The 71,617-nt window shown below is 41.9% G+C and overlaps 3 protein-coding genes and 1 long non-coding RNA gene across 8 annotated transcripts in view; all 4 read left to right on the top strand.

Moving 5' to 3' along the window:
* The window catches only part of LOC143858720 (ethylene-insensitive protein 2.2-like), a 34,511-nt gene extending 11,164 nt beyond the window's left edge, over window positions 1–23,347 (top strand). For both annotated transcript variants that reach the window (XM_077369442.1, XM_077369441.1), the window contains 3 exons: window positions 9,203–9,388; window positions 10,986–13,595; window positions 22,626–23,347. In XM_077369442.1, the coding sequence (XP_077225557.1) occupies window positions 9,203–9,388; window positions 10,986–13,595; window positions 22,626–23,012 (3,183 nt within the window). In that variant the 3' untranslated portion in view covers window positions 23,013–23,347. The remainder of the gene's footprint in view (window positions 1–9,202; window positions 9,389–10,985; window positions 13,596–22,625) is intronic.
* A 2,619-nt stretch (window positions 23,348–25,966) lies between these two features.
* LOC143858695 (uncharacterized) lies at window positions 25,967–27,234 on the top strand. Of its 2 annotated transcripts, none has more exons than XR_013239000.1 (2): window positions 25,967–26,106; window positions 26,892–27,234. It is a non-coding gene; the product is annotated as an uncharacterized LOC143858695 (long non-coding RNA). The 2 variants fall into 2 exon arrangements; XR_013238999.1 differs by having other exon boundaries at window positions 25,967–26,253.
* A 22,370-nt stretch (window positions 27,235–49,604) lies between these two features.
* LOC143858511 (phenylalanine ammonia-lyase-like) lies at window positions 49,605–61,229 on the top strand. Of its 3 annotated transcripts, none has more exons than XM_077369151.1 (3): window positions 49,605–49,626; window positions 54,605–54,929; window positions 59,436–61,229. In XM_077369151.1, the coding sequence occupies exons 2-3, from the start codon at window positions 54,622–54,624 to the stop codon at window positions 61,183–61,185; spliced, it is 2,058 nt and encodes a 685-aa protein (XP_077225266.1). In that variant the 5' UTR covers window positions 49,605–49,626; window positions 54,605–54,621; the 3' UTR covers window positions 61,186–61,229. The 3 variants fall into 3 exon arrangements, with proteins under 3 accessions (XP_077225266.1, XP_077225267.1, XP_077225265.1); XM_077369152.1 differs by lacking the exon at window positions 49,605–49,626 and adding an exon at window positions 49,950–49,959; XM_077369150.1 differs by lacking the exon at window positions 49,605–49,626 and having other exon boundaries at window positions 54,416–54,929.
* Window positions 61,230–65,961: 4,732 nt separating this feature from the next.
* Window positions 65,962–66,539, top strand: LOC143858813 (uncharacterized). Its single transcript, XM_077369527.1, has 2 exons — window positions 65,962–66,075; window positions 66,159–66,539. The coding sequence occupies exons 1-2, from the start codon at window positions 65,962–65,964 to the stop codon at window positions 66,537–66,539; spliced, it is 495 nt and encodes a 164-aa protein (XP_077225642.1).
* Window positions 66,540–71,617: the final 5,078 nt, after the last annotated feature.

The raw sequence follows: 71,617 nt of genomic DNA, 5'->3' as shown, positions 1-71,617 counted from the left end.
GGGAGACAGAGGATAAGTTTAGGAAGTCAGGGAGAACGTTATGGCGGGATATAATGTGCTTCAAAGCTAAGTTATTTTTTTTTATAAGTGCTTTGTTAAGTTCAATTTTTAGCTAAGTTATTGTAAGGAGTATATTATGGGGAAAGAGTACGTTTTTGATGGGACAAATGGTGTATTGACGCCCCTCTGAAAGAGTAGTTTCCGCAGTTATTTGCATTGGCATCGGGTAAAGAAGTTATGGTAAAAGAGTGCTTCAGTCGAACAAATAATAGGGTGATATGGTCTCATTCTTGAAGAAATTTCTTTGACAAGGAACTTGAAATGGTGGGAAGGTTTTTGCAGATTTTGGAGTGATGCTACATCAAACTTGATGGGAAAGATAAAATGATATGGGTCTGGAACAGATGGGGAATTCTCGGTTAAATTATTCTACCACAAGCTTCTACCTTGCTTTGATTCCTCCAAAGTAGCCAAAGTGTGGGACATCCAAGCTCCGGCGAGGGTTTGTATCTTTGGTTGGGCTGCTAGCCGGGACAGGATCCAAACTATTGATTTCCTTAGGGAGTGGAAAATATTGATTATCGATTACTGCGCATTGTGTATAGAGTCTGGTGAGTCTGTGGACCATCTCCTAGTCCACTGCAAGATAGCTAGAAAATTATGGGGTAGATTACTTCCCATATTTGGGATAGCCTGGGTGTTCCTTGCTAAATTCTTGGGGCTTTTGGAAAGCTGAGCATTGGCAACGTGGAAAAGTAAGGATCTGTTTGGTTGCGCCGTTTCGGGGGAAATAGAAAAGAAAATGGGGTATTTTCCGTGGTAAAGTGCGCTAAATGTGTGTTTTGTTGAGTGATAAACTGATTTGGGTGGGCGTACGTGGAATCCGCACCATCCTACGTTTCAGCGTACTTTCCCCGCTCAAAAGTCCATAAAAAAGCATCGTATTTGAGTCATAATTGTGGGAATCTTGCCTTTATCAAGTTTGCAAAAATGCAAAACAGAAACGAGGGTACGATCTCTCTTCACAGGCCTACTCGTCTTCATCCTCGAGCCCATGCCCTAGCAAAGGGTAAGCTCTTTTTCACATGCATCCTCTTCCACTCTATCTCTCTTTCTCCCTCTCTCCTCGCTCTCTGTCTTGCCCTAAAATACTTGATTCTCTCTCTGTCTCTTTTTTCTTCCTCTTAGATCTGAGTTGTTTTGTTTTTTTGGTTTTGGCTTTCACTCTCATATAAGGTTTGGGGGTTTTTTCGCCACTTTTGATTGGGTTTTTCACCTATCTGTTGGAATTTGCTTACCTGCTTACTCCTTTTGCCCGTTGGACTCAAAATTTTACAAAAGGGGCATAGTAAAACCCCTTATTAAAGCAAGAGAAAAGGGGTGATTACGCATGTTATTCCCTAAAATAAAAGGATAAACATAAAGTTAAAGACTTTAATAAAAAAGAAAACAAAAAAGAGCCCACGACTAAGAAAAGAAATCTTTAAATTTTAGGGAACAAAATAACTCTCGCAAAAGGAGAAATGAGTCCTCCACTTTTCAAAAAAGAGGAAGTTACATAATTCTCCATAGAAGGAGAAGTGGAGATTGTGAAGTTGAGAGTGAAGGGCTGAGGTGGCAGTTGCCAACCACTTCAAGAGAGTTCTATAAATAGGGTAATATCCTTTAGAAATGGGGATCAGATCTTTTGAAAAAAAAAGCTACGCAAAAGGAGAAACAGAAGAAAGAGAAGAGAGAAAGGTGAGAAAAGATTTGGCTAACAGTTCTTTTATTTTCTTCTTTCTTTCTTTTGCAGATTTTCTCCGGGGAAGAAAACCTTTCTCTTTCATGAGAAGGTTGAAGAAAATCCCTTTAGAGTCTCTTCTAAAGACTTTCTAAAGGTCCCTTTAAGATCTCTTCCCAGAGACCCCCTAAAGGGAGAAGACCTTTTTCTTTCGGGAGAAAGATGATACAAATCAGAGGTTTGTTCATAGAATCCGAACAGTAGAGGTAAGAGTAGCAATGAAAAATATGAAATTAGGTAAGGCTAGGGGGCCTGACGATATTCCTATTGAGACTTGGAGATGCTTGGGTGATGTGGGTCTGGTCTGGTTAACTAGATTATTTAACAATATTTTGAAGACTAAGAAGATGCTTGATGAGTGGAGGAAGAGTAAATTAGTCCCTATTTATAAGAATAAAGGGGGTATTCAGAGTTGCACCAATTACCGGGGAATTAAGCTAATGAGTAACACCATGAAGCTTTGGGAGAGGGTAATTGAGCATAGACTAAGAAAAGAGACTAAGGTGTAGGAGAATAAATTTGGCTTCATGCCCGGACGATCGACTATGGAAGCTATGTTCTTGATTAGGCGGTTAATGGAGAGATTTAGAGAAAATAAAAAAGACCTTCATATGGTTTTCATTGATTTGGAGAAAGCGTATGATAGGGTTCACAGGAGTGTTATGTGGTGGGTCCAGGGAAAAAGTGCCTACTAAATATGTTGATGTAATTAAGGATATGTACGATGGAGCAGTAACTAGTGTCAGAACCACGGACTGCAAGTCTAGTAAGTTTCCAATTACAATGGGACTGCACCAAGGATCAGCTTTAAGCCCTTATCTTTTTACGCTAGTTATGGATGAGCTTACAGAGGGTATCCAGGATGAGGTGCCGTGGTGTATGTTATTTGCAGATGACATAGTATTAATCGATGAAACCAAAGCAGGAGTAAATGCTAAATTAGAGTTATGGAGAACTACTTTGGAATCGAAAGGTTTTAGAATGAGTAGGACTAAGACAATATATGGAATGCTACTTTAGTAATGTAAGGAGGTGGGACGGGGATGCAATAAATATGATTGGACAGGAGGTACTTAAGAGGGATATCTTTCGCTATCTTGGTTCAATTCTGCATAAGGAAGGAGAGATTGAAGAGGATGTTAACCATAGAATAAGAGCAGGTTGGTTGAAGTGGGAGCTTGCCTCAGGAGTTCTGTGAGACCGTAAAATCCCTACCAAGTTGAAGGGAAAGTTTTATAAGACAACTGTGAGGCCAGCCATGCTGTACGGCTCAGAATGGTGGGCCACTAAGACGCTGCATGTGCATAAGATGAGTGTAGTGGAAATGTGAATGCTTAGATGGATGTGCGGCCACACAAGGCTAGATATAATTAAAAATGAAGACATTTGTAAAAAGGTGGGGGTGGCTCCAATTGAGGAGAAGATGAGAGAGCACCGCTTAAGATGGTTTGGACATATCCAACGTAGGCCTTGGGATGCTCTGGTGAAAAGAGGCGACTCGTGCCAAATTGATTGGGTAAAAAGTGGTAGGGACAGACCGAAAACAACTTGGGTAGAAACATTGAGGAAAGACTTGATAGCTAGGAACATAACAGTGAACATGACCTTGCACAGGATAGAATGGAAGAAAATGATCCACGTAGAACCCAACTAGAACCAGGATTAGTGCCGGGTAGATTCTTTTTACCTTCTTCATGATTTTTTTCTAAAGGATTCATTTAGCCGACCCCAACTAGTTTGGGACAAAGGCTTTGTTGAGTTGAGTTGAGGAAGATGATAAGGACGGCGGTTTGCCCCTAAAAGATTAAGACGATGTTTTTCCCAAAAGAAAGAAGACCTTTCTCCTTTGAGACTCTCTAAAAGTTCCCTTTAGAATCTCTTTCTAGAGACTCTCTAAAAGTTCATTTAAGATCTTTTCCCAGAGACTCCTTAAAAGGAGAAGACCTTTCTCCTTTGGGAGAAAGAAGAAAATCCTTTTAGAATCTCTTTCTAGAGACTCTCTAATAGTTCCTTTAGGATCTCTTCCCAGAGACTCCTTAAAGGGAGAAGACCTTTATCCTCGAGGACAAAGATGATAAAGATGAAGGTTCCCCAAAAGTAAGACGAAAGAAGATCTCTTTAGAATCTCTTTCGTGAGATTTTCTAAAGGTCCCTTTAGGATCTCTTCCCAGAGACTTTCTAAACGGAGAAGACCTTTCCCCTCTCGGAGAAGGATGATAAAGATGATGGCTCCCAAAAAGGAAGACGAAAGAAAATCCCTTTAGAATCTTCTTTCTGGAGACTCTTTAAAGGTCCCTTTAGGATCTCTTCCCAGAGGCTCCCTAAAGGGAGATGACCTTTTCCTCTAGGAGAAGGATGATAAAGATGACGTTTCCCCAAAGAGAAGAAGAAAGTTTCTAGGATATAGAAATTTCATCTGAAAGGATCCAAATCTTTTTGGAGGATAATTAACTTAATGTTGTATTTAGACAGGGAACCTCTTGATGGATAATCAGAGGTATGTTCTTTCTTCAAGAAATGTAATTAACGGCCAATAAAGCCGAAAGTGTACGATCCCTACCAAAATTAATAAAACCTCTTCTTGCAAGAGGAAAATTTGATCTCAATACTTTTTATGTGTGTGATTGTCTTTTACATGCATTTGAAATTTGTTGCGAACATTACCCTAACCCTAGAAATAGATTTTCATGTCCCAAACTCAGAAACCCTCATGGAGGAAACCCCATTTGCAAAAAAACCCTCCCCTGCACTCTGCTTCTCCACTTCTTCCCAGATTTGTCTCTTGCCCTATGCAAAACCCCAAACCTCATGGCAAAGAAGATGAAACCTACAACACAGGGAAGAAAAAACACGAAGATTGAGGTTTTTGAAAGGAAGAAAAAAATTAACCCTCTAGATCTACGAGATTTGGGGTTCCAGATTTGGTCATCTGTGAAGGAGATGGGGTTGCCCTGCTTTGACACAAAAAAGAAGAAGATGGGGTTGCTTAGTTTTAGAGGAAGAGGACGAGCAAAGTTAGTTTATTTTCTTTTCCTTTTTCATACAACAAAACACCTATTTTCCCCCTTTTTCTATTTCTTTTTCTTTCCTTTTGCGACGTCATTTCCTTTTCCTTTCCGACCTCATAATGCAACTGAAGAGAGCCTAAAGGTAAAATTCTTTGGAATGTTTCCTTTTTGGCTATGATATGAGTCCTTTGGAATGAACGTAGAGTCTAATTCATGTTCAATAAGGTGATTGCCTAACTATTTCATGGATGTAAACTTTAGAAAAATTCAGGTTTGTATCGAGTATCGACATATGAGACATAGCATGGATTGCAAGAGATTTGTGGTGCTTCTAGTAATGTGCCCAAAACAATACAAGTTTGGAGTTTGGACACCTTCGGCACATGAACTTTTAAAGCTGAATTTTGATGGCTCTAGGTTGGGCAACCCTGGATCCTTAGGGATTGGAGGTTTGTTGCGGGATAAAGAAGGGGCAGCAAGATGGGCCTTTAGAGGCCCGATTGGGGTGGCAGATGCTAAGGAGACAGAAGTTCGTGCTATTCATCAAGAATTAAAACGCTCCAAAATGTGGATTCAAACAAGGCAGTAATTGAAGGTGATTCTCTTAATGTCATTAGGTGGCTAAGAGGATCACGCGTGCCTCCTTGGACATATGCAGCCGTCTTTGACGAGATACAGGACAAATTGGGAATGATATCGGTTTCATTTAACCATGTAAGACGGTCAGCCAATGGGGAGGCAGGCAGATTGGCCAAAGGAGTATCAAGGGAGAGCTTAGAGATGTTTTATTTCTTCCCTCTCTAGCTTTAATCATGTACTCTTTTGTTTTTATATCTCTAATAGCTAGATTTTCGTTTTACTCTTGGGACCCTCTCCGTCTCGTTTTTTTTAATAAAATCCTTTTACAACTCAAAAAAAGAAAAAGAATTAGAGGATTAGGTCATGCAGTCCAAGTTTTGTTTGTCTATAAATTTAAGGCATTTGGCCATTTTTGACAGACATTATAGAATATAATAATGCAATTTGCTCGCAAGCTTGGATGAACCCTTGTTCAGGAGAAGACCCTATGGGGTAATCTCTTTCTTTATTTCCTTTCTCTTAAGCTTTCTATTTAATTTTTTAATTTAATTTGATCTCTACATGTTATTCTTTGATCCTCACGCCCGTTAGTTTCACCACAAAACCCTTGCCTCCATCTTTCTGGCAACGTTTGCACCTTTTCGGCATACATTTGCACATTCTTGGCATACGTCTGAACCCTTCTAAACCCAACTTAAACTTATTAGAAATATTTTTTTCAATCTAATCACATGTTTTAGTATCCAAAACCCTAAATTTCACCCATTCTTTTTACCACCAATGTCCCTTCCATAAAATTGTCCTACATCAACTTGGTATCAGAGCTAAATGTATAATGATCTTCCCATACCCGTCCTGCGTCATTAAGCATTCACATTGTTCCTCTTAATGATCTTGTAAGGAGCTGCACTTCTAGATTATTCCTTTAGGAAATCATTCTGGCATTTGTTTCGTAACCATATGGCATTCCTGAAATTCAACAAATCAGCAATGTAGACCTGCTTTTGTTTTGTAAGGTTCACTGCACTAGGCGATCTTCCTTCGAATCTTCTATGTAGACCTGTTTTTGTTTTGCACATCCTCCTGTTTCGACACTCGATCTTGCTTCATGCGGTAGAGATATGAAATCAATTGGCTTCTTTGGCTGCATGCCAAGAACTATGTCAAATGGGCTCCTTCCTGTTGAATAGTTGACAGAGATATTGTAAGCAAACTCAGCCATATGTAATTCGTATTTCCATCCTTTAACGTTATCTCCTACCAAGCATCGCAATAGGCAACACATGCTATGGTTTATCACCTCCGTCTAGCCATCTATTTTTGGATGAAATGCTTTTGATTATCGTAGCTTAGTGCCCATCATCTTTCACAATGTTTTCTAGAACTAGCTCATGAATTTGACATCACGATCTGAAACAATAGTCTATAGAAGCCCGTAAAGATGTTTTACTTTTTCACCTCCGTCTAGCCATCTATTTTTGGACGAAATTCTTTTGATTACTGTAGCTTAGTGCCCATCATCTTTAACAATGTTTTCTAGAACTAGCTCATGAATTTGACACTATGATCTGAAACAATAGTCTTTGGAAGCTCGTGAAGATGTTCTACTTCTCTGAAGAAAAGTCTGGCCATGTTGACTGCGTCTGAAGTTTTGCTACATGGTAAGAAATGCACCATCTTTGAGAATCTATCAACTACCATATATATATTGAATCATGTCCTTGCCGAGTCAGGCAATCCTAGAACAAAGTCCATATTAAGTTCATTCCAAGGCTCATGAGGTACTGACAACTGTGCGTAAAACCATCTGTTCTACTACTTGTCTTTTGGTGGCTGACATATTCAGTATTGGTGGATTGCCTTCGCAACATCCCTTTTTAGTGATGGCCAATAGTAGAAGTTCTCAAACATCACAATGGTTTTGTCTCTGCTAAAGTGTCTTGAAGACTCTTCAACATATAATTCCATATTACGCGCCCTCTCAATGAAGTATTAGGCAAGCACAATTCAGTGTCTTCAAAAAGATACCCTTCATGTTTAGAGTAGGTAGGATGCTCATCTTGCCATCATGTTGTTAATGCGGCATACCTTTTGAGACTACATTTTTGGTATTGGTTTCCACACCAGCCATATGTAGGACCTATGATTCTTTCTAAAAAAAATGTTAGGACCTATGATTTGTGGACACGGACATGAGTGTCGCGTGTCGACACACACTAATGTCGAGAGCACGACTTAAATAGAAAGTATATATAATCTTAATTTGTTGATATGGATTCGTGTGTCGAGTTTCGCCATGGATATGAGTCGTCCAACATGACAACATCTAAAAATCTAGAAATGGTGACACATACGTACACATAAATTATTGATTATTGCACAAATAGGCGTATGCACACACACATTAACTCTGCAATACATTTAGAAGTGTCCAAAGGAGTGTCGACACGTGCGTCGTGTGTCGGACATGGCAGGACACGTGTGTCAGTAATAAATTCAAAGTGTCGGCTAAATCATAGGTTAAGACAAAACTATATTCTTACACAAAGCACTCGATTTAGCATGCTTCGAATTCAGTTGCTTCCAAGAGTGTAGATACTTCAATGCCTGATTATCCAAATAAAGCACAAATTCCTTACGTAGAAGTTAATGCCACCAATATCTGATAGCTTGTAGAACGGCATAGAATGCCTTATTGTAATTAGAGTGTTGCTATTTTGTCTGATTTAACGTCGCGCCTGAAAAGGCCACACGATGACCCTATTTACTCAGAATTTTTCCAATACCTACTATGTTAGATGCATATCATATGACTTCATAGTTTAGAGAAATATAGCAATTGTGAGACCATACTCTCTGCCATCCTTTTTTAACCTCTTAAAAGGCTTTAGCGGGTGCCTATTACCATAAGAATTCACCTTTCTTCATGCAATTGGTGATTGGAGCCATAATGGTACTGGGAATTTTAGTGAACCTCTAAAAGGGAGAGAAGGCTGTGGCTATATTGTTTTTGGGCGTGGGAATATCAATCCTCTACAGTTTTTTGTCTAATGTAAAGTTTGTTTATGGCTAGATCGCCTGTTTACTATTGACTATTTCTTGCTTCTCATAACTTGTGCATTTTTGAAATCATATATTCGATGCTTTGCCAAATGTGCCAGACGAGGTTCCCTGCTAAGGTTCTTCTGGTCCTTGTGATTCTTGAACACAATTTTTTATTATGTTTATATGGTTGAAGTTATTCCCAAGCACAATAATTTGCTAGTAAAATTTGGTTCCTCCTCGGGCCTTTTAGATATATATCACTAGTCCACTGCAGATGAATTGTCTCTCTGTACTTGAGAAACCAGCGCAAACAAATCCAACATCCTCTCAAAAAATAATCTCACGCCTTCCACTTTTATGGTTACCCTGTTTTGCCTTCTCGCATCTCAAGATAGCCGGCAGTGGACAAGGATGGAGAATACTTTTTTTTTTTCGTGGTCTATTACTTTTTGTTCACAAGGGTATTTCTGTTGTAGACTTCTTGTAGAATATATTACTTTATGTCGTGATAGAACCTTTTGTAGTTGTAATTATATTTATTGAGGTATAACCTCTTTTTTCTTGAATTGAGAATCTCTTGAGCATTTCTCATGGCTGATGGCTCTGTACTTTGAAAATTTCTATTTTATTTTAATGTCTAGTGCTTACCTTTTTGGGAATCTTATTTTCCTTGACATGTTATTGCATTGTACTCGTGCATTACCCTTCCCCGTAGATTTTTATTTCTAAAATCTAAAAAATGGATTACACGTCTAATTTATGAAGTTTGGCTCATGTCTCATTGCAGAAGCAGCAGAGACTACCTAGCGTCTCTTTAGGTGCCTTATGTCATGACCATTTGTTCGCTATCCTATGTACTTTTAGTGTCATTTTTCTGGTGAATAATGTGGTGATGCTCTCAGCGGCAACCGTCTTCCATAATGCGGGTCTTGCCGTGCTTACTTTTCAAGATTCACTTTTGCTAATGGACCAGGTTGGTTATTTCTTGAAGTCAATTTTTGACAAAACCCGATCTTATATTTTATTATTCTGAATTATATTGGTGTAAATTGATGAATTTCCTCTTGTTTACATATTAGATCACACTAACCAGCTGCTCTAGTGCAGTCTACCGTTTATGTTTGCTTTTCCATATTGTTGCACTTTAAGTTAAGGGAAGTGATATTTATGCCCCTTTTGATCACCAGGGACACCCAGCGCCAGTGTATCAATGACTAAAGGGGGGCCAATGTACTTGACGTCAGAAGAATCTAGTGGATTTGATTGCCACGTACACTGGCACTGGGTGTCCCTGGTGATCAAAAGGGGCGTAAATATCACTTCCCTAAGTTAATTCTGATTTCTTACTGTCAAATTTTGTATTCATATTAAAGATGCCTTGTTAGCTTTTGCATTTCACTTCGCACAATAATTTTGCTGAATTACTACTATTAGGTTTACACGAGCTTACTTGTGTTCTTTTCTACTATTGCTATTATTAAGTCATATGTACTATTACATAATTGTGATCAATCAAATATTGTATTAAAGTATAAAATATTAAATAACGCCAATGCAAACAGCTTAATCTTTTGGAGTAACTGGTTGTTTCACATGGTATCAGAGCCAAAGGTCCTAAGCAGTGTTTTAAAACTCCCCCGCGTCCGCGTTGACTCCCCCGAGTCGACTCCCTTTTACCTTGGCCGCGTCCACGTTACACCGCATCCGCATTTTGCCCCTCAGAGTCAATAGAAACTCCTTTGACTCTCCCGAGTTACGACCGCATCAACTGGAGTACTCAGCCGCATCGATCACGTTCTTGGCCGCATCCGTGCCGAGGCGACTAGGATTTTTCTTGGCCGCGTTCCCCTTCGCATCCGCGTTTTTAAACACTGGTCCTAAGTACAAACCTCCTGGATAACAAAAATCCACATTCAATGGCCAAACCCAAAAGAGGGGCCACATGGGCCACATGTAGGCCAACCCAAGAAAGACGGCCACACGCGAGGGGGAGAATTGAAGTATAAAAGATTAATTAACGCCAACTCTAACAGCTTAAGCTTTCGGAATAACTGGTAGTTTCACATATTGCAAAGTCCCGGTATTTATTTTCATTCAGAAATAAACCATAACAGTACCTAGATCTTATTTCTTTGGCTATATTTATGGTTTAGTATTCAAGTAAATGTGAGGTGCTGTGATCTTTTTCTGTAATTTATATTTAGAATAATTCCATATTAAAAAAAAAACAAAAAAACAATTCCATATTTTAATATATTGTTTAGAAATTTGGATCCAAAAGCTGCCCATTGACTTTTGAACTTGATTCATGGTAAAAGTTGCATTATAAAATTTTCAGATTGACATTACTCAGTTAAGTTCTAAAACTCTTTAAGGATATTTTTTTTTTCAAAATGATCCCCGTCTTTAGGATGTTTATGTATGATATGATTCTCAAGCCTTCACAGTAGAAGTGATTTGTGAAGTTTATCTGCTAAATGAATAGGTTAATTGGATTTATTTGTTCCATTTTAAAAAAAATGATTTATTTGTTAAATGACCCAGCGCCTCCATGTGCTTTTTTCTTGCAGATATTTCAGAGTCCTATAGCACCTGTTGCTTTTTTTCTGGTCCTGTTCCTCACTAATCAGGTCACCGCAATAACATGGAATGTTGGTGGGCGACTATTCTTGCATGATTTTTTTGGCATTGATGCACCTGTTTGGATTCACCGTGTGACGGTCAAAGGTCTTGCCATTATTCCTGCTCTCTACTGTGCATGGAATTCAGGGGCTGAAGGAATCTATCAACTGCTTATTTATTGTCAAGTTGTATCGGCTATGTTGCTTCCATCGTCGGTGATTCCCCTTTTCCGTGTGGCATCATCGAATTTGATTATGGGCGCCTTCAAAATCTCGGGGTTTGTGGAAGTCTTAGCCATGCTTACCTTTCTTGGTATGCTTGGTTCAAACATAATCTTTATTTTAGAATTGTTATTTGGAGATAGTGACTGGACGGGCAACTTGAGGTGGAACATGGGGAGCGGATATATTGTTCTTCTTCTCATTGGCTGTGCATCGTTTGGTTTCATGCTATGGTTGGCAGCGACTCCACTAAAGTCTGCTAGTGAATGCCCAGATATCCAGATATGGAACCGAGATTCACAGAAGGCAATTCCTGAGCCTTCTCAGAATAGAGAAGAAAGTGAGTTAAATAAGACTAGATATGATGGTGATGAGGAGCCTGTGGCTGAAGAAGCTGCCTCAGAGAAGTCCACGGTGAGTCTTTTGGATAACTCAGTTGGGAGTTATCTCGATCTGCCGGAAACAATTATGGATTCTGATAATGAGCCTCATCAATCTGCTGCTGGGTCCCATCTGGAAAACTCAACATCTGCTGTTGACTTGGCTCCATGTGTGACTGTCAGTGAGGTTTCTGCCGTTGGATTGTCGGATGCAAGTAAAGATAGGGTTGAATCCAAAGAATCAGTTGAAAAGACAGTGGGAATAGGGGGACCTTTGAAGGTTCTAAAAGATGACGAGGCGGATGTTTGCGAACTTGAAGAACCACCAGTTGAAACTTTTGGGAGCATACCCATTTCGACATTTGATGGACCGGGATCTTTTAAGAGTATTAGTGGGAAAAATGATGATAGTGGTAATGGAAGTGGAAGCCTTTCGAGATTGTGCGGATTGGGTCGTGCGGCAAGACGTCAGTTAGCGTCCATACTTGATGAGTTTTGGGGGCAACTGTATGACTTCCATGGACAATTAACTAAAGAAGCAAGAGCAAAAGGAATTGATGTGATATGGGGATTGGATTCGAAGCCCGTTGCCTCTTCCATCAAAGCTGACACTCTAGCAATGGATTATTCCACAAAGTATTTCTCTGAAGCCGAAAGAGTATCAGCTTTTCCTACCAACTCAATGGATTATGATTCTCCTAAGCATCAGAGAATACTGGGTGGTGTAGATTCACCTTATGGGGTTCAAAGGGGCCCATCGTCATGGTCTTCTAGCATCCAATCATTGCATGCATTTGTGCAAAGTTCCGGAAGCAATCTACTAGATGCCAGTGAAAGACGTTATTCTAGTTTGCGGCTGCCAACATATCCTGATGCACGAGATTATCAGCCGGCTACAATGCATGGTTATCAGATTCCATCCTATCTCAGTAGAAATACAGAATCCTTGAGCATTCCATTGGATCCATCAACCCCTAAATCTACATCTCTTGTCCCAAACTACAAAGACCCACTTACTTATAGTCTAGGGCAAAACAGGCTTGGTTCGTTACACACATCGAGTATGCAAAATCCAGCGATGCCTCTGATTAACAGGTTGCAGTCTGAAAGAAATTACTATGATTCTTTGTTGGTTGGAAGTGGAACCAATGGGAATGTTGGGTCAACAACGCACCCTAAGAAATACCATAGCTTGCCAGACATTTCAGGGCTTGCAGTTTCTGCTAGGAATTCTTCTTTGGCTGATAAAAATGCTCAATGGGGCAGTCCTATTGGTCCTGGGCCGTCCAAGGGTAGAACGCCATATGAACAATCACTGTATTTGAACACCACCTCGAGGGCAGAGGGTGTTCCTTTGGCATTTGATGAACTGTCTCCGTCCAAGCTCTACCAAGATGCCTTCTCCCTTCCACTCAGATCAAATGTCGACACCAAGTCTCTCTGGTCCAAGCAACCATTCGAGCAGCTATTTGGCATTGCTGGAAAACCTCAAAGTGGCACGGTTGAAGTTCTTCGAGAAACTGTTTCCCATGTTGATTCGGAGTCCAAGTTACTCCAGTCCTTCAGATATTGTATCATGAAGCTCCTTAAATTGGAGGGTGCAGATTGGTTGTTCCAACAAAATGGTGGGTTTGATGAGGGGCTGATTGATTTGGTGGCCGCAAGGGAGAGCTTTCTTTATGAAGCAGAAACTAGAGAGGTTAATCGGATCCGTATGGGTGAGTCTCTACACATGTCTTCTGATCGTAAGTTTGGTTCCGTGCCCAAGATTGGGGAGGCAGATCTTGCCAAGTTTCTGGTGTCTTCAGTGCCTAACTGTGGAGAAGGGTGCATTTGGCAACTGGGTCTTATAGTTAGCTTTGGTGTGTGGTGCATTCGCCGAATCTTGGAGCTGTCACTTATGGAGAGCCGGCCGGAGCTGTGGGGCAAATATACTTACGTTCTCAATCGCCTCCAGGTAAAAAATTTCTACATGCACAAATTTCTTAGAATAATAACCTTTGGTTTTCCAGTAGAGTTTTGAATGCGCAGAAAAGGACAAGATATCTTGGGAAATGATTTCAACACAGCCAATTTTTTGATACATGCGCTCACTTGCTTGCCTTTTAGCATTTAAAAAGCTGTAAGAAAGGGCCTTAATCAAGGCTTTCTTTCCTAGATGGAGAGAATCCGCAAGTAGGAATAAGAGCATCGGGGAGGGGCCTATGTGCAGTTCTGAATTCCAGAGCTATTTGCAATCAATGACCTGCTTTAGTTGAATAGCATCCTGAGGAGTTTTGCGTCCATACTGATGCTAGTTCTCAGGTCAGAGAGACGCCTGGCCCGTAAGCTGGCCCCCTTAAATTACCATGACGTAATAAGGATTTCTTTCGCGCGATATGCCGACGACTTACTACCAAGTGGCCGGTCAAAAAGTAGCTGGATAGGCCGATGCCACCTATCTACCCCAATCCCTTTCAGTTTGTTTTTCTGTTCCCTTTCTCTCCTCCGAGACAATCATAAAGTCATAAAATGTCAACTTACTATTTTATAAGTCTTTTCATGGGCGAGGAACTGTCTGAAAGTGAAAGGCATCATTGGTAGGCGGCCAAGCGAACATTCCTGTGTGATTGGGGATAGGTAGGTGTAGTTAATCGGCAATCAGGCAATTCGTTAAACGATATCTCAGATACTTGAAACCAATTCAATCCAAACTTTATTGAAAGAACGGGTGCATAATGCTATAATACACATCTCCATCAGGACCCGAATCCCCGTCTGGTTTCCCATCCCCAGCCTCAGCATCCCCATAACAAACGCAATGAAATTGTTTGATCTTCACTGTTGTGCCTCTTCCTTGTAATGCTATTATAAGCATAGGAATTTTCTGGTTCTCCAGGGAAATATGTTGGTCTGGCAGAAACAGTTAGGGGGTTTCAACTGATCCTTTCTGGAGAATTAGATAGTCTTCACGAGCAAGGCAGCAAGTTTCTCATCTTTAGGTGCCATGCGGATTACCACATTTCGGTGCCATTGCAGTGGGCTCACCGTGCCCTCCAGTTTTTCGATCGCTCTTCTTTCGCCCGAAGTATGACATAATTACTTAGCATAGGTACCTTATGAGTAGGCTCGGCAAAACCCCTGTATGGCTTCTTCTATTTCTCGATAACAAGAAATATGACCAACAATGGTTTTTTTTTTTTTTTTTGGAAGATGACCAATTGTATTTATATTCAAACCGTATTTACATAGAGACCAGGAGTCCCAAATAACTTCAGCATAAGATGCAGGCCCTGCTAGAGAAGGGACCAGGAGTCCCAAATAGCTTCAGCGTAAGATGGCCTAGGAAGTAACTCCAGGCCCTGCTAAAGAAGAGTTCCCCAAATTTTCCTCTTATCCCATTACATTCACCAATCCAAACATAAATACCGTTTTCACTATCTACCTTTAGTGTCATTCGTAAAAACATGAAAGAAACTACAAAAAAATTTTGCAATCTTCACTAAAGATCTAGAAGATAAGCAGTACCACCCTTCTTCCACAGAAAAACACTCCTGAACAAAAACCGTAAGGAAGTTCTCCCCTAAGAGGAGCACTTCTCCAGCTCCCCCAAAAGATGCTTGATTTGGTAGTCCGGCATATCTGTGGGATCAAAGGGGTCCTCTGGTTCCATTTCCTTAAATCCAAGTCTCTTTTTACTGGCAAGCCTTTCTTCCACCTTTCGAATTCCCTCCGCCTTATTAGCCTCCCATCGAAGCTTCCTCAATCTCCTCTCGTCGGCCAGAATTAGATTGAAGAAAGGATATTTGTGCATAGGCGAATGAGTGTCCTTTACATTAACTGACCAGAAAGACGATGGAATTCCTGAGCATTAGCTTGGGCCTCCTCCGTAAACAGTTTTCACCGTCTCCTGAGGAAATCTTTTGTAATTTCCTTGTGGGTCGGGTCATTTATAGAAGCTCTCTCTTCATCATAGACCATTAACTTCATCCTGTAAAGGATCTTTTCCAAAACCAGGAGGTCCATGGACCACTTCCTTTTCCGGCCCAAGGAAGATGAGGGAAGGGATGGTGTACCATGCTGCATATTGCTTTGATGCTCCATCTTTGGCTTCTTCAAGGTGAGAGCAAAGGTTCAAAAGTAGACCTATTTCCAAATCTCCTAAAGGATCCCAATGATTTCCCCTAGCTTTTTATATAAAGGTCACCCTTGATTATGGCCAATGACCAATGTCCGATCCCCTATTCCACTATAACGTGTTGAGAAAACCCTTCTAAATAGAGCATTAATGTAACCCTTTTGAATGCATATACAAACGATTTCCTATTTTAGACTTCTTACTAGTAGATAGTGCCAATAAATCTCATGAGAGGTACCCAAAGATTCATATTGAACTTCGATGGGAACTTCTCTTGGGGCGATGCCACGTTGATCTAGTCGTCGCCGCTGATCATCCCGCTCGTACCAACTTCCTGCGACTCCTTTCCATTTAGTAGGGCATGCTAATGATATCTCATGAGAGCTTGGAATCAGTAAGCTCATAATCTACGTCTCAAGTAGCACCAACTTCAGGGGTCACTCCAAAGCGGATTTTGGTCGCTCTGCTCCTCTTGATTCTGTTGTTCTAGACGAATCCTCCACCCATGAAAAACAAAATTCCTTTTCTTCTGCGTCGGTTTCGGCTTCATCGTCTGTTTAAGGATATGTTTCAGATTCAGCCTCTTCGGATGCGTCTTCTTATGCTCACCAAATCGAAACTTCATTTATTCTATAAAAATAGAGGCAATAACATCTAAAGATAGTTTCTTTAAAAAGGTTATTACGATTCCCAAAAAGCACTTAAAAGCAAATTAAATGCTAAAAGACAAGCAAGTGAGCGCATATATCAAAATTGGTTGTGCTGAAACCATTTCCCTATATCACTAGATGTTATTGCTACTTTAGCGCTGCATCAAATTAGATTTACTTTAGAATCATACTGCTGATAGTTTCCAGACACTTTTCATAAGCGATAATGGAGATAATATATTGAAGTAAAAGAAATGACCTAGGGGGCAGGGATTGCCCAAAGCTAAAACATCTCTCAAAGCCCATCTTTGGCGAGGTCTTTTGGCAACATCATTGTCCTCCCTAAGCATAAGGCTAAAATAAATGCCCTTTCCTCTTACACAGCCACGGTCTCGTTGATTATGTGGGCAAACCTCCATGGACCCAAACTTCGACGATGAACCACCACAATCATTGAACCACCCAAGCAATCACAATCTAATAGTTTCCTTCAACCTTCCTTCCTACTCCTTATGCAAGAGAAGCCATTAAGGTGGGTCTTTTCTCATCTTTGTTAGAATTCTTACGTCCTGTTTGAATATCAGAAGAGAAAGAACAAAGTATAGAGGGTGAGAAAACAAGAGGAGGGTATTGAGAAAGTCTCCTAGCTAGGCACGAAATGTTCTATGGTCTATCTTTTGAAATCTGTTGTAACTAAAACATCTTGTGTACTTATCAGCAACTCAAAATAATTGTCATGATAAGGCTTATCTTTGTAGACAGTTACCTTGAAGAACTTGTATAAATAAAGCTCTTGAATGACTCTCTCAATATTGGAGAGAGAGAGAGAGAGAGAGAGAGAGAGAGTTCCGAGAGAGCCATCTTCCCCTTCTTCTCGTCTTCTATGTTCTCTGAAATCCTTAGGCACCCTCTGTCCCATCTCCCATCTCCCATCTCCCATCTCCCAAATCTTTCTATGTCTTCTTCATCAAATAACACCATCTCCATCAGCTTAAGCTTTTGGAGTAGCAGGTAGTTTCACATGGTATCAGAGCCAAAGGTCCTAAGTTCAATCCTCCCGGATAGCAAAAATCCACATGCAATGGCCAAACCCAAAAGACGGGCCACATGTGCCACGTGTAGGCCAACCCTAAAAAAAGAAGGGCCACACGTGAGGGGTAGTGTTAAGGTATAAAAGATTAAATAACGCCATCTCCATCAGCTTAAGCTTTTGGAGTAGTTGGTAGTTTCACGGAGGGAGGAGGGACAGTAAACAAAGAGAAGAGAGGACAGACCCAAGGAGACTAGTGGACCAAGCAAGAGAGGACCGGGGATGAAGGGAGACTGGATATGCACCGATTGTGGTTATCTTAACTTCAGATGGCGAAGCAAATGTAGGCAGTGTAAGGTTGGAAAAGGGAAAGGCAAATTCTGACGAAAGTCTTCGGAGGACAGACCTGATAAGGTTTGGCCGAATTCTGGGGACATTATATCTAGTTCCATCGGAGGGATTCCAACCCTCACTATTCTGGAAAGGAGGTGGAGGATCGTAGCACCCTTCTCAAATCCTGCTTGGTTGGCAGGCCAAAAGGGGTTATTTGGAACCTGATGAACATTTGGAACCGTGCTAAAGCTCATTGGAACTCCATCTCTCCCTAGACCGCGTCTCTTTGGTCCAAATATGATCTTATTCATGTTTACCAGTGAAGCTATGCCTACCAAGGTCCTGGAGATTGAAGCAAAAGCTTGCGGAAATTTTCTTTCCTCCCTCTCTGCTTGGAGCCCGGTTATCAATCCGGAGGAGAAGGCGGTCTGGATCAACTTTATAGGGATCCCTCTTCATGTATGGGCGTTATCAACGGTTGAAGCTTTAGGCTGGATTTTTGGAAAAGTTTTAAGAGTCAATCTGGAAGGAATGAACCTTGCCTCAGCGTTGGTCCTTCGCTCGAAATCGGATGAGATTGAGCCTTTTGTTCATATTCGGGTCCAGGACATTAATTTCAAAATTGGTGTATATCTTTGACCTCCTAAGCGACTGGATTCACTGAATAAGGCTTCGTCTTCCCTAGGTGATCCTTTGGATTCGGATCCTTTGTCTCATGACCATCGGCTTGTGGTGCTTGCTGTGAAGCAAAGCTTGGGCAAGGATACAAACAATGTAAAGATGGTTGATGGTGGAGCGATCTGGCAAAAGGACTCGGGAGCTGCTTTAACTTAGTCGAGTCAACCGGGTGGCTGTGACCAGGACGAATCCTTTGGGTTACTGTTGAAATTCAAATTTCAAAATCAATTGCCTAAACAAGGTGGTTTCACCAACTCTCTACTCAAGGACAAGCCCAGGGGAAGCAGTATGGATACTACTATAGTCATGAAAGGCCAGCAGAGGGGCTTTCAAAGTCAGAATATTAAAACACTCCAAAACACATAAACACACAAAATAATGGGAAGTTTTCTGAGCAATCTCTTGGGCTAAGACTTTCCATTCTCCCTTCCAAAATATGGGCTGATTAGGACGTGTCAGGCTCCGCATCACCTGATGGGTCGTCAGGCTTGGAGAAAGGCCTTTTCCTCCCTCCAAATGTAACCTTTTGGATTATGATTAGTAAAGGTAGAATTGTGTTGCATTCCAGCTTACGCAACACAGATTTCTAAGGAGGTGTGTCAGTGGCAAAGAATAAGCCTTATCACCGCCGTATTACCCTCGGTTTTTGGTATAAGTGGTTCTTTATTTGTAGGGTGGTGACGGTTCTTTTTTTCAGCCTTATGTTTAGCCTTCTTAGGGAAGTAACCTAGTCTCGTAATCTTTTTCGAGATTTGGTTCTGGGCCCAAGGATATGGAGTTTTGGGCGGTTTATTTTATTAAATGACATAATGGTAATGAAGACGAGTCTAACTGGTCTCTTGGTTATCTCGTTTTGGAAAATGCCCGCTTCTTCTTCGCCTTCAGAATCTCGAATTTTTAAGAGATTACAGAGAGATTTTCCGGACTGTTCTGAGTGGTTTCAACATCGCCGGTGGGCTCGCAACTTGAAATATAATCGGGTAAAAGCCTCGGCGGAAGTTCCTACCATCCCTGAACAAGTTAAAGGAATTATTAAAAGGCAATGGAAGCAATTTCAGGAGGACTATTGAATGATTGTCGAAGATTTTTTTTCGGTAACAGTTACTTACAATTTAAAGGATATATGTATACCAGTCTACAAACTTCCTTTCTTCCGAGGTTGTTTGGAGTACGTGAATAACCAGAGACGGTTAGAATGGGAGGCGAAGAAAACACTTTGCATTCGAAAGATATCCGAACTGATTAAATTCCGGATGTCTCTGGTAGAAGAGGTCTCCTATCCGCAGTTCGCCTTAGATGATTTTTCTGAAGATATGGAATTGAAACTAGACATTGGGATTCTATTGGTGGAGCTGAGCGACTGTGCGTGACAGTCTTGTGTTAGAGTTAGTTTGGATGTTTTGTTTAAAAAGGGGGGTCTTGATAGATTTTTTGGGATCTGAAAATTAGTTTATGACTGGATGGAGAAAATGTAAAGAGAGCAAGGAAGTAGAACAGATTATAGGGTAATAGTTTATCTGGATGGAATTCTTGGGAAACTTTAATTGGTTTTTGGGTAAAGGAAGTGGATGTTGGGAAGACATGGATGGTGGGTGAATTTTGAATAGATGTTCGGGTGCTGCTTTGTTTATCTCTTGGACTGGTGCCGGCATGTGGGTCCAGTCCACCTTAATATTTTGTAATGCAGGATGGGACTACTGGTCCCGATTGCTATCTTAATATTAATGAAATATGTCAATTTTAAAAGAAGAAGAAGAGTGGAGGTAGGAAAGTCTTGAGGTTGAGGGAAGTGTTTAATCAATCCTTAGAACTTTTTTCTTATCTTATTAATAGAGCAAGAGGGAAGATTACATACTAATATATTATGCCACTTTAAGTGAAAGACTTAATTTGACTGATCTTCCCTTACATCATAAGTAACTAACATAAAGCAATAAAAATAAACTTTTAACAGTACCAATAAGTCTAAACAAACCTGCAACCAGGTCCCTTTATCATATCTAAAGATGCCTCCCACTATTGCCGGTTTCCTGATTTGAAACTTGCACTTGTTCTCTTCTTGATCCAAGGGGTAAGGACATTCCTGAATGAAGTCTGTCTGAACCGAGTTGGCACTTCAGATCAGGCTAGGCCTCTCTAGTAGAACTGGGTTCTAGGCGTTGGTTTCAGAAAGAGAGTCCACTAAAGTTAAATTATAATAGTATGAGATGGGTGTCACGTCCACTTGGTGATCTTCTCCTTAATATTCTTTCTCCTCACAATCTCATTTCTTCTTGCATCAATGGTGTCCCAAAGTCACTTTTGCCATTAGTGCACATCTAACAAACAAACACTTAATATTAATAGTGAGCCTACCAGAAAATGCATTTTCTCCTATTTGATTCTTCCCTTTCCATGTTATTCACAAACATTGGCCAAAGCATTTGATCCTTCTCTCCAAGATGCTGGCTCCTCTTGCCATTGAAAAGTGCAAGAAGAATGCATGGAGACACCCAATATACCAAACCATTTATGGTGAGCACCCAAAATTCTATTTACCAATTTGCATTTTCTGAAAATGCGGTTGACTCCAACAAGCATCTATTCGCCAAGTGGATTTGCTACATCTTCCCATGAGACACCACCTCGCACCATCCACGAGTAGCAATGGTAGGATAGGAGTCTTGCCATGGTTTTAAATTTCGGCCGAAACATTTCGTTGCGGCTGCGCAATATTTCGGTTTTGGCACAATTCGAAACGAAATTCCATATGAAGTCTTTTCTTTACAAGATTTCGCCGCAATTTTACCGAAATTTCACCGGGATTCCGAAATGTCGACGAAATTCCTGTTGAAATTTTATTTTTTCGACTTTTTTACAAAATTTCCACCGAAATTTTAAAGATGTACACCAAAATGTTATAATTTCCACCGAAATCGCTGAAAGGACACCGAAATTTTAGTCGAAATTAAAAAAATAATTGAAATCATAATCTTATTTTTACATAATTTCAGCTGAAGTTTCGGTCACCCTACATTGCCCATAGCATCTTGTATTTTTTGTTAGTACGGGTGACCCTTCTACTTTCCAAGATGCTATGGGCAATGTAGGGTGATAGATGAATGGCAATAGATGGAAGTATTCATTTAAAGAAAATACATACAGATGACAATGCGACGAATACATTGAATAAGCCGCTTACAAGTTTGGAGTGCTTTCCAAGATGCTATGAGCAGTGTAGGGTGATAGATGAATGGCAATCGATGGAAGTACTCTATTTTCTTTAGATGAATGGCAATTGATGGAAGTATTCAATCAAAGAACAAACTTACATATGACAATGCAAAATATTGAATGAGCCGCTTACAACGACTAAGTTTAATCATTGCTTGGACTTGGCTAATATCACTAGATGGTAATTGATAGGTAGGGCATCCCCTGGAGTGGGATGGGCACCTCATGTGCAGGAGGTGCAAAGCTGCTTTTTATTTTAGGGGACACAATATTGTTGATCTTGAGGTGGCTGCGAAACAAGCCAAGGTGGCGATTGTTGAGGAATGTCTCTTGTTTTTTTTTTCTAGTTACACTAGAAGTTTGGTTAGTCACCTTCTCTTGTGGTGAGAAGAATGAGTTTTCTCTTGAGAAGAGAAATGTACAATCATGGTTGAGAGAGCTGGGAAGGGCTACGGTTTCTGAGTTTTGGCTTAATTCCGTTGTAATTCTTGTATTGTTTCTTTCTCACATCCAAAGATGGAGACCTCACCCGTGGACATAGGCCTGTGTGTCCCAAACGACATAAATCGTGTATGCTCTTCATGCGTTGTCGTTTTGCTATTATTATGTGGTAGTTTTATCTTGCCTTGTTTTTGTCGGATTTCTGCATGTGATGTAGAATTGTAGACCATCTCAGATACTGTGCAATCCTTTGATTGATCAGTAAAGATCTAGTTATAATTCCAAAAAAAAAAACCTTTAAATCCTGATATTGTACAGGGTTAATGCCCAATTTTTTTTACATTGTCCACCGTTTTCATTGATTGATCACCAAATAAATTGTGGTTTCCATCTTTCAAAAAAAAAAAAAAAAAAATTTTAGTTTCCACTATCTTTACAGTTTCTTTCCTAGATTCACTCTTTTCTATCTCCTTCTTTATTATCAGTGATTATAGCATATATTATTATCTATGAATCTTTCAACAGGGAATTCTTGATCTGGCATTTTTCAAGCCGCGGTCCCCCATATCCCCTTGCTTCTGTCTCCAAGTATCAGGAGGAACAGTAGGGAAAAGGTCTGGTCCTCTGCTATCAGATGGGATCTCACTCACCATTGGAAAATTAAACCAGGGGCGAACAACGACTGCGAGCATGCTCCTTGACCTTATCAAGGATGTCGAGGCTGCTGTCTCAGGCCGCAAAGGCAGAACGGGTACTGCAGCTGGTGATGTTGCCTTCCCCAAGGGCAAAGAGAATTTGGCATCGGTTCTAAAGCGTTACAAACGCCGGCTATCAACTAAGTCAACCAGTGTCCATGAAGGTGGCTCTGGGCCCCGCAAGGGTCCTGTGCCTGCATCCACCTTTCCTGTGTAGTCTCGTAGGCCAAATCGATCTCGGTGCGGTAAGGGGATGGTTTTCGAGCTCATATGCGCACATCTTGGAGCTATTTTGTTGTTGGAAGGCCGTTTTCTGTCCCTCTCTCTCTCTCTCTCTCTCTCTCTCTCTCTCTCTCTTCATATATAGATTTTCTGCAAAATTTCATTTCCTTGTATGTTACATAGACATCCATAAGTTCATTGGAATTGTAATTGCAGCTGAATGGAAAGAAAGAGGTGGTGGAAAAAGATTGTGTTCTTTTTGGGTACCAAATAGTGGTTTCTAAATGCCAGTGGAGAAAAGAAAGGAAAAAACGTTCAAAGGGTTTAATATTTTTACCGTTTTCATAGTACTGCAGTGATCTCTTATATTAGTTAATTTTCTTTCTTATTTTCCAAAATTTGTCCAAATTTTAATTACAGCAATTTTTACCGTTTTCTGATCTCTCGCTGCCCTTTCCGTCAGCAAGAGAGTAGGAGAATGTTTTAGAAATCTCTGGAGCAGGATAGAGATTTTTAAAACCTGGATTTCTAAAGAGAAGCGAGACGGACAGTCTCCTTCTCGTCTCCCATACAGAATTTTGAGGAAATCCAAGATCCTAAAATCAGCGTATCCAAACGGCCTGTTTGGATGCCAAGTAAAAGGGACCCTCAAGTAATCCCTAAGTTTCAAAAAAAAAATTTCTTTTTTCTTTACTTGTTGCTTACTTGTGGTGTTTGTTTGCTAAAGTAACACTCAAATCCATAGATTTTACCAGATAAGAAAAAGGCATGTCTGATGAATGTGGCACCACTTCTCTTTACGTATGAAAAATTTCAGAAAGGAAGAAATTTTAGAGATTTTAGGTAATCCTCCTTCCTCTCTGAATTTCACATTATCCCTTTCTTGCAACAGATCCTGGGGAAAAACCGTTGCTATGCATTTGTCGCAAATTCATACCAATTAACTCAGACCTCACGACCGGACTCCAAAAAATGAGAGGTATTTCATAAATTGAACGATTTTTCTTCCTTCAGAATCATTCTCTGGATTTTTAGTCATTACATCCGTTCATTGAATAAGTGATGATCAAATAGTTCTTACTCAGAGAACCTTTGGGCTTAGCTTGAGGGCTTTATTGAATCATCGTGGTTAGTTTCAAATCTCTAATCCTCCCTCCTCTCTTTCTCCTCTCCACGGGTCAACTTCGCATCCAAACAAGTACTTCACTTGCTCTTTGTTTGCTTTACTAGACGTTTAAAATTATGCCCCCCTTCCATGGTGAGTACTTACACAGAGAATGCTTAAGCGTCCAAACAGAGCCTTAATTTATCATGGAAGAAAAATTCCTTGGTGCCAGACATTGCCTTAAGGTTGCTTCTTGGGTCGGGTTATACCTACCTAACCTGCATCGACCCTAATCGAAAATACCTCAGGTTGGCTTGAGAAATCATGGGTCTTGTGCTGTATCAGTTTTTAGGTTGAAAAATAGGCTTTGAACTACTCTACTCAAAATCCAATCATGAATGTGTTCGGCTAGATAATAAGCTTAGCCTATTAGTTCTGTAAATCAACAAAAACTCTGTCAGACTTCATATAATGGGAAAACTTGGGGGGCCATGACAAGCCCCACATTATTTAAAACTCTATTAAATGTAAACTTCCCCTAGCTATTAAATACCTCACATACAAACAACTATGTTGAAGGAACCTTATGTTATTGTGTATAATATCATAATGTTCTTTAAATATATTCAAATAGTCAACACATGACATCAAAATCCCATAAAAAAGGAACATTTGCTGCATAAAAAATAAAATTAAAAAGCCTCTCTCACTCTAGCCTGGGCCTAAAATTCTGGTATATATATATATATATATATATATAGAGAGAGAGAGAGAGAGAGAGTTCCTAAGGGTGCCCTCATATAAGCTTATATGAGGTGGCTCTCACAAAACATAAGGGGTTCACATTGTTAGGATGATCCGAAGCATTCATTTGAAAGGCCCCATCATAGATAGGGTGTGTACAAAAAATCAGCTCCATTGGATCATCCTAACCCCTCCAAAAGTGGCGGCAAAAATGGGCAGATTTGTGGACAAAACATGTCTATCCATTTTTGCCCCCACTTTTGGAGGGGTTAAGATAATCCAATGGAGCTGATTTTTTGTACACACCTTATTTATGATGGGGCCTTTCAAATGAATGCTTCGAGCATCCTAACAATGTGGCCCCTTATGTTTTGTGAGAGCCACCTCATATAAGCTATATGAGGGCACCCTTGGGAACTCTATTTGCATATAAGCCACCAACACGCCTGACAAAAACCAAATTGTATGGCCTATCGTTGTGGGTATAATGGAAGATGCTAGGGACCAAGTTACTATTATCTCTCTCTCCTGAAAAAATGGGCAGTGATGAATTCACCCTCTTCTAGGACCCCGTACTTTTCAGAATGGACTCTACAACCCACACCATAGGATGATCCAAACCATCCATTTGATGGGCCCAATGTAAATAAGTTGTGCCCCGAAAATCATTTCCATAGGTTGATCCCAACCGTCCGATCTATGGAAGTTCCCATAATGTGAGCCATTCTTAAGATCTGAGGGTTAGAATCATCCTATGGAAATGATTTTTGGGGCACAACCTATTTACATTGGGCCCATCAAATGGACAGTTTGGATCATCCTATGGTGTGGCATGTACAGTCCATTTTGAAAAACATAGGGTGAATTCATCCTATAAGGGGGTGAATTTATCAGTGCCCCAAAAAAAAAAACCCGTTGTTTACGTGGGGCAATCTCCATCAAACGCGTCGGATTAAAATTCGTGAAAAAAAAAAAAAAAAACAATTGGAGCAGGTGAAGATTAAAATTGGCCGTGACACGTGGCAACTAATATACGGGCAAGATTATTTAATGGGACGAAAGCTACTATCCAAATAAAAGGTCCCGTTTTCTTCTCTCCCTCCGTCGCCTCTCTCTCTCTCTCTCTCTCTCTCTCTACCCTTCTCTGAAAAAGCAGTGATTTCAAGGGCCTGACCGATACCACCGATATTCTATTCCGGTAAAAGATCGTTTCCATTACAAATTTCGTACATCGCCTGAGGTAAGTACCCGATATACCAATTTGATATATTAAAAAGTTTCGGTCATTTTCCCCTTCGTTTTTAGCCGTCAATTCCTTCGTTTCTCGACCCATCTATCTCAAGACATAATGATCCAACGGTTCAGATGCTAGATGAGTGATAAGATAGTAAGATACCAGTCCCTGAAAGGGTTTTTTGCAAAAGAAGTCTTTCCCTTTGCTTTATTTGCAAAAAAGAGTCTTCTAGTTTGAATTTGTGAACAAAATACCCATGGTTGATTGTTTTGACTCCCAACTTACCAAATATTGTCTATATATGTCAAAAGATGAAAATTACCTTGTAAAAAGACCAAAATACCTGTGATGCTTTGTGTCTTGCTAATATGTTTTGAAGGGTGAGACCCACCATTTTGCAACATGTTTTGATGGGATAGGTTCCATGAACTCCACTTGAGACCATGTATATGGTGGGGTTTGCAGTTTTTCACCTACTATGGGTAAGAATGCTAGTATGTGTAGAAACCCATGTGTAAGAAACTAAGAATGCTAGTATAAGGGCTTTTTGGTTGTTTTTACAAGGTAATTTTTGTCTTTTCAGGTGTAATGACATTTTGGTGAAAAAAAAATAAAATTACTATGGGTATTTTGGTCAACAACTGATTTGCAAAATTCAATTAAACATGATTACCCTATTTGCAAATTGTTAAACTAGACTAGTCTTTTTGCAAATAAAGCAGAGTAGAAGACTACTTACAAATTAAATTAATATTTTTTTGATTATTGTGTTTATTTATGTTTGGATACAGGAAAGGGATTTTCTTCCAAGATATATAGTAATCCTTTGTCAATAAAGAAAGTGAATATGGGCTTTGTGGTGGTGATTTCCCTGCCGTTGATTCTCCTTGCAATGATCTTAGCCTTGGCTTGCTACCTTATTGGTAGAGCAAGGGGTCGAACCGAAATACAAAGGGTTCCGCAGTATTATGGGCCTCCAGCACCTCCTTTTCCAGCCCAGCCCAATGACAAACCACCACAAGTGTAGAGAAGATGTACATTGTATATGAACTCTATGAAATTATATCTTGTATATGTAAAAAATGCTTAAATAAAATAAAATGGTAATCTACTAAAAAAAGAAGATTGCAGCTAGCCCTCTTTTGAATTGACGCGAAAAAATCCGTTCACAAAATTGCCTAGCAAATCCCTTGTTTTATTTGCAAAAGAGTTGGCAAGAAGTTGGTGAAATGTACTAGATTCAAAACATTCATTATGTGGGTCGGATCAAGAATTGTTGATAGTCAAAATCATTTGTTTTTGTTATAGTATAAAAGATTAACTTTCTCCGATAGCTTAAGCTTTAGGAGTTATTGGTTGTTTCACATGGTATAGAGAAATTATATGGTGCCAGCGTCAAGTCCCGTGTGGCCGGTACAACAACAGTACTGCCTTCGATATTTGATCCAACAGCAGCCTCTTAAAAAGTGGACTGCTGTTAGATCAAATATCATGGGCAGCCTCTTAAAAAGTGGACTGTTGTTGGATCAAATATCATGGGCAGTACAGCCCACATGGGACTTCTCTCGGGCACCATATAAAAACTCTAGTAAAAGACAGTTTTTGAGGGCCCACAAGGGGTGTATGGGGGCATATATGTGAAATGAAGACCGTTGATCTCGTCGAACATCAAGAGGCAACTCACGTGGTCTTTGTCCCAACCCAAATGGACATTCCGTACATAAGATAAAAAGGAAATTTTGTTGTGTGCCCGCTTGAAGTGCATTATTTTTGAAATGGTAAAGTGGACCCGCATCATAAGATGATTCAAACTGTTCATTTGTTGGACCACTGTACCCTGAAAATCATTTCCATAGGATGACCCCAACCCTCCTATCCATAGAGGGATTGTACATTGAATCAGACGATTAGGATCATCCTATGGAGCTGATTTACGGCTTAAAGCCTATTTAAATTGTGTCCCAACAAATGAACGGCTTCGATCATCCTATGAAACGCGCCCCACTGCTTTTTAAAAAGTTTTGGACTTCACGCGGCCTCTAGGATCATCCAATCAAGGTATTCCCCACGGCATTCAATTGGATTTATGGATTCTGTTCGGGTCAACTAAGGGGAACTGGTCCAATAAATGTCTTTTAGGAAAGAGTATAACATTGACTTCCTTTATGACTCCGGAAATACACTTGAGCTACAAGCAGTCATTAAAAGGAGTTCAGCTAGCAAAAGATTGTCATGCTAAAAACCTATGGATCGACTCCGACTCCCTCCATGCTGTGAAAATGATCACCAAAGAATGGCCTTGCCACTGGAGACTAATTCCTGTTGAATCTGTGGAGAGAAAAAGAGAGTAGAATGCTTAAAGCATTTCGTACAAGGCATCAAAGTGGAATGCCAAGATCGCTACTCCCAGCCCCTATTTACGTTGGTAAATATTGAAGGGTTTGAGTCGGTGATTGAGTCGGTTAAGTTAATGGGCTTAAGCCCATAAGGCCCACTACACTTAGGTCCATTATCTATGGGCTTATATTTGAACATATATCCAACAATCTCCTCCTTATGTTCTACATATAGCACGATCCATAAATAGAAAGTGTGATGTTCAAACAATATATTGAACTATCCACATCACATTATAATAAAAGATCTGTAATCCAACTGAAAAACACAAATACTTTTATGAACAAACAAGAGTTTTATATACAATAAACTCAACCAAAATGAAGTTTCATATACACAGGAACCTCACTGATCTCAGAAAAATTCATTCATGGGGTATGATTCTCATCAAGATCCAAAAATAAAGTTTCACATATAAGTGAACTCTATACACATACGGAAGGAAGGCACTCAGTCTTTACAACTTTAGAAGATTTACTCATCAAGTAAGTCATCTTCATCAAAGTCAAAATCAAGATGCACTCCTCCTTTTTCGCCAATCCCTGTAAATTACCACAATATGGATTTCATGAGAATGAATCCAACCATTTGTGTAAAACATAAATTACACACATGAATGGCTGAAAAAGTATCAGTATCACTCTCACCATAAGCATCATTGTCAAGTTTCAATAAAGAACAAGACCAAAATAGCTTGTTTTGCAAAGAACCATTCAATATAATGTTCAAGTTTCAATAAAAAACAAGACCAAAAATTGGTTTCTTTTGCAAACAACCATTTCATGTTTCCATAAAATGTTAAGTCATCTTATCCATATTTGAGTCAAGTTGAAATATCAAGTGTGGAATGTCCAACCCTTCCCAAACAGGATAACAAAGTTTGAGTTAAATTGTATCATCAAATGTGGAATGTACAACCTATCTCAAAAGAGGGTATATCATCAAGTGTGGAATGATATACAACAACTTTAAACATAAAGAAAACATATCAAGTGTTTATCTAGGGCCATACAAGGAATATTTGAAAATTCAAATGAACATGGAGAATGTAGATTAAGTCCATAACCTGGATAATATAAGTTAAGTCTTTTCTATAAAGGCTTTAACTTAATTTTCCTCTATCATTACAGATTTTAATCCCATTTCCTTTACAATTTTGAATGTTCGATCTTTATTCAATCCTTTTGTGAGAGCATCGGCCATATTATCCTTCAATCTCACATCAATCAAAGTGATAATCCCGTGTTCAATGAGATAATTCAGCATGGCATGTTTCAGCCTAAGATGTCTTCTCTTACCATTAAAGAGTGAGTTCTTCACAATCGGAATTGTAGCTTGATTATCACAGAAGACACTTAAGGAATGAATCCTTAACCTAGTAAGTGGAATGTCCATAATCAGATTCTTTATCCACTCTGCTTCATCTGCAGCTGAAGCTAGAGCATAAAGTTCTGATTCCATAGATGACAAGGCAATGCAAGTCTGTCTCTTTGACTTCCATGCAACAGCAGCTCTACCCAGGGTAAATACATAACCACTGGTAGACTTACTGTCTCTTAATTCTGAGCCCCATGATGCATTAGAATATCCTTCCAAAACAGGAGGATGGCCACCATAACAAAGAGCATAGTTTTGAGTGCCCTTAAGGTATCTCATCAGCCTCATAAGGGCATCCCAATGCTCATGGCCAGGATTATTAGTAAAACGACTCAGCATGCCAACTATAAAGGCTATGTCTGGCCTTGTGCAACTCATAGCATACATGAAACTACCAATCAGTCTAGAATAATCTAACTGATTCACACTGTTTCCTTCATTAGAGATCAGCTTCTTGGTATAATCAAAAGGTGTCTCAATCGGTTTGCACTCACAGCATCCCCATATAGAAAATAGTTTTTCAATATAATGGGCTTGGCTAAGGGAAATTCCTTGCCTTTCAAAACTTACTTTCATACCAAGAATGGTATCAACAACACCGAGGTCTTTCATGTCGAATTCTTTACCTAAGGTTAGTTTCACGTCACTCACTACAGAGAGATCGGAACCAAGAATCAACATGTCATCTACATACAAGCAAATAATTGCGACCTTATTCGACACAGAACGATAATAAAGGCATTTATTAGAGTAACTTGACAGAAACCCAAGGCTCTTTACTACTTTGTCAAATTTCTGATGCCACAATTTAGGTGCTTGTTTAAGACCATATAAAGATTTGTTTAATTTACAAACTTTATTCTCAAAACCTTTCATGACAAACCCTTCAGGTTGATTCATGTAGATTTCCTCTGACAGTTCTCCATTGAGAAAAGCTGTCTTTACATCCATTTGATGCACAACAAAATGCTCAATAGATGCCAAAGCAAGAAGAATTCTTATTGTAGCCAAATGACAGACTGGTGAGTAGACATCAAAGTAGTCTATCCCACTCACTTGTATATAGCCCTTAGCTACTAAACGTGCTTTATATCGAGCTATAAATCCGTTAGGATTAAGTTTCTTCTTCAATATCCATCTACAGCCCACAGTCGTGGCCCCTTTTGGCAAATCGATTAGCTGCCAAGTTAGATTTTGTAACAGAGAGCTCATTTCATCATCAATGGCTTCTGCCCACAACAAAGAGTCCCTAGATCTCATCACTTCCTTATAGGATGATGAATCATTCTCTAAATGGTAGGTCACAAAGTCCTCACCAAAATTTTGGGTACTCTATCTCTTGTAGAAACTCTTACAGGAACTGACTCAGATATCAGTTTGGGACAAGTGTCAGAAGTAACTGGTTCAGACTCAACCGACAATTCTGTAACCACCTCTATATCGCCTGGTATGGTCAAACCCTGATCTCTGAGAAATTTATTCTCAAAGAAAACTGCATCTCGAGATTTTATAACCATACTGGTTGATAGATCCAAAAACTGATCAGCAGCACTATCTTCTGCACCTCCTAGATAAACACAAGTGTTTGTTTTAGGTCCCACTTTAGGTCTCCTAGGATCTGGTATCCTTACATAAGCAATACAGCCCCAAGTCTTAAGAGTATCATATCTACAAGGATGTCCATGCCATAACTCAAAAGGAGTGGAGGAACAATTTGAGTGTGGCAATCTATTCAGGATGTGATTTGCAGTCAAAGCTGCTTCTCCCCAATAACAATTAGGCATTCCGACTGTCAATAACATGGAGTTTAACATTTCTGTTAACGTCCTGTTCTTACGCTCAGCTACACCATTAGATTGAGGCGAGTAAGGAGCAGTAGTTTCAAGTATTATACCCTGAGAGGCACAGAATTCCTTGAACTCTGTCGAAGTGTATTCTCCTCCTCTATCACTCCTAACTCTTTTAATTTTCAGGTTCAGTTGCAATTCAACTCGATTCTTGAAAACTTTAAACTTAGCAAAAGCTTCATCCTTTGATTTTAACAAATAAATATGACAATATCTTGACATATCGTCTATAAATGTGATCAAATACTTTCGACCACCTCTAGTAGTAAAACTTTTAAAGTCACAGAGGTCAGAATGTATCAATTCAAGAAGTTGTGTGCTCCTAGAAACCTGACGAAAAGGTTTTCTAGTGATCTTAGTCTGAGCACAAATCTCACACTTGTCAAAATCATTTGACATATCTAAAGGTATACCATAAGTTTTAGCAAGTTGGACCATTTTCTTATAGTTCACATGTCCCAGTTTGTTATGTAGCAACTTAGGAGCAATCAAAGGTGAACTCACTTGACTAACAATCTCATTTGCTAAATTCAATCTATACATACCATCTATCAAGAAAGCACATCCAAAATAATAAGAGTTAACTGTTAAAGTTACTCTACCACCCAAGAAGGATGTACACATGCCAGCATTGTCAAGCAAACCAATGGAAATCAAATTCTTTTGAATAGTAGGAACTACTTTAACAACTTTTAAAGTTAGTATTTTACCTGAAGAAAGGACCAGGTTCGCAGTACCAGTGTGAGTGACCTCTACATCTGCTCCACTGGCCACTGTAACAGTCTCCTTTACTTGGGTAATATCAGTGAGAAGTTTCTTTGAGTTGCAAACATGACAAGTGGCACCTGTATCTAACTACCACTCAGAAGAAGTACTGGCCTTCCCTTTGTCCAACATGGCAACAAAACTTTTAGGCTCAGCCTTATCTATCATCATAGTAGCTTGCTTCTGTGGTGTGTCAGATTTAACCTTTTTAGGTTGCCTACAATCTGCAGCAAAGTGACCCCATTTCCCACAGTTGTGGCACTTGCCCTTCTTCTTCTTAAAGATAGGCTTTTTGGCCTCCAACTTAGGGGTATCACTTTTGGTTGACTTGGATGACTTAGGAAATTTCTTGGGATATATCACAGTGTTAGCAGCTGATTGTTGCTGTCTAACAATTTCTAAGTTATTCCTAGCTTTATTCTCATCTTCGATTCGAATGAATCGTTTGAGATCATCCAGTCCAACTTGCACTTTCTTTCTGTACATTTCTGTTTTGAAAGAGTGCCATGCAGATGGTAATTTGTATATAATTGCACCCACCAGAAAAGAATCAGGTAAAGGAATGTTCTCATTGGCCAATTTAGATCTCAAAATTTCTAAATCAGATACTTGAGGAGTGATTTCCAGGTTCTCTTGGAACTTGAAATCCATGAATTTGTCCACAAGGTGAGTCTTGGACAATTCATCATCTTTCTTGAATTGAGTATCTAAATGATCCCAGATTTCTTTAGCAGTGCCATAATTGCTGTAGGTTTCTGCAAGACGATCTGATAAACAATTCAATAAGAAGTCTTTGCAGAAATCTTCATCCCTTTTCTATTGAGATTCATCAACATCTTCTTCCGTATCAGCAAAGGTACTCAGAACAGTATAGAAAACATTCACATATTTCAAACCGAACTGAGTCTTTCGCTTCCAGGAACTGAACTCAGATCCTCCAAATGATTGAAGTTTGATCATCTCAAAGGGAATAGCAGTCTTTTCCATTTTTAATATTTACGAAAATAAATTGGAAAGAGTCCACCTGATTGGCGAATCGCAAGAACCCAATCCGAGAGTGGAATCTGCGCAAGAAACAGATTCTAGGCCGAGTTACAAGAACCAACTTTCCTTTTCAAAAAAGGGTTTCAACAAGAATTTCAACCCAAAGTCACGGATGAAATTTGACAAAACCCCCAACGGTCCGCCCAGCTTCACCAATTTGGGTAGAATAGAACACGCCAAAATGAGTTTGAAGTGAAACAAACCCACGACGAAAAAACAATTTCTAGTGGAGTAAAACCACAAGAATCAGCCACAAGGATTTCTACCCGATACAAGTTCCAATCAAGGCTTTGAAAAACAAAACCCACTTCAACAGATAAAAGAACAGGATCTCCCAAATTAAGAGGCAGACGTTCCTCTTTCTCTTGTATTCCAACGAGGGTTCCTAACAAGGGTTTAACGAGAGTTCCTAACAGTCATCGGGAGAGGAAACCCACTTCCAAATACGAATTTTGAGGCTTTTCAAAGCCAAGATATTTCAGCAATTATGTCTGAAATTGCAGAGAAGAAACCCCCAATTCGTCCGTAGTTGGAAGAACATTTGCAGAGAAGAAACCCCCAATTCGTCCGTAGTTGGAAGAACATTCCGACCTCAACGCTCTTTTTCAATCAAACAAGAATTAGATTCAGATTGCTTCAAGAATGTTGAATCTGTGGAGAGAAAAAGAGAGTAGAATGCTTGAAGCATTTCGTACAAGGCATCAAAGTGGAATGCCAAGATCGCTGCTCCCAGCCCCTATTTACGTTGGTAAATATTGAAGGGTTTGAGTCGGTGATTGAGTCGGTTAAGTTAATGGGCTTAAGCCCATAAGGCCCACTACACTTAGGTCCATTATCTATGGGCTTATATTTGAACATATAACCAACAATTCCTGCTTTCGAAAATCTCATGATTATTCCTAACAGCCTTGATTCTTAGAGAGTTCCCAACATTTGGAGAGAAGGAAACAGGACTGCTGATTTCCTTTCAAAAAGCAACTGCGTTTGTAAAGGGTTCCCTATTCCCCTATCCCTCATACCTGAAGATCTCAATGTTATTATTTCTGAAGATTGTTCCGAGATGATATTTCCCCGGTTGTAATCATCTTTTGTATTCTCTTTTTCTTTTTTATTGAATTCTGGTGGGGGGTCTGCCTAACCCCAAATTACCTATCAAATTTATTGGATGCATTTACAGGAGGATCAATGTGTGCTTATATAGAGCACTTACATGATAAACATGGAATGGAGTCAAGATAATTATAGAAGGAAATCTACCTAATCAAATCTACTTTCCTAGTCTCTCTTGCCTGCCTCTTCTAATCCACTTGCCTAATTTATCTAGTTGCTTCATTTAGCCAACTTACCAAATCTACATCCAAGATGATCCAACAGTGAGATCTTAACCTACTCCAACCGTTGGATCCCACATATTCTAATAATAGCGTCTTCAACCCCGTAATTTTTTGTGTGTAGTTGCTCACAAGTCATTAAAGAAAATGAAAACCTACTCTTCCCATTTTCAAAAGAGAGAGTTGGTTGAAGTGCTAGTGCTGAATTGTCCTAAGTACTACACCAAGTCATGGAAATCAGCTAAACCAAAGAGAAAAACACGTAATCAAAACTCTAAATTTAAGACCAAAACTTATCTCGTTAGTAATCTGCCTTGTCATCATGCTTATGTTTGCTGTAGCTATCAAAATGGGGACACTCAAGTTATACACAGTAACCCTGTTGTATAACATGAGTGTCCCTAGCAAAAACATAGCAGCAAAGTTGCCCGAATGGAACCATGTCACGCATTGCATTTATACCCTATGTGCGGAAGCGGAAAATCTGGGGACAAAATCCTATCAAAGAACTCAATCAAAGGCAATGTAAAAGCAAACGCTTAAGAGTTACAAAAGAGCAATAAACAATGGGCTCTGGGCGCATGATTTATGCGGTTTGGCACAATGGCCTACATGGATGAATGACATCACATTTTTCATTATTAGAGAAAACTAAAAAGAATACAAAAGGGATTAACATAATCCCATACACTCCTAACCCTCCTGTTAGGTCTAAAATTGGTAACAGGTTATGGTAGGGCCGGAAGGGCTGATCTGGCAAGCCACAGCTGAAGGGCTAATGGAGTCCTGCGCTGCACAAGGGCACAGACAAGGAGACAAAGGGTCAGAAGACCAACCTGGAGTGGTGCTCCGGACGAGCGCTTCGACACTCAAGTCAGTATGAGCAGGAGTGCAGAGCAATGTCAGAGCAAAAAGCTTAGGGTTTTGATCTCAGATCCCTCACCTTAGCACAAGTGAAGGCTATTTATAGTGATTCTGAGCCACCTGTCCAGGACAGGTGGTAGCCCCTGTATGGACCAGGTTTCATACCTAGGAGGGGCAGGTGGAAGTCCCCGATTGGTCCAGACGTCATACCTAGCAGGGACAGGTGTTGGCTTTGCAGTGGTCCCTGTGAGGGCCACGTGTCAACAGCCGATTGGTTGCAGATTTTGGACCCCATCAGTTGTCCCCTGGTTCTCCGAGTCGTGACAGCGGCTAGGGGAAGCAAAAAGAGGGTTAAAACAGCATCCGGCCGGCCTTAAGGCCTCTGGGCAGCTGAGGCCGGCCTCAGACTGGGCCAGAAGAAACCGCGGCCAGACAGGGGCCTCCGGGCGGTCTGGTCCGGCCTTGAAACTTGGCCTGAAGGAGCACGGCCGGACAGGAGCCTCTGGGCTATCCAGTCCGGCCAAAATTTGGACCAGAAGTCTGGCCGGCCAAACCTCCTGGGCGTCATGGCCGGGCAGATCTCCTGGGCGCCACGGCTAGGCCGGGCAGATCCTTTGTCGCCTAGCGATTGCGTCATATCCTGTCCGGCTTAGGCTGTGGACGGCCAGGCCGGGCAGGTCTTTTGGCGTCTAGCGATTGCGCCATATCCTGTCCGGCTTAGGCTGTGGACGGCCAGGCCGGGCAGGTCTTTTGTCGCCTAGCGATTGCGCCATATCCTGTCCGGCTTAGGCTGTGGACGGCCAGGCCGGGCAGGACTTTTGTCGCCTAGCGATTGCGCCATATCATGTCCGGCTAAGGCGCTGGATGGCCAGGCCGGGCAGGTCTTTTGGCGTCTAGCGATTGCGCCATATCCTGTCCGGCTTAGGCTGTGGACGGCCAGGCCGGGCAGGTCTTTTGGCGTCTAGCAATTGCGCCATATCCTATCCAGCTAAGGCGCTGGACGGCCAGGCCGGGCAGGTCTTTTGGCATCTAGCGATTGCGCCATATCCTGTCTGACTTAGGCTGTGGACGGCCAGGCCGGGCAGGTCTTTTGTCGCTTAGCGATTGCGCCATATCCTGTCCGGCTAAGGCGCTGGACGGCCAGACCGGGCAGGTCTTTTGGCGTCTAGCGATTGCGCCATATCCTGTTCGGCTTAGGCTGTGGACGGCCAGGCCGGGCAGGTCTTTTGGCGTCTAGCGATTGCGCCATATCCTGTCCGGCTAAGGCGCTGGACGGCTAGGCTGGGCAGGTCTTTTGGCGTCTAGCGATTGCGTCATATCCTGTCCGGCTTAGGCTGTGGACGGCCAGGCCGGGCAGGTCTTTTGTCGCCTAGCGATTGCGCCATATCCTGTCCGACTTAGGCTGTGGACGGCCAGGCCGGGCAGGTCTTTTGTCGCCTAGCGATTGCGTCATATCCTGTCCGGCTAAGGCGCTGGACGGCCAAGCCGGGCAGGTCTTTTGGCGTCTAGAGATTGCGCTATATCCTGTCCGGCTTAGGCTGTGGACGGCCAGGCCGGGCAGGTCTTTTGGCGTCTAGCGATTGCGCCATATCCTGTCCGGCTTAGGCTGTGGACGGCCAGGCCGGGCAGGTCTTTTGGCGTCTAGCGATTGCGCCATATCCTGTCCGGCTTAGGCGCTGGACGGCCAGGCCGGGCAGGTCTTTTGTCGCCTAATCACTTTGGAACTTGTGCCTCGCATTTAATGCGGACGGCGCATTTAATGCGGTAGGTGATGTGGCGCACTCCGGCTGGTGGGAAAAGGGCGGGATTTTTCCCGTTCTTCCCAGCCTATATATACCAAAGTTTTACTCCTCATTTTTCACTTTTCACATTTTACTCTCCTCCTCTTCTGCTCGGCTATTCAAATTTCTGCCCGCTTCGGATCAGTGAGCCCGGAGATCTTCGGTCAACACTTCAGTTCGGTAATTTCTTTTAGCTTTTCTTTTCTCCCCTTTTAATGTCTAGCACTAGTTCGGAGTCGGACTCTGGCTCAAAGGAGCCCGGTTCGACCAGTAGTACGGGGTCCGGGGCGTCGGAGAGGACGAGGTCGGCCTCTCCTACGGAGGCCGGTGTTGAGGACGAAGAGATAATAATTGTAGACGAGGAGAGCGGGGAGGAAGTGATTGTGGACTTAGACACAATCCCGGTCCGTGGGGACGGACCGCACTGGGTAGAAACCAGCGGCGACGAAGAAGACGTTGAGGCGGTAGTTCCTCGTTCGCCGTGCGCGCCCGTCGAGGTGATAGCGGAGGCACGGATGGAGGCCAATCCGCAGTACAACATCGGGGCCCTGCGCGAGGTGAACCGTCTGGGGCCGGGCAGACTTCAAGCCGTCAGGGACAAATACTGTATCCCTGATCGGTACACTTTGAGGGCGGCCGTTGAAGGGGACCGGGCCAGCAACGATAGTGCAGATCTCTGCCTATACGAAGAAGCCTTACGGGCCGGGCTCAGGCTTCCCTTGCATTTGTTTTTTGTCGATGTGCTGAGGTACTACGGGCTGACGGTTACACAGGTCGTGCCGAACTCTTGGAGGACGCTGGTCGGCTTCCTTTATCTTTTGGGAGTTCGTCTCCGTAGGAACCCCACCATGCCCGTCTTCAGGATGTGCGCGCACCTGAAGAGGCACAAGGACGGCTGCTGGATCTACATCAGCCAACGGCCCGAAGTGAAAATGATCACTGGCATACCTACTTCCATTCACACATGGAAGAACAGGTTTTTCTACGCTAGGGTCACCGAGCCGGGCTCCCACTGGCCGTTCTCGTTGGAATGGAGAACGCCGGACACCCAGAACCTTAGTCAGAAGCCAGCCCTTGAGGGTTACGACCACATGACCTTCGCTCTGATCAAAGAAGAGCTGAAGCGTGGTCAAATAAACTGCTCGGAGTTCTCCGAGGAGGCCGACCTGGTAGCGCTCGGGATCAGTCGTGCGACGCCGGCACGTACGTAGACTCTTTAGGCCAGCTTTTATTTTTTGAACTGTTCCCTTTTTTTTATATATAGTTCTAACTGTGTTCTGTTCTCACCTTCAGAAATGGTGAAGCAGATGTCCATGTTGGACAAGATCAGGCAGACCTCCCAAGCGTCCCCAACGCAGGAGCAGCCCCAACCCAAGGGCAAGAAAAGAAAGGTGCCGGAGTCAACTCCGGCAATGGCCGCACTGGCCGAGCCTCTTAAAAGCAGCCGGGCGATGCATAAGCTTTCCGTCAAGTCGAGCCGGGCAAATCTCGCCGGACAGAGCTCCGGGTCTGCAGGGGTGACAGAGCCCCAACACAGCAGGCCGGTCCTGGGCATCCCTGCCGCCACAACGGCGAGAGGCGACAACGTCTTCCGCCCGAACTGGGCGGTGCAGAAAACGGACACCGGCCTGGGGGATAGCCGGGTGGCCGCGGAAGTGGTGTACCAGGGCGTCCTCCCACGCGACCGGCGGGACGTCGAGAATGAGGCGCCGGAGACCTGCGAAGCGGCAATCACCTCCGCCCTCTATCAACTCCAGGTGTACTCAAGGGACATGGCCAAGAAGCGTTATCTCTTCTCTGAGACGCTCACACAGATAGAGTCCGAGAAGAGCCAGCTCCAGAAGGAGAAGGACAGGCTTGTCGAAGCCGTCTAGATCAAAGAGGCCGAATTCAACAGCTTGAAGGACGAGCTGCAGAGGGTCAAAAACCAGGCCGTGCAGGATCTCCTAGTTGCGAAGGAGAGAGCCGGTCAGAGGGAGAAGGCGGCTATCAAGGCGGCCGTGAAAGCGGCAGTGGGGGAGGCCGTGAAGGAAACTGAGAAGAGGACGGACACATAGTTTTTCCACCTGGGCCTCCAGGCCTATAAGGTGGGGTTCCTTTTCTGCTCCGATCAGGTGAAGAAGACTTACCCCGACATTTCCCTGGACGGACTGGCCGTCCCGTATGCACCTCTGGAGGAGGAGGAGGACGAGGAGGAAGAAGACGAACCGGACTCCTCCCAACCCATCGAGGTGGAACAGGAAGTCATTCTGGCTTCCGAGGTCACCGCCCCAACCACTGAGGCCGGCCAGGTTGCAGTCCCTACTTCAGAGGCAGTCACCGAGGAGGTGGTCGACGAGGAGGCCTGAGTGGCTGTGTACTTTTTGTAATGGCCCATGAGGCTCATTCTTTGTAAGCCAGCTCGGCGAAAAGGGCACTTTTGTAATATGAATACAAATTCAATTTTGTCCAACTGTCTGTACGGCTGCCTTGCTTTTTGTACTTATGACTTCTGTGCTGCTTCCTTGTCTTTCTGCCGAGCCGGAGTGGTTGTCCGGATGTCATTGGCCGAACTGGTCTGTAAGCCAATTAGGACGAGCCGGAGTGAACCACTCCTGTCCTCTAAGTCTGCAAACACTTAGAGTCTTTGAGGTGGTTTTTTACTAGGGCGGGTTCAGGGTTGGAACTGATCTCCACACCAAATTGGACGCGTCGGAGTGCACCACTGCCGCTCTCTAAGTCTGCAAACACTTAGGCTGAGAGCTAAGTCTGCAAACACTTAGAGTCTTTGAGGTGGTTTTCCACTAGGGCGGGTCCATGGTTGGAACTGATCTCCACACCAAATTGGACGCGCCGGAGTGCACCACTGCCGTTCTCTAAGTCTGCAAACACTTAGGCTGAGAGCTAAGGCTGTGGACGGCCAGGCCGGGCAGGTCTTTTGTCGCCTAGCGATTGCGCCGTATCCTGTCCGGCTAAGGCTGTGGACGACCAGGTCGGGCAGGTCTTTTGGCGTCTAGCGATTGCGCCATATCCTGTCCGGCTTAGGCTGTGGACGGCCAGGCCGGGCAGGTCTTTTGGCGTCTAGCGATTGCGCCATATCCTGTCCGGCTTAGGCTGTGGACGGCCAGGCCGGGCAGGTCTTTGATGTGGTTTTCCACTAGGGCGGGTCCATGGTTGGAACTGATCTCCACACCAAATTGGACGCGCCGGAGTGCACCACTGCCGCTCTCTAAGTCTGCAAACACTTAGGCTGAGAGCTAAGTCTGCAAACACTTAGAGTCTTTGAGGTGGTTTTCCACTAGGGCGGGTCCATGGTTGGAACTGATCTCCACACCAAATTGGACGCGCCGGAGTGCACCACTGCCACTCTCTAAGTCTGCAAACACTTAGGCTGAGAGCTAAGTCTGCAAACACTTAGAGTCTTTGATTGGAGGAGCTGGCATATATTAGTGACTCAAAAATGAGGGACACTGTTTAGTGACAACTCCACTTTATTTTTCTTTGAAATTTAATTATAGAGATTCTTTACAGGCCTTCAAAGGTAAGAGAAAAGACTATTGATAATATATTCGGAGATTTCTGGAATTCCAGGCGTGCGGCAGCAGCTGCTCGTCAAGTGTCTCTAGCCGGTAGCTTCCTGGACGGATGACCTCTTTGACTCGGTACGTCCCTTCCCAAGTCGGAGAGAGTTTGCCCACCCTTCTTGGCTGGGAGACGACCGCTTTCCTCAAAACTAGGTCGCCTGTGCGGAACTCCCTTGGTCGGATCTTCGCATCATGGTATCTAGACACCTTCTGCTTATATGCTGCGGCTCTGATCTGAGACTCCTCACGGACTTCCTCAAGCAAGTCGAGGTTGACACGGAGCCCGTCCCCATTGAGCTGTTCATTGAAGTCAACAATTCTTGGGGAGGGAATGTCGATGTCAACCGGAATCACAGCCTCTGTTCCGAAGGAGAGATTGAAAGGCGACTCACCCGTTGCAGTGCGTGGGGTAGTCCGATAAGCCCAGAGCACATGGTACAGCTCGTCCGCCCAGCGTCCGGCCTTATCATCCAGTCTTTTCTTTATCCCCTGCAGCAGAGTCCTGTTCGTCACTTCGGTCTGTCCATTTGTCTGAGGATGTGCCACGGAAGTGAACCTTTGCTCAATCTTCAGATCTGAACAAAACTTTCTGAAGTTCCTTGAGTCGAACTGCTTGCCATTGTCTGTTATGAGGACCCGGGGTATCCCGAATCTGCACACCACTGATTTCCAGAAAAAGTTCTGGATGCTCTGCTCGGTGATCTTGGCCAGAGGTTCAGCTTCTACCCACTTAGTAAAGTAGTCGATGGCGACAACGACGAACTCGCGGCCTCCGGAGGCCGGCGGAAAAGGACCTAAAATGTCCATTCCCCAGACAGCAAAAGGGAGAGGGCTGATGATCGGGGCCATTGGCACGGCAGGCTGGTGAACAGGTGGGGAGAATTTCTGACACTTCTCACACTTCTTCACAAGGCTCAGAGCATCTTGTCTTAGTGTAGGCCAGTACAGGCCTTTTAGAAGGACTTTGATGGCGAGGGCCTTGCCCCCAAGATGCTCTCCACAAATCCCTTCATGGGTCTCTCGCAGGGCATACAGGGCATCAATTGGCCGGAGACACTTCAAGTACGGGAGGGTGTAAGATCTCTTGTATAGAGCTTCGCTGTCAAGTGAAAACCTTGCTGCCCGCTGTACGACTTTACGGGCCTCTTTTTTCTCTCCGGGGAGCTCTCCGCTGCGCAGATATCTGATTATCTCATCCATCCAGCACGGCTCATCGTCGATCTGCATTACTACGACGGGCTGGCCATCAATACTGAAGGTTTTTAGGAAGTTCATACGAATTTCTCTGAGAGCGGTGTAGCCCGATGCCGCTAGCTTTGAGAGCACATCAGCCTTTGCATTTTCAGTCCGGGGGACTCTGATGACCTCAAAACTTCCGAACTTACTGGCCAGGCTATGCACCCTTTGCAGATACTTGATCATTCGCTCTTCACGGGCCTCATACACTCCTTGGATCTGGCATACAACTAACTGTGAGTCGCAGTACGCCTTCAGTCTCTGAGCGCGGGCCTGAATGGCGAGGTTCATTCCGGCGATGAGCGCTTCGTACTCTGCCTCATTGTTTGACACACGGAAACCAAACCTCAGGGCATAATTCAGGACAAAGTCCTCTGGTCGTGTGAGAACTAGTCCGGCACCGCTGCCACTTTTGTTTGAAGATCCGTCGACATATACCTCCCAGAGCGGCTCTTCAGGACACGGAAGCAGGCTGGTTGGTGGAGCTGCACTCTCAAGCCCGGGAAGCGGAACCGCTTCGGCTTCGATCTGCTGCTCGGGTATAACCGGTTCTGCTTCTAAAGGAGGCACTGCTTCCGACCCGGGGTCTGAATCTGGCATTGTACATTCAGCTATGAAATCTGCAAGAACCTGAGCTTTGATCGCTGGCCTGGGCAGATATTTGATGTCAAACTCGCTGAGCTCCACGGCCCACTTCACAAGTCTGCCTGAAGTATCTGGCCGGTGGAGGATCTGCCTGAGGGGCTGTCCCGTCAAGACCTTGATCATATGCGCCTGGAAATACGGCCTTAACTTTCTGGCCGCCATAACGAGGGCGTATATGAGCTTCTTGACAACCTGATATCTGGTCTCTGCATCATGGAGGACCTTACTGACATAGTAGATCGGCTTTTGCTGGTGGTACTCCTCTCTGATCAGTACTGCTGCAACTGCCAAAGGTCCCGCTGAAAGATACAGAATCAGCTCTTCTCCTGGCTCTGGCTTGGACAGCAATGGCGGAGAGGACAAGTACTGCTTCAGCTCTTCAAATGCCGCTTGACACTCCGAAGTCCAGGGCGCGGTTTTTATACCTTTGACTACGTTGAAGAACGGAAGGCATCTTTCCGCGGACTTAGAGATGAACCGCCCCAGGGCAGCCACTAACCCGGTCAGTCGCTGTACTTCTCTGATAGTTCTGGGCAGAGTCAACTCCATCACCGCCTTGATTGTTTTAGGATTTGCCTCTATCCCTCTTTGGCTCACCATGAAGCCCAGAAACTTGCCTGCTCCGACGCCGAATGTATACTTGGTCGGATTGAGCTTCATGTTGTGCCCCCTCAAGACTTGAAACGCTTCTTTGAGGTCGGCAACATGATTGCAAGCAGCTCTGCTCTTGACCAGCATATCGTCCACATATACTTCCATATTGCGGCCGATCTGCTCTTTGAACAGCCTGTTGACGAGCCGCTGGTAGGTGGCCCCTGCGTTCTTCAGCCCAAAAGGCATAACCTGATAGCAATAAGTCCCCTGATCGGTTACAAAGGATGTCTTCGGAATGTCGGACTCATGCATTCTGATCTGATTATATCCTGAGAAGGCGTCCATGAAACTTAGCAGCTCGTGACCTGCAGTAGCGTCGATGAGCTGATCGATCTTTGGGAGCGGGTAGCTATCCTTCGGGCAGGCCTTATTCAGGTCTGTAAAATCTATGCAGGTCCTCCACTTCCCATTAGACTTCTTCACCATCACCACATTCGCGAGCCAGTCCGGGTACTGGATCTCGCGGATGAAGTCGGCCTTCAGAAGCCTTTCCACCTCTTCTCTGATGGCCCTTCGCCTCTCGGGTGCAAAGTGCCTCCTCTTCTGTTTTACGGGCTTGCAGGTCTGATCAACCCCAAGCTCATGGGTGCTAATTGCAGGGTCGATGCCGGGCATGTCTGAAGGAGCCCAGGCAAAGACATCTGCATTGGCTCTGAGGAACTGAGCAAGATCCTGCTGCGCGGCCTCTGACAGGGCAGACCCAATCTGAACAACCCTCTGGTCGTCATCGCTGTACAGAGGGATAGATATAAGGTCCTCGGCCGGTTCGTTTACTATGATCTGGGCTTCATCCCTTAGATCAAACAGCTCGATTGGCAGAGACTCTGACGCATTCTTCCCTTTCAGTGCCGTTGCATAGCACTGCCTCGACTGGGGCTGATCCCCTCTGATTTCCCCTATACCTCCTGGTGTAGTGAACTTCATCTTCTGATGATAGGCGGAGGGAACAGCTCGGAGGAGATTCTGGCCGGGGCGTCCCAGGATAGCATTGTAGGCCGACTTGGCCCTTACCACCAAGAAGTTCACCATGGCGAAGGACTGGCAGGGCGGCTCCCCGATAAGAACTGGAAGCTCGATCTGCCCTTCAACTTTGACAACTTCTCCGGAGAACCCGAACAGATCAGAGTTGGCCGGCTTCAGACGGTCAGTTCCGATCAGCATCTGCTCAAAGGCGCGATAATAGAGGATGTCTGCGGAGCTCCCGTTGTCGACCAAGATCTTCTTCATTTCCCAGTTCGCCACCAGCATGGTGATGACCAGGGCATCATCATGCGGGAGGATCAGGCCGTCGAGATCTGCATCTGAAAAGGATATCTCGTTCTCTAGCCTGGCCTTCTTGCTGCAGGTATGGACGACGTTGATCTGCCGGGCATAAGTCCTGCGGGCTGATGAAGAGGTTCCTCTCGCGGTCGGCCCTCCTGAAATGGTACCAATAACACCATGAGGTTGAGGTTGAGGTACCTGAGGAGGGGGGCTGGCCGGCGCAGGAGCTTGGATGCGGTCGCCCAGAGGTTGAGCGCCCCGGGGGCTTCTGCCTCTGTTCCTCGGCTTGTCCTTGCGCTCTCTTCTGTTGTCATCATTTTTTAAGTACCTTCCGAGGTACCCTCTGCTGATCAGCTGCTCGATCTCCTCCTTCAAATGAATGCACACATTGGTGTCATGGCCGTGGTCCTTGTGGAACCTGCAGTACTGGGACATGTTTCTTTTCCCCGTCGAGGTTTGCCTCTCCGGCCACCGGATGAAATCCTCTTCCCGAATGGCTGCCAGGATCTGTGCTCTGGACGTGGTCAGCCGCGTGTAATGCTCTCTCGGGTGGGGGCTTCTCCCCTTTCGGGAAGGGCTTCTCTCCTTGCGGGAAGGGCTTCTCTCCTTCTTCTGAGATTTATCATCCCTACGCTGCTTGGTAGGGTTCTTCTCCTCAGGCCTTCTCTTGCTAGCAGAGTCCAGGGCGGCGAGAGTTTCCTCCACCGAGATGTACTCCTCCGCCCCGGCCATCAGGTCTGCGAGGGACTGCGGATTGCGCCGGGCCACTGCTCGTCTGAAGTCAGTTGATCGGGCGCCGGCCAGAAGGGCATTCGTGGCCGCGGAGGGATCCAAGTTGGGAACCTGAAGGGCTTCCCTATTAAAGCGACCAACGAATACTTTCAAGGCCTCATCATCTCCCTGCCTGAGGGCCATCAGCGAAGCCGTCGTCTTCTTGGGTCTTCTGCTGCTCATAAAGTGACGGGCCAGGTCGTCCCCAAAGTCATCAAAATTGTCCACGGACCTAGGTTTGAGCCGCGAGTACCAGTCCCTCGCGGCTCCAGTCAATGTGGTGGGGAATGCCCGGCAAAGGAATCCATCCGACGCCCCGTGGAGGAGCATTGTAGTCCTGAAAGTCTCCAAGTGGCCCGCGGGGGCTGCCGCGCTGAGCACTCTGTCCGAAAATGGGGGAGTGCTTGTGAAGATCCGGGAGGTAGGCCGGCCCTGCTCTATGGTGAGCTCTTCAATTCGATGGTCGATCTGCTGGATCCTTAGTAACATCGGGTCGTCTCTCTTCTCTGCCCGGTGGACGGGCCTCTCTCTTCTTGCCGGCGGGCTCATAGCAAGCCGGACTGACTGGCCGGACTCCTTCGCCGGTGCCGCGATCCTTCTCCGTGCGTGGGGTCTCTCCTGCTGCCATGCTTTTGTACGGAAGGAGATCGTGACCGGTGATGTAGGCGAGGCTCGGGGCGCACCTGCTTGTCCCGGGAGAGGTGATCTCGTCTTGTGGAGTGACGAGTCTGTTCCCGGGGCAGGGGCGTGTGCTCTCTGCGGGAGCTTCCCCTCCTCTGGGTGGGCTGAGAAGCCTCGACTGGGTGCTGCTGGAGTGCGGGGGCCGGATTCCTGAACTGCGCAATCACAGCGGTCATTTCTTGGAAAAGGGCCCGCATCTCCCTTGGGGTCGGGGTAGGGTCTGAGCGGTCCGAGCGGGTCGGACTTTGCTCCCCTACCGCCCCGGCCTCTATCTGCGAGGCCAGTCGCTCGCTTCTTCCTTCGCGGGGGGCCGTAGCCCGGGTCGTCCGGGAGGCTGGCACATGCTTTCCATTTTTCCCTACCATTGCTTGAGTGAGGTTCCGAACAGCTTTTTGTTCCGGGGTCCCACGGATGGCGCCAAATCTGTTAGGTCTAAAATTGGTAACAGGTTATGGTAGGGCCGGAAGGGCTGATCTGGCAAGCCACAGCTGAAGGGCTAATGGAGTCCTGCGTTGCACAAGGGCACAGACAAGGAGACAAAGGGTCAGAAGACCAACCTGAAGTGGTGCTCCGGACGGGCGCTTCGACACTCAAGTCAGTATGAGCAGGAGTGCAGAGCAATATCCGAGCAAAAAGCTTAGGGTTTTGATCTCAGATCCCTCACCTTAGCACAAGTTAAGGCTATTTATAGTGATTCTGAGCCACCTGTCCAGGACATGTGGTAGCCCCTGTATGGACCAGGTTTCATACCTAGGAGGGGCAGGTGGAAGTCCCCGATTGGTCCAGACGTCATACCTAGCAGGGACAGGTGTTGGCTTTGCAGTGGTCCCTGTGAGGGCCACGTGTCAACAGCCGATTCGTTGCAGATTTTGGACCCCATCACCTCCTTCTGCTCATCCATGGACAGTAAGGGGTGACACCCAACCCGACCCGACCTGACCTGAAGAACCCTTTTTTTTTCAGCCAGAATACGACCTGATTTCCAACCCGACGAGGTTCGACCCGACCTGAACACGACCCGACCTAAGTTCAACCCGACCCAACTAGAATTTTTTAACTTAGAAAAAAAAAATTCATAAAAAATCTCGGGTTGAACTCAGGTTGGGTTGCCCAAACCCTCAACCCAAACCCGACCCGAACTCAATCCGGGTTGGGAAAACTAAACCCGACCCCGACCCCGACCCGATTTTTTTTGGGTTGTACCCCTAATGGACACACTTCTTTCTCAAACCCCTTGATCTCCATACAAGAAAGAAAATCCCTTTAACACTATAAAAAGAATCAACAAGAGTCTTCTTCTCTACACGAGAATAATCACGATCTCTTTCCTTCTCTCATTTTTTACTAAAGAGTATAACCGTATCTTTTAAGGTTTTACAATTTAAAAAGGGAAGTGATATTTATGCCCCTTTTGATCACCAGACACCCAGCGTCAGTGTATCAATGGCAAAAAGGAGGCTAATGTACTTTATGTCAGAAAAATCCAGTGGCTTTGATTGCAAAGTACACGGGCAAATGGGTGTCTCTGTGATAAAAGGGGCGTAAATATCATTTCGCTTTCAAAAATTAACCATAACAAGCAAGTCTCGACAGAATGTCGTTTTAGAAGTGTCTTCTGATTGTCTTGGGAAACCAGATACAAAGCACTACAACTTGAGTGTCCCTTGCAAAAACAAAACACCAGGGATGCATTACATTTATCACTGCATTTAATTCTTCATTTATCATGACGGAGATATGAGAGAGAGAGAGACAGAGAGAATGCCAAACAGAAGGTGTCCTTGCAAAAACTTAGCCGCAATGGTGCCCCAAATGAATCCACCTCACTCATTACATTTATCATTGCATTTAATTTCCATTAATCATCCCACTTCTTAGTGACGTGGATCCAATGAGGGTAGAGAGAGAGTTAGAGAGAGTTATTTGGGTGTTTGGTTGAGCTTTTAAGTGAAAAACCCACTTACTCAGATGAGGTGCTCAAATGTAATCCACATATATAGATGAGGTGATCTTATGTCCTCTACGACAATGTTAGACTTGCAAAATGTTGTTGATTGCTGTCTTCACTTATATTTGTTTGTTAATCAAATAGGCTTTATAAATGCAAAGTCTATGGGATAATCAAAACATAAGCAAAAATGATGATAAGCATGATAGAAAAATATTAACTTTATTTAGGGGCTAAAGTTTCAAACAAATGTGACAACAAATAGAGGCCTCGGTTAACACAAACTAGAGTCTCTCCACCAAGCTGATATGGCATCAGAGAAAAATCCAGCAAGTGGAAGGTAGTTCGTCACTAAAAAAAATCCAAGTCTTACGGACCACATACCTTTCACCGCACAGGCTTCCAGGTCGGATTTAGGGCTTAAGGTTTAGGGTTTTGTAGCTCTTAATCGCACGTAGTCTCACGGATATATAATGTTTGTTCAACATGAGATGAGGAGTAGCTTTCATCGACATAATGGTTCATCAAATCAATGGTCCCCACTAGACAGTAAAACACCATGTGGGACCCACAATCGATTATCAATTTGTCAGGATCATTAAAAGGACTTTTTATGTGAACAAGAATCATTGTTCGAGGCAAGAAGCAATAAGGATGTCTTAGGCTTCATGTGTATCTTTCTACTTTGTCCTTGAGCTTCATGTGTATCTTTCTACTTTTATGCAATATATCTGTGGGGGTTTGCCTAACCCCAGCTTGGTCTTGCCTAACCCCAGCTTACCCATAAAAAAAAAGGATGTCTTAGGCAAGTGGGCTTCTCACTCTGGCGCTATCAACTCAACTCAACTCAACTCAATTAAAGGTCCCAAACTAGTTGGGGTTGGCGCAATTAAAGATTGATGAGAATCTTCAGAAGCGACTGGAAAATAGATTGATGGGAATCTTCAGAAGTGACTAAAGAATCCTACTTTTTAGTCGAAAAAGAACAAGATTTTTGACATATTTTTCCTTTTATCATTCTCTACACCTAAAAAAGGAGAGAATCCCGTAAATAAATGGTTGCCGAACATGCCCTAAAATACTGAAATGGCTTTAAGCTTTGTACTATACTCAGAAGGCCATATGCCCCTTCCCTTTTTTTTCTTTTTCTTTTTAATCTTTTCTCCTAATGAAGTCATTTTCAATAATAAATGACATAAACCCTCCCGATATCGCGATATGTGCGAGAAGGTAAAGAAGACATGTTCTAATGTTCGCACCTAAAACCCTTTCCATTTCTTTTACGTGGGGTTTCCATGATTTTTCTTCTGCCCATTTCTTTCCTTCCAAGATTTCTATCTACCAACTCATCAATTTCTCGTTTCTTAATCGTCTCATCTCTAGAGATAATAGAGATATCGGGAATTTATTGAATTCTACTTGAAGGGTTATGATTTGATCAATGACCCTATGTTTAATATTCTCAAAATATCGTGAGATAATAATATATCTTGATTTTAACTCATCTATCTAGTTTTTCAGCTCTCTGTTACCTACCCTTGAATCTGGGGGTTGGTGGTGACCACGATTTGTCATGGTAAGTTCAACAACATTTACACCCTATTTTCAATTTTTCTTAATGTTATTCTATTATAGAGGAACGCTAGACTCAAGGAACCCTTGCAAAAAAACAGGGAAAGGGCGCCGTCATTGGTCAAAACCAATTTAGGATGTCCAGAAAATCACGGTCATCACGGCCATAAAGCAGTTCTGACTAATGAGGGCGCCCTTTCCCTTATTTTTTGCAAGGGCTCCTGTGAGTCTAGCATTCCTCTATATTATATTATTTGAGGCCAATATGCATCTTCTGTCTGACCTTCTAACTCACCAACTTTATATTGCTTGTTCCACAATAATAAATGAGTAAATAAATTATAAAGTTAGTAATAGTATAAGATAAGGACAATAGCATCACCACCACCACCAAGTTTGGCCATATATGATAGATATTGATAGATAGTATGATTTCGTGTAGGTAACGATCTTTTCGACTCCACTATTCGGTTAATTTGGCCATGTATGATCAAAAGAAATGATTAAGAAAAAGAAAACACCTGATCATGTTTATCATTATCTTAGTAATTATGCATTAAAGGTAGAGAAACTTTTAAATAAATAGCCCTTGTAGGCATATTGTTTGGTGAGACTGCCATTTATTCAAAATTAAAGGGGCCGCCGTTTGAATAGATTGATTATGCTTTCACTGAAAATTTTAAATTCACTGTAATAAAAAACACTGATTTGTAAATTCTTAATCTATGATATATACTAAACACGTAACTTTTCAAAATATCATTCGCTTTATCATGAAATTTTTTTCCTGCACCTACCATATTTTGATGGGATTGGCCCATATTTTTTACCCAAGAGTCGCATGGGTAGGGCCTATCATTTTACATGATCTGGTGGCCCATCTACTCTATCCAAACCCATGTATATCATGGGACCACTATTTTATGCCTCATGCTATGATGGGTAGGGCCCAATATATAATGATCATTGCTAGCATGAGGGCCCACCAACCCTACCTAAATATATGCATCTCTACGCAAATATATGCATCTAACTGAAGCCCACCATTTTACACCTCATGTTTTAATGTCGTGGGGCCCACCATTTTTCACCCATGCATAGCATGGGATTGAATACTTGTTATTAACATGGTTTTAAATTTCGGACCAAAATTTCGGGTTTCGGTCGTAACCGACACCAAAACGTTACATATCGGAAACAGTATTTTATTTCGTCCGTTGCGGTCAAAATTTTCCCTTTTTTCTAAATTTCACCCAAAAACTTGTTTTTTTTAATTAATTTAGTATTTTAAGGAAATTTCGGCCAAAATTACCGAAATTTGGTATCGAACAAAATAATGTTTTTATCATTTCGCCGGATTTCGGCCGAAATTTCGATTTCGGTGGGGTCCGAAACCAGTACCGAAACCAAAATTTAAAACCATTGTTATAAAATATGTTGTTTAGATAACATCTTGTAATTTTTAAGGATACGCAGTTTTACGCTCTTTGAATGAAATCCTAGATTCTAAAAGACATTGATTTTTATTTTAGTGGTTTTTTGGCATTATCAGTTAATCAAATTAGTTGACAATTTCAATAAGCAGTCTAATGCATTTTAACGTTGCTACTCAACTCTATAAGAGGGTTACCATCTTTGTGTTGTATTAAAGGATTTAACATGGCCAAACCCATGATTAATATAACAGGGCGATGATATCTCCCTCCCCCCTCTTTTAATGTGATTTGACGGAAAAAAGCGTTAAAGTTGCCCACTGTTCACAATATAAAGGGAGCGAATGCGTCCTGCAGGGGATGAAAATATCATCGCCCTTATAAGTTATAACATTATGGGACTGAATTATAGGTCCTGTTAGAGGATAGAAGCCTGCTATGAGACTGTATCCTGTAGTAGATGTCAGATTTGGAAAACAAACAACTCAAATCTAGATCCCTTCCCCTCAAGCACTTTGAATACAACTATAATATTTGTGATGAAGAACGTGCGGTGTGGATCAAATCTTTTATTTTTTTTATTTTTTATTTTTATTTTCGTAATTTTATTTTTAGTATGTTTTTAGGGCATCAAATCTTGTTCTTTTAGCATGATTTTAGTGTTTTTAGAAAGATTTTTCGATTACCTATTTAAAGAGCCCAAGATTACGCGATTTGGACTTGATTTGGCTAAGTTATAGGCAGTTTTAGGATATGGTAAATGTCTAGTACGTGATTACTATTTTAGGATTATCTTAGAGATATTTCTTGCTTTATTTTTGTTGCTTTAGATAAAAGATTACGAATAATTGGTAGGCAAGCATTTAGGGTTGCTGAAAGTAGATTTTAACTCTCTATATTATGTAATGGCATGAGGAAAAAAAGATAGATTTGAAAAAAGTTTATTTTTGGGATATCACTTGTGAAGAGAGCATTTGCTCTTTCACGTGGGTGAAGGAGCTTCACTTCTTTCACCTTTTATATTGGAGCTTTTCTCCAAACCGTGGCATGAGTTTTTCAAGCTCCCACGAGATTATTTTAGTCGCTTCTTGTGTTGATCTTCATCGTGTTGCCGCTCTCACGCTCCTTGCATCAATTTGTCCAAAAATATACATGGAATTAATATTCAAGAAAACATTGTTAATTACAATAAGACGTGGAACAAAATACAAACAACATATAGAACATGAAAATACAACATCTATGTATTAATTTTCTTGAAGGCAAACATGTCTAGATTATTTATTTTCTTGAAAGCAGCCATGAATGCTAAATGAACAACCAAATAGAAGCTAAGGAATAAATACATGAATAAGCTTTTGCTTTTACTTAGGCTCTGTTTCTCTCCTCTCGACGTAGAATGGACATAAAACAAATTTACATCCATTTTTTCACTTAAAACTCAACTCAACTCAACTAAGCCTTTGTCCCAAACTATTTGGGATCGGCTAATGAATCCTTTAGAAAATTTTCATGTTTTCTAATGGATTCATTTCATAGAAAAGTGGCGAAGTTTATGGCCGGCTGCCAACCAACTAGTTAAAATGGACATAAAAACAAATTTCTTTTACTCTCATTTTTAAGTAAAAAAACTGACATAAAATTTCTTTTATGCCCATTTTACTAGGAAAAAACGTAGCCTTAACATAAAATATTGTAGGTATAGAAGCAGACCCATAATTTTCTATTAGCAAAAATCAATATGCCAAAAAAAAAACATAACAAAGGAAAACAGCAATAATTATGCCTTTCTCCTCTAGACTTCTTAATTGGTTTTATTTTGTTTTCTTACAAAAGCAAAACCCTATAGCAGAAATTGTAACCACAAGCAAAGCCAGGATAACAAGCAACATATATATATAAGAACAGATCACATCCCAAAACCAATGTGGAAGCCTCAACCCTCTGCCATAAGTTGGAAACAAATTAAATCAGCCAAAAAGAAATAAGATACAAAATTTAAGGAAACCAAAACTTATTTGTCAACCTAATTTGAAGGACTTTAGAAGGAAAACAAATTCCCCATCTCAAACAACTTCTTCTCTCTTTCATCTCAAAAGCAACAAAAACCACATGGCATCTTAGGGTGTGTTCGGCAACTATTCTTTTACGAGATTTCCCCTTTTTTAGGCGTGGAGAATGACGAAAGCCAAAAAAATCTCAAAAATCATGTTCGGCTGCGTGACCTGCTAAGGTCTGTTTCAAAAATTTCTGCTACTTTTTCGACTAAAAAATAGCATTCCTCAGAGCGATAAATAACCGTTTCTAAAATTTCTCATCACTCCGTTTCCGCCCGATTCTTTAGGCGAGAATGAGAAGTGTATAAAGAACTTATTAATAAACATATATAGAACTTATTAATAAACAATTATAAGAACATCTAAAAAATCAACACCTAAAATGAATAAAGAACTTATTAATAAACATATATAGAAACTATTTACTTCATCTGAAAACCACATAAACATAAATCTCATCCTTGAAATACTCCTAAGAAAATAGAATATAGAATGATGAGATCTGGGCCCACTGGGAAGCAAGCCGTATTAAGATGGGGTTGGTTGGTCACTTGGTTGGTTTTCCACCAACGAGGAACAGTTCAGAAAAACCATAAAAATAAAAACTAAAGAGAGAGAGAAAATTAAAAGGCTACTGATATTTGCACTACCATTTTTTTGGTAATTGCACTAACTCACCTTGCCTTTTACTATTTAACCATCCATCAAAAGTAGCAACAATTCCCAAAAAAAACCTCTCATAAGTTAATTAAAATGGAAAAGGCAAGGTAAGTTAGTGCAATTATCAAAAAACGGTAGTGCCAATATCAGCAGCCAACTAAAACCGTTGTAGTAGACGAGAAGATGCCACGTTGACCAAAATGTGAGGAGAAGTTCCCACCAACCACCTCTCTACCTTTGAAGAGTAAAAACCCTCGTGGCAATCTCATGCTTCTGTCACGCCACCATGGTAGCCACATGTCATCAGATCCCACCTTTAAATATCATAACGATCGGACGGTCGTGAACACTTCTCAACTAATCCCATTGCACAATTGGTAGGTGGAATACCATATCTAACTATCTATATAAATACTCAAAACTAGGTGAACCAAACTCAAAAGGAAATTCCATCAAATCTCAAATTTCCTTTCTCAAATCCATCCCATTTTTTCTAAAACCCCTCATTTTGCAATATTCTTTGTGGGTTTTTCATGGAATTCTCAAAACCATCTCTTGAACAAGTCCTTGAGAAGGACAATGGCAATGTCTCCATTGAAAGCTTATGTATGAAAGACCCTTTGAACTGGGGAATGTTAGCTGAGTCTCTAAAGGGTAGTCATTTGGACGAGGTGAAGAGAATGGTTGAGGAGTTTAGGGGGCCAGTGGTGAAGTTGGAAGGTGCAACTTTGACGATTGCGCAAGTGGCGGCCGTGGCCCACGAATCGAACGTTAGAGTGGAGCTTTCGGAGTCGGCGAGGAGTGGGGTCCGGGCGAGTAGCGAATGGGTGATGGAGAGCATGAACAAGGGGACAGATAGCTATGGAGTCACTACAGGGTTTGGTGCAACTTCACATAGAAGAACAAAGGAAGGAGGTGCCCTCCAGAAGGAACTTATTAGGTAAAAGAGTAGTGCTCTAATCATGTTTACAATTACTTAATCATTACACCTCTTAGTTTTTAATCTTTCTCTCTCCCTACAACTTTAAATTAGTGAAATGCTTCACCCCTTGATGAAGTTTGTCATGGGAGTGAAAAGTTTTATGCAGTGTGTCAAAATGTGGATGTGGGTCAAAAAATGCGGCCAAAGCAAATCCTAGTTGACTTAGCATGATGCGGTTGAGTACTCGGGTTATGCTTTTGAGTACTCGCTGATGGGTCATAACTCGGAAGAGTCAAAGGATTTTTTATTGATTTTATGTTAGGTAAAATAGCACTCACCGGCCAACATTTTAGAGGACAGAACGCGGCTAAGATAAAAGGGAGTCGGGTAGGGGGAGGGAGCTTTGAAACTATGGTTTTAAGAAGGAAAGATGTTATGGAAGATGTTAGATAGATGATAAACTTTACTGATAACCTAATCATAATTAGAGAAATTTAATCCTCCTTCCAAATTTCGGACAAGATATTATTAATTGTAGTTTGAAGAGAGAGATTAAGATAGCCCTAAAGAAAATTTGATGAGCAAAGTCTAATGGTATAAGCTCTCTCCCTGATTGTGATTAGAAGAACGTATAAATCTTCCCTTAATTCCTTCTTTTATTGACTTTAGGATGATTGAAAGTAGGTATTTTCTAAGCTGGCTTGCCCATATAGATGTGAAGATTAATAACATGGTCCAACCCTTTCTGAATTCTGAAATGCTCAATGTTATCTAAAGGGGGAGGAATATTAAAACACAACAGTTATGAATTAATATTGTGATCAGAGAAACTGAATCTTCCTATTCACGCTTTTACTAAATTTAAGATGAGTGTAGATAAAGTAGGTATTCTGTAAGTGATCTACCTATATTATAAGACTAGTTGGGCGGCCAAAAAAGAATTCTTTATAGCTTATTTTTAGAAAAAACCTAATTAATAGGAGCAGTTTTCAACTAACTGAATTAATAGGAATTTCAAAAGCTAATTAATAGGGGTGTCTCTCAAAAAAATTTGAGAGTGATTTTCTCTCCTAGACGATTTGTTATCGTTAAAAATTAATAACCTAATTAATAGGGGCATGTTTCACATGAAGAGAATTAATAGGAGACGATTATGTTACTTGAACCAAGCCGAAACCGAACCGAAAATTTGGTTTCGGTTTGGTTAAACCAAACCGATTCAAATTTCGGTTTGGTTCGGTTTGGGGATCAAACCGAATCGAAACCGAATATTTCCAATTATTATGAGTAAGGGGTGGCAAAATTGGCGGAACCGGTTCGATTCGGTTTGGGGGTCGAACCAAACCGAAACCGAACCATTGCCACCCCTAATCCCACCTAATAAGCCTTGTAAAACTGCTCAGAGTATCCATCGGTTTAAGGGGCTATTGTTGGATCAAATATCAAGGGTGGTGCCTTTTTCAAGGTGGGGCCCCACCCATTCTCTCACAGCCAGTACTCCCTCCCTTCTCTAATTGATCATGAAGCCTTAGCTGGACCCAATTACGAACACTTGAGATCTTTGAAGAAAGTGCACACCATAAATAGTGCATTTTAAAAAAATTATTGCATGAGGTCACTTTATTCAAAGATCCAAACCGTTCATTTGTTGCAAGGATATCATTCCCCTATTGGAAATTATGTATTTTATGTTTGGGACCCACATGTATTTATGTCGTATGACATATAGTGGTGACCATTCATTTCACGGTCAAAACATCTCACAATTATAATTTGGGTAGTGAACTCATATGTTGAAGTGATCGATTGTAATCTCTATTTTTACCGCATAAAAACTTAGTCATAATAGCATATATTGTTTACATGAGTCGTGCTCACACATACCTGAGTGTTGTTTTGTTGGAAATTTTAAAGAATTTGAAAAATCAAAAGTGCTTTTGCCTTGTCTTTAAAATTTGATTTCCCTTTTATTTCAAAAGCTAGTGACTTTTGAGTGCTTTTTTGGGTTTAAATGAAAATAATGCCCAAAACGGTTTCCATTTTACCCCATTAATTGCTAAACGTTTTTTTTTAATGGCATCCCAAACGGTTATGATAATAACACCTATTAAAGTTGCAAAATCGTTTCATCTCGAACGGTCACAGATATGAATGTTGGAAGAGAAACGTTCAAGGCTTTTAATGGTGGCTTTTCTCAACATTAATACCCATTATTGGTGGCTCTTTCCAACAGACACTTTGTGGTCTATAAAAAGGAGAGGAGAATACGGTTTAGGTAAGGCTAAGAGTTTTTGGGGTCTACGTTTGAGTGGCTTTTGCCAACAGAAAAATAAAGAAGTTTACACAGAAAAAGGTTTATGTTTTCTGGTTTTGCTTCATTTCCTTCCATCTGTTCCTTCTGTATTTGAGCACAGTTCTAAGGTGGTTCTGGGTAGACCAGTCAGCGAGTGCACGTGGACTGGAGCCATATTTGGCTGTTTTATTTTGGAGCGTCGATTCGCGGATCCCGGTTGCACCGGTAGGGGGCGGATACGATTCTTAAGGAGAGTGACTAGTGGCACGACTCAGCCTTCTCTCTTCGAATCTGGTTTTTTCCAAACGTTTTTCCATCAAAAGAGATAAGTGCAATATGTTTTCCATGTTTTATTTCAATTATGGTTTAATTTAAATACATGGATTTTTGGCTTCGACTTGCACTGTTTTGAGGTCGAGTAATATGTTTTCGTTTCAAGTAATGTGTTTTGGGTTCAACTAAGCCATATATCATTCTTTCATTATTTGTTTATAAGATTTGTAGAATTCTGATCCGTCTATTTTATCCAACACTCTTAAGAATCATATTTGGGCTTCTTAAGATATGGATTCTTTCCAACATGTTTTTTTGTATATATACTTTTATTGGCACTACCATATTTTGATAATAGGACTGCTAGCAAAACGGGATTTTGTTTGGAAAATAGAGATGAAACCCTATGTTACGACATATTCGCAAGAAGACAAGGAAGTGAGCTTGAATCCCCACAAAATGCAAAAAACACTATTGCTCTGTTTGGTTACGTTTTTTTGAGTAAAATAGCAGGGAATGTAATTCTCCTAATTACCCGATGAGTGTTTGGTAGGGATTTAGCATAAATTGGAACTTTGACCGACGGTTATGTCGGGCGCTTGTCCAGTGACGTGGAACCCTCGAAATTTGCCGGATGAATATCTCCAAATCAAAGGAAAAATGGGAGAATTTCTCAGGGAAATTCTTTTTCACCGTAATTGTCATAACTTTCTACTTTTGCTTGTAGTTTTTTCCGTAATTGTCATATCTTATTACATTTTGTTGGTATTTTGTTGGTAATTTTCAAACTTTAGAACCATTTCTAGGTAATTTTTCATTTAAAACTTTATAACTTCTGCTATTTTACTTTTTTTGTAATGATTACTTTTTTTGCTTATTTTTGCTTTTGCCAGCAACCTTTGCCCATGTGCGCATCTTTGCACAAGGATGGCCACATGCCAAGAAGTGGCATAGGAGAAGTTTGCTAGCAAATTCCTATAAAAAAAAAGAAAATGTTATCAACACTACTGTTTTCTTATGAGGGCACTCTCACTTTATTAAAAGTACGGTATGGCCCACACCATAGGATGATCCAAACCGTCCATTAGATGGGCCATAGCCTAAATAGGTTATGCTCCAAAAATCATTTCCATAAGATGATCCTAACTCTCCAATCTGAATGTTAGAGGGTTGATCATAACCCTCTATAGATCGGAGGGTTAGAATCAACCAATGGAAATAATTTTGGGGCATAACCTATTTAGGCTATGGCCCATCTAATGGACGGTTTGGATAATCCTATGGTGCGGGCCATACCGTACTTTTTATAAAGTGAGGAGTGCCCTCCTCAAAAAACAGTAGTGCTGATAACATTCCCTAAAAAAATCTTAAAAAATACGGTAAAAAAACTCCTGCACATCTCCTACCCCCAACCAAACAACGTCGGGGAGATTTGCTCACAATCTCTCCGTTGACTGATTTCCTTTGACTTCTTCTTCTCTAAATCCCCCAACATCTACCAGCATCCAAACAGAGCATATGGAAATGATCAAATTATCGGTCAATTCCACTTTTGTCAATCAATTCACGTTTTAGAATTTTGATAATGGGGGAAACTCACCATGTCGTTTCCTTTTTAATAAGCTACGTAAGAGCTTTTTGGGGAATTGTAATAGCCTGGTTAATAAATAATAAAAGGCTATTTGTGTTTGTGTGACAACTGACAAGATAAAAGCTCACAAAAAAAGTTACGTAACAAAGAAAAGTGTACCCATACAAAAAGTGGGGTACAAATATCTCAAGTAAAAATGGTCCAAGGCTTCATGAACTGGAATAACGAATGTTCAAATTTTGTGTGTCTCGTGTCATTTGCGATTAGATTTGGTTTGCACTTTCCTCTTTCATTATTATTCTTATTCATATTGTTATTATTGGGTGCTGATTCTGTTTGTGCATTGGAATATTCCTTGTGACAACAGATTCCTCAACGCCGGAATCTTCGGCTCCAGGCCGGAATCCGGCAACACATTGCCTACCCCAGCCACCAGAGCGGCCATGCTAGTCAGAATCAATACCCTACTCCAAGGTTACTCTGGTATCCGATTTGAGATCATGGAAGCAATCACTAGCCTTCTCAACCACAAGATCACCCCATGTTTACCCCTAAGGGGAACGATCACGGCATCGGGCGATCTCGTCCCTTTATCCTACATTGCTGGGATCCTCACCGGACGCCCGAATTCCAAGGCCGTTACATCCGATGGGAAACCGATTGATGCCGGCGAGGCATTCCGACTCGCTGGAATCCCTAACGGCTTCTTCGAATTGCAGCCCAAGGAGGGGCTCGCACTCGTAAATGGGACCGCGGTAGGGTCCGGTCTAGCATCTCTAGTGTTGTTTGAAACAAATGTACTTGTGATCCTTTCGGAAGTCCTATCGGCGCTCTTTTGCGAGGTAATGCAAGGTAAGCCTGAGTTCACTGACCATTTAACCCACAAATTGAAGCACCATCCAGGCCAAATTGAGGCAGCAGCCATAATGGAACACATCTTGGATGGGAGCTCTTACATGAAAATGGCTCAAAAAATCCATGAACTAGACCCCCTCCAAAAGCCTAAGCAAGATCGATATGCGCTTCGAACTTCTCCCCAATGGCTCGGGCCACAAATCGAAGTGATCCGATCCTCGACCCGATCGATTGAGCGAGAGATCAATTCGGTTAACGACAACCCTTTGATCGATGTCTCGAGGAACAAAGCCCTCCATGGGGGGAATTTCCAAGGGACTCCGATCGGAGTTTCGATGGATAATACTCGCTTGGCAATCGCGTCTATTGGGAAGCTCATGTTTGCTCAATTCTCTGAGCTTGTCAATGATTTTTACAACAATGGGCTGCCTTCGAATCTTTCCGGTGGAAGGAATCCAAGTTTGGATTATGGGTTTAAAGGGGCTGAAATTGCGATGGCCGCGTATTGTTCAGAGCTCCAATTCCTCGCGAATCCGGTGACTAATCATGTACAAAGTGCAGAGCAGCACAACCAAGATGTGAACTCATTGGGTTTGATCTCTTCAAGGAAAACAGCTGAAGCAGTTGAGATTTTGAAACTAATGTCATCAACATACTTGGTTGGACTTTGCCAAGCAATTGATTTGAGGCACTTAGAGGAGAATTTGAAGAACTCTGTCAAGAACGTTGTAACTCAAGCAGCTAAAAGAGTTCTAACCATGGGTGCTAATGGAGAGCTCCACCCCTCGAGATTTTGCGAGAAGGACTTGATCAAAATTGTCGATCACGAGTACGTATTTGCATATGCTGATGATCCGTGCAGCTTAACATACCCTTTAATGCTTAAATTACGGCATGTTCTAGTCGAGCACGCTTTGATCAATGGTGAGAAGGAGAAGGATTCGAGTACATCCATCTTCCAAAAGATAAGTGCTTTCGAAGAGGAGATCAAGACCCATTTGCAAAAAGAAGTTGAGAGTGTAAGAATTGCTTATGAGAATGGGAATTTGGCGATTCCGAATAGGATCAAGGAGTGTAGATCATATCCATTGTATAAATTTGTGAGGGAAGCTCTCAATTCAGGATTTCTGACCGGTGAGAAGGTGCGATCGCCGGGGGAGGAATTTGATAAGGTGTTTACAGCTATCAGTGATGGGAAAATGATCGATCCGCTGCTCGAATGCCTCAGAGACTGGAATGGTGCTCCTCTACCCATCTGTTAGTACTATTTCTATTGGGCAAATATGTCACTTATTGGGCCTCACAGGTTTCTAACACGCCTACGATCCTGATCACAATGTTTTTTTTTTTTTTTCTATTTTCTAGCATTGTTTCTCTTTTCTCCTCTGTTCATGTCCTCTATTTGGACAGAGTTCCGGCAACTGTGCCGGAGATTGGATTTCATGGATATGAATGTCTCTATTGTTCAATGTCTTCTTCTTTTTGATGCAAGGTGAAATGTAGTATGTTAATAGGGACCTCTTTCAAAATAAGGTGTAAACATTATTTTCTTCTACTGCATACATTGTTCCTTATCCAAAGAGAGGAAGAAGACTCTGATGTACTTACATGGGAAACCTTGGGTTTTCTATGAGAGAAAATTATAAAGAGACACACTTCTGTGGCATAGTGGGTTCATGTTTGCTTGTTTTCTGGATTTTCTTTCTATTTCTTGGCCCTGTGTTAGTAGTCAATTGCTCAAAAAATCCTATTGGACGTGATCCTGACCATTTAATCAAGAGTTTGCAAATGAATTCCCTTCAAAAGAATATTGGCAAGAATCCACATTAAACGGCCAAAAATACATGTGAATCAAAAGCTAGAGGATCAAATCAGCATTGCTAAGATATAAGATGAACACCATAGAAAAGGGGGAAGTGATACATTGGCCCCCTTTTCTTCCACGCCCTATTGTGTATTTTTGATTCCTCTTTTTACACTACACGGGAGGTGGCCAAATATATAGCAATTCCCCAAGAAAATGCAGTCAGGCTGAATCAAAGGAGGGCCCCAACTTTCACAGGTTATATTAGAAAACAATACTAGAAGATATGCTTGTTTTAGTATTATACTAGGCAGCCACTCTCATGTTGCCACATGTACCAAAGTAGGTGCGGGGCTGCTTGATTGTCACCGGGCCGGAGCCACGTATGTAATAAGGGGGCAGCTGCCCTATGAGTTGAAAAAAAAACTAAATAAAGTACATGTTTTAAAAGTTTTGGAAAAGTTTTTCTATGCTTTTCTAGAAAACAACAGTTGAAAAGTAGCAAAATATAAAAATAAAGTAGGACAATGATACTTTTCGTGGATCATGAGATTGGCTCACTGCACGAGGATAAATTCTCCACTTTTGACGTTTTCCTTTACCTTTGAAACTTAAAGGCTCTGTTCACTTGCCTTCTCTAGAAAGGCATAGAAAAGAAAGTACCCATTTTTTTTCCGAGAATTGGGTTTTCCCACTATTCTCTTCATTTCTCGGGAAAACTTCAAATATTATGTGGCTTTTAATTATACTGATGTGAAAAATCCACTTTCTTGCCAAATACAAGATTAACTTTCTCACCAAAACAGCAAGAAAAGCATTTTCCTTTCCCACACAAGAAAATTCGTTGAGGCTCACTCGAGTGAAACTCATTTTTTGAGAAAAGAAAACCGTAGACCCACATTCGTCTTCTCCGGCCAACCTCTCTGGCGATCGCCTCTTCTCTGGCCAGACTTTTCTCCTGCAACATCCCCTCTCCCTCGAGACCGGTTTCCGTCAGCAGGTACTCTCCCTCTCTGTCTACTGGACTATTTCTGTTTCTCTACCATCACATTTTTTCATTTCTTTCCTGGAAAAATGGGGGATCTGCTTCTCCCTCTCTCTCTCTACCTCTCTTTTCTGTTTTTTGGAAACCCCTATTTTCATGAAAAAAATGTAGTGTTTTCAACACAAATTTTTCCAGAAAATGGGTTTGAGCTGCTGCCTCCTTCAGCAATGGCAGAAATGGGGTTTGAGCTGTTTGGAAGAAATGGGTTGGTTCTATTGGGAATAAATGGGCTGAATCTGTTGGGATGAAATGGCTTGGTTCTATTTCAAGAATGGTGACTTCTTCTTAATGGCAGAAATGGGGTTTGAGTTGCTGCCTCCTTTGGCAAAAATGGGGTCCCTCACTGGTTAGGGTACATTTTTTTCTGAAAAAAATTGAGTCTTTTGAAAATCCGATTTTGCAACAAAAATGGGGTTTCCTGGGCTCTGTGGCTTTCCAACAGATACAACCTTCTTTGCAAGAGATCTATTTTTCCAACAGACCCATCCCTCTTCTTTTTTTTTACAAAGAATGGCTTGGATCTATTGAGATTCAAGCATTATTACCAGTTTTTGTTTGTGATTAGGGTTTCATTTTTGTTGAGAACGGACCCATGTATTAGGGTTTAGGGCCTGATTTCCATTTTGTGTTTTTGGGTTTGTATTTCATCTTTTCTATGTGGTTGTGGGTGTTTATGATATGTAGGTGTTTTGGAGGTGTTGATGATATGTGGTTGGGCCTCCATTACTGTTGAAATTGGTCTCCATCTTCGGATTTTTTTGTTGCAAAAACCCTCTTCGATCTTGTTTGCAAAAATCCTCTTTGAGGTGGTTGTGGGTGTTGGTGTTTTGTTTCATTGGTACTTGTGGGTGTTGAGCTTATTTAACTGATTTTGAAGTTTTTTTTGGTCTTTTTCTACATTTGGGTTCGGATTTTTTGGGGTATTTGCAATGGGGTTGCAGATTTTGGGGTTAATTCACTGATTTTGGTTTCAGTTCTTGGATGGGTGTTGTACATTTTTGTGGGTGGCTTGGTTGTTGGGTTCTGATATAATGGCTTGGTTGTGGGTGGATGGGTGTTGGTGATATGTGGGTGGATGGGTGTTGTACATTTCTATTGGTGGCTTGGTTGTTGGGTTCTGATATAATGGCTTGGTTGTGGGTGGCTGGGTGTTGGTGATATGTGGGTGGATGGGTGTTATACATTTTGTTTTGGTTTTCATAAAAAACCCCAGCTTGTTTTGTTGGTTTAGGATACTAATTTGATCTTTTACAGCTTGTTTTGTAGAGCTTTTTTATTTTTTTCTGCTTTTCTTGTGTGGTCGGTTATAATGTCTTGGTGGTTTGGTGTTGCTCATATAGGGCTACCATCGATTATCATGCCTCGAGAACTACCAGATAGGAGGACACTGATTATTCGAGCTGTAGCTCTAGTAATGGCTGCGGTAGCTACATCGACGGTTAGGGTTAGGCTTTACGTTGAAGAAAATATGACAAGGGGCCCTTATGAAAGTGGGTACGAAACTCGTAGGACATTTGTTACACGTGTTACGAATGCAGAGAATCATTGTATTGTGCTTCTGCGAATGGATGTTCGGTGCTTCCGCAGCTTCATCGCAATATTTAGAAACACGGTCCTACTTGAAGACACAATACACTGTTGTGTTGAGGAACAAGTGGCGATTTTCTTACAAGTAATTGCCCACAGCCAAAGGAACCATACTATTAGAGCATCCATTAGACGGTCAGGGGCAACTGTTTCAAAGTATTTTAACAAGGTTCTATTTGCTGTGCTCAAACTGCAAGAGTTGTTCATATTACCTCCATCAAGGGACACACCACATCACATTGCTGACAACCCGAATTTTATGCCATACTTTAAGGTATCGTTTATTACCTTGTAGTAGCATGTAAGTTGCATAACAAGTTACTTATATGTCAGCACTGACGGGTGACATTTTAAATGTCCATATTGTAGGATTGCATTGGTGCAATTGACGGGACACACATTCAAGCAACAGTAGCCGAGGATCTGAAACCTAGATTTATTTGTCGTAAGGAATGGCCCTCTCAAAATGTGCTAGCTGTATGTGGCTTCAACCTGAAGTTTACTTACGTGTTAGCTGGGTGGGAAGGGTCGGCATCAGACTCTAGGGTCCTAGCATCTGCTTTATCAAAGCCGAATGGGATTCCTTGTTTACCAGGTACTACTGAGTTTGTCTTTTACTCCATACCACTTTTGTTGTTCTCGGTTATGAAACTTATATATATCCATTCGTGTGTCTGTAGGAAAGTTTTACCTTGCTGATGGTGGGTACTCATGCCTGAGAAATTTTATAACTCCTATCCGAGGCATTGATTACCACTTAAACGACATTAGAGGGCGCAGACCTCGAACTGCAGATGAGTTGTACAATCAAAGGCATTCATCAGCAAGGAATGTAATCGAGCGGACTTTCGGTGTCTTGAAGGGAAGCGATTCAACATAATTAATACGCCACCCATGTACCCATTCGAACGACAGGTCGACATAGTGTTAGCCTGTTGTTGCGTCCACAATCACATAAGGAGGGAGATGCCGAACGATACATACATTCCAATTGTAGACAATGAGTTGGGGCTAACTGTAGCGGAGGAGGAGGATGAAGAAGAAGAAGATCGTTTTCTTACTAAGGCTGAAGATGTGAGAGCGGGCGGTCTACTTTGAGCAAGAATAATGAATCATATGTGGAATGATTTTCAGCACAACGACGTCATTAGGATGACATGTTTTTGGGTTGTAATAATTTTATGACTATTTCGATTAGACTTCTGCAACTGTGTTTCATCATATGTTGTTTGATTGTATTAGGATTTGGAATTTTTTGGGTTGTAATAGTAATCTGTTTCATCGTACTTTATTTGATGATATATTGTTGTGAGTGATTATTTGAATATTTTTCTACTATGTTCAATGGTACTCTATTTGATGATATATTGTTTCACAATGTTGTAGATATAATGGAATCAACTTCAGTAGAGAAGAGGAAGAAAAATAACTCCTGGAACGACGAAATGGATAGGCATCTCATAGTAGCCATGCAGCATCAGATTGCCGAGGGCCAGAAGGCCCCCAATGGTTTTAAAGATGCTGCGTACAGCAGCGCAACAGCTTACTACTGTCTTTAAAAAGCAGATCACAAAGGAGCACGTTAAGAACCGTTTGAAGAGGATGAAAACCAACTATAGGTTTCTTAACACTATCGTCAACCTGAGCGGATTTGGCTGGGATCCACAGCTGAAGAAAATATCCGTTGAAGACCAAGTGAAGAATGACTATTTGGCGGTAAGTATAAGTCGTCATAATTCCATCATTACTTGAAGACACAATTTGGTCATAATCCTTACAATGCCTCGTTTTGTTTTCAGAGGAATCCTGATCATTTACGCTTCTTTAATAACCGTTGGGAGCTATATGAGGAGATGAAAGAAGTGTTCAGGGAAGATTATGCCACTGGAGAGTTCGCTAGGGACAGACATGCCCCTTCTCAGGACACACAGGATGTGGAGGGGCTTTTCTCATCAAGCCAGGCAGTAGGGCTCGATGATATGTTCGACGGTACGACCCCTGCTTTTACTCCTCCCCCAGCTCCCCGTGCTTCCAGATCACGTCATTCATCCCCAGTTAGAGACATCAGCATGGCCTTTAGTGACTCATCGCCACTGAAAGCCCCATCATCAGGTAGTAAGGGGAAGAGGAAGAGGCGAACAAGTGGTGGACAACTTTCATCTGATATGACTTACTTGTAAGATAGTGTTAGGATGGTTGCTGAGGCCATCATTACGACTGGTGAGGTCCATAGCCTTGCTGAATTGAAAGCCGTTGTGATGAGCACCTCTGGTTTCACCATGTTGGAGCTGCTTAGGGCCTATACGTACCTGCACAAAAATCACAAGGATGTTGAAGTCTTCCTTTCCCTTTCCAAGGAAGAGCGAGTGGCTGTGATGGGCGATATTGTGGCGCGATTGGCGTAGGTTGCTATGGTTTGGGGACCTTTTTTTTGGAATCATACGATTGTATTATATGATCATAGTATGACTCTGCTAGTTTTCTGCATCTTTATTTTGGACTTATTTTGGAGGACTTGTTATGTTGTTGTTGGACTTGTTTTGATGTGGTTTATGTTCTTGGGCTTTATTGTAATGTTGTTTACTTTGTTGGACCGCTTATCCTACGTGTTTGTCCGACTTTTTTGGTCATTTGGTTTATGTTGTTGGACTAGTCTCAATGAGATGTTTCTTGTTTCTTGGAATTATTTTGTTGGACTTGTATATGTTGTCACTTTTTAATACTTTATGTTGTTACTTTTTTTATTTGCATTTTTGTAGGTTAATGGCAAAAAACAAGTTTTATGTGGTTTTTAAGGGAAGACAGGTGGGCGTATATGACAGTTGGCAATACTGTCATCTTCAAGTTAACGGGTTTAGTGGAGCGTGCTTCCGTTCGTATGGGAGTAGGGAGGAGGCAGAAGCTGAACTTACTGTGTTTTTACATGGCATTAGTGGGCCCAACAAAGATAGAAAAGAAGAGACCAACATTCCTACACCCCAAGCTTCAACAAGCTCTTCTGTGATGAGTTCCTCTTCCAATTAGGTTTTATTATAGTGTTTCTGTTTATACTTTTCAATTTGTAGGCCTGTAAGTATGTCAGACTATGAAATATGGTTTAATGTAACTTTTCTATTTAGTTTTCCCAATACAGTTTACTTGGCAAGTGAACAGGCTTAGGAAACCTTTTATCTGGATTTCTCAGATTTTCCTGCGCAAGTGAACAGGCACATGATTCCTTTTCCTGCACAGTTTCTTTTTCTTTCATTTCCTTTCTGCCACGTCAGATTCCTTTCCTTTCCTTTCCTTTCCTTTCCCTAGAAAACAAGTGAACGGAGCCAAAGGAAAACGTCAAGGACTCAAGGGGGGTGATTTTATCCATCAAGGGGGGAAATTGGAAAAATATCACTGCCCTAAAACAAACCCTAACTTGAAATTCACACTAAAAAAATAGAGTTCTTTTTTCCTTTCTCTGGAAACTACTCGCCCCTCCCATTCCCATGGTCCCACCATCCCAACTCGGCAACTCTCAAGCCGTTCGATTCAACTTCACCCCTCCCACTCTCATCTAAGAAGTAAAGAAGAAGAATAAGAAGAAGAATAAGGAGGACGAGGAGGTAAGGGCAGATTTTTTTCCTTTTTTCTTTTATTTTTTGTATTTCTGAAGACTAAAGCATTTGATTGATGAGATTTGCCGTAGATATTTATGATAAAACCCTAGAAATTTACAGAATCGGATGGCAGATCAATGGATGACTGATAGTTTGATTACTTACATTGAAAATGATACATTTTGTAGCATTGATAATGAAACAATCATGCATTGCTTTCAGAACATGATCGACTCGTTGAGGACAACTATAGTGAGTTTTTCATTAACAATGTAATGTTTTTTGGATTAAATATATTATCTTATTTTGCCCCTCTTATGTATAAATCCTGGCTCTGCCACTGATTGTCACAATAATACAATTGAATGGCACACGAACGAGTGACACCAATGTCTTGAAGAAGTGCTTTGAGCCATACTAACTCGCAAGTGGTAGAGGCCGTCGGTCGACCAGCCCAATCAGAATCATAAAAGGCTAAAAGTTGCAACGAACTTTTTGCAGAGCAAAAAATCTCTTTCCATTGAGATGATTTGAGAAATGTAAGTATGTGCCGGAAGCTTCCATGTGAGATTTCATTGTATTTTGCATGAATTTTCTAAGTGTTGACAGAAAAAGGTACCATCGGGTCATGTAATGGTAAGGTATATTAGGCGCCTATTAAGCCGACGGTATGAAGCTGGATTAGCCAAGATTTCTCTAGTATCTAGACCGAGACAAATGTTTTGTTCCATGGGAAATGATGCAGGTTTATTTCCCCAAGTAGACCAATGTTAGAGAGAATATCCAGGGTGTATTTGCGCTGGTTGATGAAGATGCCCTCATTGTTGTGCACAACCGTCATGCTAAGAAAATACTTGAGTCTACATAAATCCTTGATTTGAAATTATAATTGAAGAAATGATATAATACTCTTTATGGATGAATGAGCATTTCCTATGATGATGATGTTATCGACGAAGACAAAGATGATAGTGTAGCTAGAACTTGTAGACTTTGTGAAGAGAGAGTAATCATCAAGACATTGATGGAAACCTGCAGCTTTAAGTGCTTTTGAAAATGTGGGGAACCAATTGTGGGTGGCTTTTTTTAGTGGGATTTATGAAGTTGACATACAACGAATTCACACCTTGCTGATGAACCTGATTGATGATATGTTGGATTTCACGAAATCAACAACCAATTTATCATCAGTCAATTTATAATTTGAAAATTAACTTATAATGAATTTCTTAGCTCTGGAATTTTTTGGTAAAATTTTGTCTCCAAAGACCTGCAAAGTGCATCCGTTGATTCCATGTTGTAATAAACGTCAAACTCAGACATAGAGTTGAAGAGATGGTCTTTGCAAAGTAACCATCTTGCTCCCACTTCATCTATGCACGGACTTACGCAATTGTTTGTTCTTCACGTTATACCGGCTTTGGGGTAGTCAGAACATGAACCACTTTGATAGTGGTGAGAATGAAGCCAAGTTTCTCACTTAAAATTTTCACTTGTTGGACCGCTCGAGTTTGACGAAATCTTGAGTCGTCTACTTAACCATCTAAGTGCTGAGTATATGATATTACCCATATATGTTCTAATATAAGCCCAATAAGATAATGGACAGGTGTAGTGGGCCTACATGGGCTAGAGTCCATTAACCAGTCAATAACCCTAGTGTATCTCTATATAAAGGGGCTGGAGGCAACAAACAAGGTATTCCAAACTAGATACCTAGGTTGTAATGCTTCAAGCAACCTTGCTTGACTTTAACAATCTTGAAGCATTACACCCTAGGTATTTACACTGGGTGGAGCCGTTGTTGCATGAAAGTCAAAGAGACAGACTTGTATTGCTTTGTCATCTATGGAATCGGAACTTTATGCTCTAGCTTTTGCAGGAGATGAAGCAGAGTGGATAAGAGATCTGATCCTGGACATTCCATTGACCCGTTTAAAGATTAATTCTTTTAGTATGTTCTGCGATAATCAAGCCACAAGTACGGTTGTGAAGAACTCACACTTTATTAACATGGTTTTAAATTTCGACCGAAATATGAAATTTCGGACCAAAATTTTGGGTTTCGGTCGTAACCGACACCGAAACATTACATACCGGAAATGGTATTTTATTTCGTCCATTGCAGTCAAAATTTTCCCTTTTTTTCTAAATTTCACCCAAAAACTTGTTTTTTTTAATTAATTTAGTATTTTACGGAAATTTCGGCCGAAATTACCGAAATTTGGTATCGAACAAAATAATGTTTTTATCATTTCGCCGGATTTCGGCCGAAATTTCGATTTCGGTGGGGTCCGAAACCGGGACCGAAACCAAAATTTAAAACCATGGTTAGAAAATATGTTGTTTAGATAACATCTTGTAATTTTTAAGGATATGCAGTTTTACGCTCTTTGAATGAAATCCTAGATTCTAAAAAACATTGATTTTTATTGTAGTGATTTTTTGGCATTATCGGTTAATCAAATTAGTTGACAATTTCAATAAGCAGTCTAATGCATTTTAACATTGCTACTCAACTCTATAAGAGGGTTACCATCTTTGTGTTGTATTAAAGGATTTGACATGGCCAACCCATGATTATTATAACAGGGCGATGATATCTCCCCCCCCCCCTCTTTTAATGTTATTTGACGTAAAAATGCATTAAAGTTGCCCCACTGTTCACAATATAAGGGGAGCGAATGCGTCCTGCAGGGGGATGGAAATATCATCGCCCTTATAAGTTATAATCATCCCCTTTATAAGTTATAACACTATGGGACTGAATTATAGGTCCTGTTAGAGGATAGAAGCCTGCTATGAGACTGTATCATGTAGTAGATGTCAGATTTGGAAAACAAACAACTCAAATCTATATCCCTTCCCCTCAACCACTTTAAATACAACTCATAACATTTGTGATGCAGAACGTGCGGCGTGGATCAAATCTTTTATTTTTTTTATTTTTTATTTTCTATTGTTGTAATTTTATTCTTAGTTTTTTTTTAGGACATCAAATCTTATTCTTTTAGCTCGATTTTAGTGTTTTTAGAAAGGTTTTTCAATTACTTATCTAAAGAGCCCAAGATTACGCGATTTGGACTTGATTTGGCTAAGTTATAGGCAGTTTTAGGATATGATAAGTGTCTAGTACGGGATTACTATTTTAGGATTTTCTTAGAGATATTTCTTGCTTTTATTTTTGTTGTTTTAGATAGAAGATTGCGAATAATTGGTAGGCAAGTATTCAGGGTTGCTATTCGTAGATTTTAACTTTCTATATTATGTATTCGCATGAGGAAAGAAAAAGGAAATTGAATAAAGTTTATTTTTGGACATCATTTGTGAAGAGAGCATTGGCTCTTTCACGTGGGTGAAGGAGCTTCGCTCCCTTTCACGTGTTATGTTGGAGCTTTTCTCCAAACCGTGGCATGGGTTTTCAAGCCTCCACGAGATTATTTTAGTCGCCTCTTGTGTTGATCTTCATCGTGTTGTTGCTGCTCCACGCTCCCTGTGTCAGTTGGTATTAGAACACAGAGGATCTCCAACGAATGCAAGACGGGATGAAGAAGTCGTTGCGCCTAACGTCGGTCTGCCTGATCTAGCCGCGGAGAATAAAGAACTCAAACAACGGGTGAAGACTTTCACACAATTAGCACTACTCGAAGCCCATATCCATGAGAAGG

This window comes from Tasmannia lanceolata, unplaced genomic scaffold (assembly GCF_043159265.1).
Source record: "Tasmannia lanceolata isolate RefF3 unplaced genomic scaffold, GAP_Taslan_0.1 ptg000026l, whole genome shotgun sequence".
In the NCBI taxonomy this organism is placed as follows: Eukaryota; Viridiplantae; Streptophyta; class Magnoliopsida; order Canellales; family Winteraceae; genus Tasmannia; species Tasmannia lanceolata.
Note: the sequence above shows the minus strand (reverse complement) of the source record. Positions and strands in the feature narration are given on the sequence as shown.

Coding starts and splice junctions, on each gene's coding strand:
- LOC143858813 (XM_077369527.1), top strand. CDS start 65,962: ATGAAAACCAACTATAGGTTTCTTAACACTATCGTCAACCTGAGCGGA. Junction 66,076..66,158: donor TGAAGAATGACTATTTGGCG/GTAAGTATAAGT, acceptor TTTTGTTTTCAG/AGGAATCCTGATCATTTACG.
- LOC143858511 (XM_077369150.1), top strand. CDS start 54,523: ATGGAATTCTCAAAACCATCTCTTGAACAAGTCCTTGAGAAGGACAAT. Junction 54,930..59,435: donor CTCCAGAAGGAACTTATTAG/GTAAAAGAGTAG, acceptor TTGTGACAACAG/ATTCCTCAACGCCGGAATCT.